A 71,461-nucleotide genomic window follows, 5' to 3' on the forward strand; every position below is an offset into this window, starting at 1 on the left:
TACATCACACATACCTTGAAATTGGACCGATATCAGCTCTCTGTTGATTCATATGCATGGGAAGAAGGGCCTCGTCTGCGGATGTATTTGAAACTCTTCCCAGATATCAGCAAAACGGATCATATTTTCAATGAGAGTGAGCTTCGTTATATTAGACATATATACACAACATGGCACTTTCCTGGAAGTGATCTATTTGGCCCATATGAACTTCTGAACTTCACACTTTTGGGTCCTTATAGCTATGGTATGCAACTTTATCTGTCATAATTCAGGCACTTCTTCAACCTTGATTAAAAGTTAAATGGTTGGTGTTCTTTGACTTTCATCTCTAAATTTGATACTTTTTGTACATATTTTTCTTGTAGTGAACCTTGGAACTGCTAAGAGTGGCATAAGTAAGAGTTTTTTGGCTGCCATTTCGGTAGTGGTGATTACTTCTGCTGTTATAGTATCTGTGATCGTCACAGTTCTCCTCATGAGAAGGAAAAACAGAAGCCGACAATTGTCAAGAAAGAATTTTTGTAAGTTCACTGTAATCAACGTGAATGCTCCGTTTTGAAAATTATGATCTGAAAGTAAATGTGCAATACAGCTTCAAAGATATCCATGAAAGTTGATGGTGTCAAAGAGTTTACCTTCCGAGAATTGTCACAAGGCACCCGCAATTTTAACAGCTCAGCTCAAGTTGGCCGAGGAGGATATGGAAAGGTTTACAGAGGCGTTTTAGCCAATGGCACAGTTGTGGCTGTTAAGCGTGCAGAGGAAGGGTCACTGCAGGGGAAACTTGAATTTCTTACAGAAATACAATTCTTATCAAGGTTACATCACCGCAACTTGGTTTCATTGATTGGCTATTGTAGTGAATATGGTGAACAAGTAAGTTTTCCTCCTTTCAGTTACCTTTAGCTCTTTCATGTTTAGTTGTTACAAAAAGTACTGAGCTAGATGAATAGATTAATAATTTGTTTCGTTGGATGGATGTAAGAAGTTATTCTTCCCAATATATTTACATTTACTTGTGGTGTTCTTTTCTTGGAAAGAGAAGTATCGTGTGGTTGACTGGAGGAAGTAGAACTTCAAATGAGAAAAATTCACTTACGTTAAGAGGAAAAGATGAACTTCCTCCACTTTGTTGTAGGATTTCCCAGGAAATTCAAACAATTTCCGTTATTCTGTTTCCCAGGAAGTTCACTAACTGGTTTATACCTGTCAATCAAACAACTAGTAATTCTAAACAAATACAACTCATGACACATGTTCAATCTTCGTGTATTAACTTTCCTTACTCCTACAATGCTACTCTCCTTTAAGTAATTCTACTAATGAACTGTTTGAGACCAGCTAGTCCAAGAAGTGAACTCCTGAACCTGAAACCGTCTGTCTTAGTTTCTAATCAGTTCAAATATCAGTCAATGCTAAAAGCTGTTGAAGTAACCAATTTTTAGCTGGTAAACGCTACACAGGAAAATTTCTTGATTTGGAGAAACATAAATTATGTATATGCATTACCCATTAGGTCACTTTTCTTTTGTGTATCAGTGTATGCCTCGTGGAAAAGAACCTTTACGCCTCCTAAGTTATCCTTCTGGCTAAACATGCAGGTGCTTGTCTATGAGTTCATGCCAAATGGCACTTTAAGGGAGTGGCTTTCAGGTATGAATTTTAAGGCTTGAACTTCGAGAAACTTTAATCTGCTGCGCGCCTGCGCTCTTGATAAATCAATTCGGTGCATTTATGCAGTCTCCTGTTTCATCTTTCAATATTCTTGAAGTAGAATTCTCAAAAAAAGAAAAAAGATAAAAAGATACGAAGTCTATTGTTTGATGTTCATAGATAATTCTGCTTTCATTTGGTGGTTATTGTGAGCTGCATCTAATGGAACAGGTAAATCTGAGAGGACCCTCAACTTTGTGATGAGGTTGCGGATTGCATTAGGTGCATCCAGGGGAATCCTTTACTTGCATACAGAAGCAAACCCACCAATATTTCACAGAGATATTAAAGCCAGCAACATACTTCTGGATGCCAATCTTACCACCAAAGTTGCTGATTTTGGACTATCGCATCTTGCTCCTGTTATGGATGATGAAGGCAGTGTACCTCATCATATATCCACTATTGTGAAAGGAACACCGGTGAGTGAATTTCAGCTTATCATTTCTCATTATCATGTTATGTGAAATAATCAAGCTGTTGCAAAACGATTCTGGTTGCTGAAAAATTCTTAATACTGCTGCAAATACAGGGATACCTTGACCCAGAATACTTCTTGACCCATCAGCTGACAGATAAAAGCGATGTCTACAGCCTTGGAGTTGTATTTCTAGAGCTTCTTACAGGTGTACCACCAATATCACATGGAAAAAACCTTGTTCGCGAGGTAAATTTCCCAGGCCCCTCGGTTTCTATGATGTTAATTAGTCGTTATACATATATTTGAGGTTGCCTATATATGATTGCAGGTAAATGCAGCACAGAAGTCAGGTTCATTGTTTGACATCATTGACACCAGAATGGGAACCTATCCATCTGAATGTGTAGAGAGATTCATAGCTTTGGGTTTGAGATGTTGTCAAGATAAGCCAGAGATGAGACCTTGCATGTTAGATGTCGTGAGGGAGCTTGAAAATGTGCTTCAATTGGTTCCTGATAGTATGACCATGTCCGATACCACATCTCTGCAATCGTGTAGCTCTTCTTCTACAACAAACCCGTCACTTAACAAGTTTGCACGAATGACCTCCGATGTATCAGGCAGTGACCTAACTTCTACGGTTTTACCCACCTTGGCACCACGCTAGTTTTATGGACTTTTGTACAGTGTACAACAAAGGATTCTTGACTTCTCTTACATTCCTATTTTTTGTGCATCTTTCAGAAATGTATACATTTATGATGGATGGTGCCAGTTTTGTACCCATTAGTTAAGAGTATATGTATATTCCAACATCCCAACATATTAGAAAGGGAAAAAAGACACTATTAGGGTCTTTTATATTCGCATAATTATTGTTTTAGTTCAAAATTATACTTTATAGTTTTTTGTGTCTCGAACGAACTCAAGGTCGTACAACAGGTTGTGCAAACTGCAAACAACTCTACTGTAGAGGCAAATTAAGAGAGCACAGATGCTAAATTATACTCCCTCCGTATTTATTTAAGAGATACAAATTGAATGAATAAAATAATAAAGTAAGTGGGGTGCAGTAGATATTTTAATAAGTAAACAAGTGGGGACCATGTCATTTTTGGGGGGAGGTGGGGTGGGTTTCTGAAATTATTTATTTAATATGATGGTGGGTCATTGGGTAAATTTTATGTATTATTTAATTAGATGGTGGGGTTGATAAGTTACTAAAAATGGCAAGTGTATCTCTTAAATAAATACGGACGGGAAATGCAAGTGTTTCCCTTAAATAAAGGCTCCAAATGGCGTTACTCCCAATATTGATTTATCTACACCTCGTAAAGGATAGACACACCCTGGGGATATGTGAACCCTTGCATACCCCAGCTGTTGATTGAGTTTCTACACAGTCCTACCTCCACACTAGCTTTTAAATTTCAACGGAAAATTTTAACCCCATTTTAATTCAAGTTTGAAAAAAAAAAGTTGAAGTTAATTTTCCTTTTCTTTTTGTTTTTAATGTCGATGAAAACAAGGTTGAAGAGAGAGAAAGCTCAAAGAAAGGGGAAGCCACCCACTCCACCACCCTCGTGAAGAGTACTATTTCTCTCTCCATTTTAAAGAGTGATAACATTTGACATCAAATAAGGAATTTAGAGGCGGGTGTTGTTGTCTGCTAGATTGTGGTAAACTCTTTGAATTGGAGTGTATTCCATTGATCAAATATATAGGGATTACAATATGAGTCCCAATAGAATTAGGAATACTAATATGACTAGAAGTCTAATATACATCAAATATCCTAAGAGATTTTTATCTCTATCACACCCCCGCAATCATAGCGGGAGGATGTCGTACTCTAAGACTAAATCTAAAATCCAAAAACAATTGTCGAGAAAGGCACTTAATGAAAATGTCTGCAAACTGATATCGCGAAGGAACATGAAATACCCATACCTGACCCAGTGCCACTTTCTCACGAACAAAATGGGTATCCATCTCCACATGTTTGGTGCGCTGATGTTGGATGGGGTTTCTTGATAAGTAAATAGCACTGACATTATCACAATAAACAACGGTGGCCTGACGTAGAGGGCAATGTAACTCTAGAAGGAGGTTACGTAACCAACACGCCTCTGCAACGACGTTGTGACGCCTCTATATTCTGCCTCTGCACTTGATCTAGAAAGAGTAGGCTGACGCTTAAAAGACCAAGAAATAAGATTGTCCCCTAAGAAACAACAATATCCTGAAGTCGAACGGCGAGTGTCGGGACACCCACCCCAATCTGCATCAGTATATGTAATCAAGCGCAAAGTAGATGTAGGATAATTGTAATCCGTGATCAATGGTGCCATGGATCAAAGATTTTATTTGAGCAAAGGAATTATTAGGGTGTCACCCTGGAGAATCAAGATGAGAAAGAACAAGAGATCGATATGCCGATAGACGAGAGTTAAGATTAAGCTAGCTAAACTCAATGGTCCCCTACTTTTTTTGAAAATCAAATGCAAATGCTATTTTTAATTATTTAATTATTATTACAATTATATAATTACAAAAATTATGCCCCTGTTAAAAGTAATCTATGAATTTTTGCCAGCTCAACTCCCTTAACTAATTGAGGGAGGGAGTTTTCTCGTTTTGGCAAGCTAAATAGCGATAGGTGCTAAAAAAATTCCGCACTAATTTCTATCCGCTTCCCCCAAAAATGAAATTACGATTTTCTTAGTTGGCACCATACAACTTTCAGGGTATGAATACCCCACATACCCCAAGGGTATGTGTATCAGCTTCCTCTACACCTCCCTGACTTTAACCTTCTCTCTTTTTCTCCTTCTCCCTCAAGGTTCCTAAATCTTAACAAAATATACTTCATAATTTAATTATTTGATAGAAAAAAAAATTCATCTAAAATTGTTGTTTATCTCTCTGTGTATGTTGCTCGTTTTCTTTGAAAATAGAGAAATATAATTATAGAAACAATTAAACAAATGGTGGCGATGGTAACTGATTAGTTGTACACGGTAAAATTAATAATAATAATTAAAAAAAAAAGTACTCACTCCATTCCAGAATACTCGCAACACTTGTCTTTTTCGGTCGTTTCTGAATACTTACAATACTTCTATATTTGATAAGGGACCACACTAGTTTATTATTTCTCCCATCTCAATGGTCCCCACATATAGTTAGCAAGTTGTGCAACAATAATAATATTTTTTTTTTAAAAAAATATACCTCAAGCACAATGTTACACCACTATAGTAAAGGACTCGCGGTCTTTGTGAAAAAGAAAAAAAAACTTGCAACGTTCCTCCTAAATTCAACTCTCCTCTTTAACTATGTGTACGGTCAACTGTTGCGACTTACGAATATTGCGAAACGGATGCAATTGCGGATCTTCTTGATGGTCTGGTGGGCCCGACCCTCCGGGCAAAAATTTCCGTAGTGTATTTTAGTTCTGACCGCTCCATAGAATATTAATATAATTGTATAAGTTACATAGTATATCATTTAATTCTTCTACTAGCTTCCCTCGTAACACTTTTCTAGATCCTCCCCTGAATTGATGGAGTACTCAACTGAAAAGCCAACCGAATCGGGTAGCTGGAGCGGTCACATCCAAGTTATCGGGTCGGTCTCCAATTTGGGAGAACTCAGTAACTCAGATAAGACATCAGTTGCTGGTTTTCTGGGTGTTTCAAAACCAACGTGCTCACTTATTTTTCTTCTTTGTCCTTTACTTTCTTTTTTCTTTTTTTTTTAATAAAAGAACTAACGAAATAAGATGTTCTTGTATCATCATTATCATCGTAGTTAAAAATTGATTAAGCTTGCTTGTCTACTTAAACTTGATTTCTTCAAATGTACGCGTAAACTCGGATTTCCATTCTCAATCCCATTCTTCCATTTCCAAGCTTCTCTTTTTTCTCAGGTAACTCTATTTTGTTATTTATTTTTAATCTCTGTTAATTCTAATTGGAACTTTTCTACTCTTTTTCCGTCCAATTTCGTATCTTTATGTGTGGTTAATTCAATTGAAGAATGGATATGTTCAATTTCTAGATCCTTGATATTTCTACTGGGATTTGAATTCATCGCGGATAATTTCCATTTTTCTTATTATTAATTTAATCAATTATTAGGGTTCTATCCAACAAAAGATAATCAATTCAAGGCACTAACTTTAATCATGAATTGTGATTCTGATGTTATTAGGTTCTTCAATTTGGATTTTCTTTGTCATATGTCCACTATGATCTTCAAGAACAGTGAATGCTAGTCAATTTATGTCCATTGTGATTTATGGGAACCCAGAAAACATGAACTTGAGATTTTGAAGCGATATCATTTGGAGGACTTGTAGGACGGATGAAGTCAATGTTGTTGAAGCAGGTCCTCTTACTCTTTTTTATTTTATTGGGCTTTGGTGGCTATGTCAAGGCTGAAGAATCCACTAAGGTGGTTGATCGTCCGAGGTTAAGAGTTGCACCATTGAAGGATTTTATAAATGATGTTACTGAAGGCACAGGTGCCAAAGATGTTTTCAGTGCTGAGACCACCTCTACCAATCCTATTGAGGGAAAACCTGCAAATACCAGAGTTTCCGTCACAACTGTTGCGTTATTTACCCTAGCTATGGCGGCTGCCAGTGGTTTTGGGGCTATTCCTTTCTTTTTTGTCGAGCTTGATCCTCGCTGGGAGGGCTTATGCGGTGGAATGGCTGCCGGTGTCATGCTGGCTGCAAGCTTTGATCTTATACAGGAAGGCCAAGAGTATGGTCATGGAAGTTGGGTTGTCATTGGGATATTGTCTGGTGGCATTTTTATTTCACTCTGTAAGAAGGTTAGATATTTCATTTTTCTTATGCCTTTAACTGTTCAAGTTGTTGTTCTTCCATTACCAATTAGAAACAGCCTCTTTTCTAGCTTAGACTAGGAGATAAATCGAGGTACATCCCGACCTCCTTAAGCCTACTGCTGATGGGATCGAGAGTGGTCATTGTTGTTTTTAATGTTGTCATTAGATTCATGACCTACATAACCTTTACTCTTCATCCTTTTGTTTGGCTTGTATCTGCATGAATAACATAGCTGCTTTTACTGTATAAGAGGAGAGGAAGAAAATAAATCTGGTTTAAATTATGGTTCTTTGTGAATTATATATCTTCTCTATCTTTCCCGGAAAACATAGAGTTTGAGAATTAGGGTTGGGTGGGATTATGGTGCTATTTATCTATCACCAGTTATTTGTTCTCGACAAAATTAATCTAGTACATATGTATTATCGGGATCAAGAAATTTATTTTTTCATTTGTGAATTTGATATAATTGGATTAAGATGTAAGGGGAGCCATGGATGTTGCTTGGAACTGATATGGCCTTAGGATTGTTAACTTTAATGAAATGATTCTTATAGTACAATACTTCCTCGGTCCTGTATTAAATGAAACGTAGTATAATTCTTCCTCGGTCCCATATTAAATGAAACGAAGTGCTTGATTGGTTGCAAGCAAACAGAGGGGGAAGTGGGAGTTCCTTGGGAAGTTGAAACTTCCATTGGATATGGGAAGTGGCTTACCCATCCTCCCCTTGGTAAGTCACATTTATCATTTAATACCTATGAAGTGTAAATGCTTAATGTCAACCAAATATGAGTATGCCATTTCCTGGGAAGTTTAACAAGGGAAGTAACATCCCAAGAAAAAACCTTCCAATAGGAATTAATTCCTATGTAAACCAAACAAGCACTTCTCCTTTGGGATGTCCCATGTTATTTGAAACATATTGTGTACCTTTTTTTGGCAAACCTTTTCTCTCTAGTTTGTCTCAAAATTCGGGACCCATGCCCACCCACTCACTTTTCTCCATAATTTAATTTCATTTTCTTTAATCTTCATGCCCTTTCTATACGTTCCATTTTTATATGGGACGGAGGGAATAACTAATTTCCACCTACTAGTATTAAATTGTTGACGTAAACCATGATATTTCCATACGATTTCAGTGTATGTCATCATAAGTTACAATGAATTAGCCTAGTGACCCTTCTTTTTTCTTATGCAAGTAGTAAGATGGTTCATAAAATTCGCTGAAGTGGTTCTAAATCCCAATTGGGGTTTGTGGTGATCCACAATTCAGTTTGATGGATCCAAGCATCCAATTTGAAATTCACTTACTGATGATTGATTTTGGTACCTTTGGAGCCTCAGAGGCATACACCTAGAAACACTGGGATAATTAGGAAAGATATTATTAACATGCTAAACTTTGGAGGTTGCCTAACAGAAGTTATTGAGTTGGATGTTGGACTTCTTGATTTCTGTTTTTCATGATGATGTTAGGAAGATGGTTTGAACATGTAAGAAGAAGATTAAGTGATGCCCCTGTTAGGAGGTTAGAAGGGTGGCAAAGTGATAGGAAGGGGTAGGGGAAGACCTAAGAAAACTTGGAGGAAGGTGATTGAGCACGATATGAGCCTTTTTGGATTGCGGAAAATATGGCGTTGGATAGGACAGAGTGGAGGGAGAGAATATACGTTGATGACGTTACTTGGCTTATACATCTTCCATTTTGACTCTCTTAGTTTACTTCTTGCGTTTTGCAATCCTTTTGTGGACGGTTTTTTTTTTTTTCCAAGGCTCACTTTTATATGCTATTTTCAAATATACTTATTGTATTTATTTTTAATTTTCACGTTTTAAACTTCACTTATTTTTACTATCCCATGTAATATTTTTTCTATAGTATATATATTTACCTCTTATTTTACTTTCATTACGTTCACTTTCCCCCTCTTCCTTGTTTATTCTTTTAACTTCTCGTTCTTGTCTTGTTTGATTGGTCATATTGACGATCTCCTATGTCGATTCATGTTAGCCGACCCCAAACCATTTTGGGACTAAGGTTTTGTTGTTGTTGTTGTCGTTGTTGTTGTGTATGATGATGTTGGAAGCAGAGAAACCTATAGAGAGAATTCACTTGTTGTTTGTTACAATAGTTAACGAAGCAAAGCCGTTTGAAAATTCACATCAACATGTGGCATGCCTACTAGGTTACTGGTGTTTGTTTCTAGTTTGTACTAAAGACGACAATTTGTACTTTATACTTACACTTACGTATGGCTTAGCATTTCGTGAATGTTCACTTTAGGGTTCAGGATGCAATATTTGGAATTATTAATGTGTTTGGTGTCTTGATGCTCTAACTACTATCAACATCTTTCATCCAGGTGCTTGATCGGTATGGTGAGGTAAGTATGCTGGACATAAAAGGTGCTGATGCAGCAAAAGTTGTTCTTGTGATCGGAATTATGACTCTACATGCTTTTGGGGAGGGTGCTGGTGTTGGCGTCTCATTTGCTGGTTCAAGAGGTTTATCTCAGGGCCTTTTAGTGACTTTAGCTATTGCTGTTCACAATATACCTGAAGGATTGGCTGTAAGTATGATGCTTGCCTCAAGGGGGGTATCTCCTCAAAATGCGATGTTATGGAGTGTGCTGACATCCTTGCCCCAGGTATCATGTTATGCTTCATCTGTAATTATATATAGTAAAAAGGAATTGGGTTTTGGTGAGAATTTGAGAGATACAGTTTGTCTGTTAAGCCCTAAGTCCCTGTCACTGTCAGTTTAGCTGTAGGGTCCTTATGCTCAGAATTATTTTTTTTTCCAATCCACATAGGTCATATAGAGCACAAAAATTAAGCAAACAACCGAGTTATCAAAAATAGAAGGTTGTGGATGATATGGAAGTTATCCAGCAAAGGTCAAAAGCGGATCTGACAACTCTATGATGTTGCCTTGTATCAAGTTCAAGCTGAAACGATTGAGTGGAATAATGCCTCTGGGGTAAATAGGTTTATGAGTACAACTTATTGTCCCTTAGATTTTGCATTTTTTACATTTTTCCACAAGTTCTATCGGCCAGATTGGTTTATAATTGAGGAGTCCATTGTGCTTCATACTTCTCCCAATGCTATCCTTTTTTTTATTAAGACCCGTTGGATCACTAAAAGGTATTTGTGTCCAGGTTGTGGATTTTGTTAACCTATTCAGATTACTAAGAGGATCAGAATATAAGTGCAATAAAGTATAACTTCTTGTAGGGATGACAACTATAAACTAATTTGTTTGTACAACTGTCTGAATTGCAGCCCATTGTGGCAGTGCCAGCATTTATATGTGCTGATGCATTTAACAAATTCTTACCTTTCTGTACGGGCTTTGCTGCTGGATGTATGATCTGGATGGTTATTGCAGAAGTTCTTCCAGATGCATTTAAGGTTTAACCTGTTTTTTTTATCTTCTAAAATTGGGTTCCTAAGTTTCTGGACATACTTTGGGAGCTGACCGTTTACTTGTCCTGTGGTGTTCACAGGAAGCTTCGTCATCTCAAGTAGCATCAGCAGCTACACTCTCTGTAGCATTCATGGAAGCATTGGGTTATGTCTTCCAAAATTTCAGTAATAACTACAAGTGAGCACTTTCAACCAAATTTATTTCTTGTCGAAAGTTTTTGAACCTTTGGTTGTATCTTTCTTGTCTGCCCCTATGGAGTATGAAGTAGTTAAATGTTTTTATTTGTTGGATTTTGCGCATTAGAATTCATAAGTTGGTTGTTTTGTGTGTATTCTTGCAGGTCAGAAGATGTTTCTGGGTTTCTCATCTCATTGCTTTTTGGCCTGGGGCCACTAGTTGGTGGTATTGTCCTTGTTGCATTTGCTGTTGCTTTTCATCTTCAACATGCACTGTTGACCGGTATAGCTTGTGGTATTGCCTTTATCCTGGGCGTATGGCGACCCTTGCAGCTACTTTTTTATTCAAAAATGGGGTTTGTTCCGCTGATATTGCTGCTTGCCTTGGGAGCTGTTGTTGTACATGTATTAACATCCAGCATTCTGGACGCGATTAAGAAAAAGAGAAACTCGGCATCCTTGTTTTCTGGTGGTGGGTGTTCATTAAGTGCCCTGACTATTCAGTCATTTTTATCATGCACAGCAATTGCATTCCATGCATTGGCAGAAGGCCTAGCGCTGGGAGTAGCAGCACCAAAAGCTTATGGACTTGGCCAGCATATAGTGTTGCCCGTGTCTCTACATGGGCTAATTCGTGGGGCTGCAGCGGCAAGCTGCATATACGGGGCTACGGACAGTTGGCACGGATCTCTTGCAGCAGCCACACTGATTGGGTTGGTGGGCCCAGTATCAGCTATTGGAGCAATAATAACTGGGATTGACTACAAAGGGCTGGACCACTTGATGATGATAGCGTGTGGGGGTTTACTCCCAATATTCGGAAGCATAGTTGGCAGAGCTGTGAAGTTGGATAGGCAGAAGTGTAGTTTTGGTATGATAATCGGTTTAGGTTTTGCTAGTGTATGTTTTATGTTCTCTAAATTGGTCTGCTTGAACACACCCTACTGCAACTCGGCCCCAGAAGCTGTTAGATGAAGTTTATCATATGGAAGGTGATTGTTGCTGCAGATAGATAGTGGAAGACCAAAGACTCTAGAATCATCATGATGAACATCAAGAGTTGAAGAGTTGTACTCCATTAAAAAGGATAACTCATCTGCGAGGTAGTGTGGGTGTAGGAGAAATTCTCCATCGGCTGTACATCTGATCTCATTCATACACTGATATTGTTCTATGATATTACTTCACTGTACAGCATAATTTACACCTCTTTTTACTGGAAATGTTTTTACTTGTAGAAACGCTTCATTTTAGTTAGTGTACAACTTCTTAAGCAGCTTTAAGACATCCGTCTCCAAATAACATGCCACATTTTAATTTAAAATTGAAATCAGGAGTCAAATATCTGTCTTTCCAAATCTTCAAATGCATCAATCAACACCTGATTAACACTTTTTTTTTTTTTGTTTGAGGGGGGGGGGGGGGGAACACCTGATTAACACTTTGCACCCCAAAAAGACACCTGACTGCCACTAAATTAACTGTATTTTTAATTAAAGAAGTAGATTTGATTAAAAACAATGGTGACTGGTTTTCAAATCGATCTGTTTATTCTAGTTTGGTGTTTATAGGCAGTTTTTACCAAACAACCGGTTGTCAGTTGCACTACTAATGCAAAATCTATGAGCATGGTGGAACCAATGTTACTTTTGTGCTTCTGTTATGAAGTGAGATGAAAATAGATAGTTTTGCAAGTAAATTACAAGCAATAACTAGTGGAAGTTTTTCTACCGGGTTTGCTCTTTTGCATTCCCCTCTATTTATAGTGCAAGTTTTACTATACTCTTAGGTACCATAGTCAAATATTGCAACACCTACATGCCTCCCCTATACATAGGTGAAAGAAATTTAAGAGAAGCATTAAATGAAGGAGTAGAATGTATTCAACTTTTGTGGGCATTCATACTTTGTTTCTCAACAGCTTCGAGTTTTTTCTTCATCCTCATCTTATAATTATATCACGTACATTTAAATTTTGACTTTTTTCAAAAACATATTGCTTCTTTTTTTTGGCGTTTGCACCCGGTTCACCCTTAGGGCTAATCCGTATTCGGGGCGAGTTCTGGGTGGTTAGATTCCAGTCCCCTCCCAATTGTTATTGCGGGGGATTGGACACGGGTGCTCCCTACCAAGTTCAGCCCCAATCACCACTGAACCAACAAGCAATTGGTAAAATCATATTGTTTTTGTCCTTAAAAGATTATTGCATTTGACTTTTCACAGCTTTCAAAACACGACTTAGAATATAAATATCTTTAATATACACTTGTACAATCATAAAAAATCGATATTTCGAAAATATATATCGAAACGAATCTTACCAGAAATCGACTATAAAAGGTTAATGAGAATTATTCTTCGAGTTTTTTTTGCAGCATGTGAATGGTCAGTGTTGCCCTTCTCCACCTTCCTTCTCTTTCCCTGAATGGCAGCCACCCTCACCAACAGTCACAACAATTTATTAATCGTTGCAGCGACTTGGAGAGGGAAAGCAGATTCGGTCTAAAGTTTGAATCTTCATCTGGGTATTATTAATCAAGGAGAAAGTTGTATCTTTTAATCGACAGAAAACGTAAAGTTTCTAATTTTATGTCTCAAATTCTTAGTTGTTAATCCCTCGCTCCATACTACGGAGTACTTAATTAGTTGATTGACAATGTTTAATTTGAAGTTGATTGCAGTTTATGAAAGAATGGAAGTGAAGGAAATATGTAGAGTTATAAGACTGATATGCTGCATTGAATTTATGAGGATGGGTGTGTTGTGGACAATTTCTCTTCTAATCTCTCACTTGCGTCAGTTACTTTGCAATTCCAACACTTTCCCTCGCCGGCGACAACCAGCACAAATCTCTGCTGCCAACCCACCTGTCTGCATTGTAACTGGTGTAATCTTTCTTCTCCTTTTGTCTGTTTTAATGCCAATTTCATTCTTCATTTGAAACATTTTCATAAGGCAAAATTGTCAAAAAGTACGTTCTTTTTGCCTTACTTTGTGAATTAGTACCTTATATTTTCAGTTTTGTCAAATAGTACCTTGAATTAAAAAGTTGTATTAAAAATGGTAACTTATAGCAACATTCCGGCCAAATTATCAATTTTCCGGCCATTGATTCAAGCTTCCCTCCAAAAAATTGTGCGTGTTGAACAAACCAAGCCAAAGATCACACGCCTCTGTTACTCTTCTTATAAGAACAACAATACCCACAAAAATTTTAGATCTACAATACCCACAAAAGTAACTGGTTTGCCAGAATGTTGATAATTTGGCCGGAAAATTGATAATTTGGCCGGAATGTTGCTATAAGGTACCATTTTTAATACAACTTTCTAATTCAAGGTACTATTTGACAAAACTGAAAATATAAGGTACTAGTTCACAAAGCGAGACATAAATAAGGTACCTTTTGACAATTTTGCCTTTTCATAATACTAAATATAAAAATGCCTGTTTTGTGCGTGCAGGCAACATCAGGGCTTGGAGCTGCAGCTGCCGAAGCTCTATCGAAAGAGGGTTTTTTCGTCATCTTGGGTATGAGATAATGAGAATGTTTGATTTCTATTGTTATGTTCAGTCAATTTAGACTAGAGTGCCTTTTTGTATGTTATTTCTATTATCCAATCATGTGTATCTTTTTGTATGTTATTTGAACAGCTGCCTTGAAACCTGTCTTAGGGATGAGATAATATCTTAGGAAATTAAGTGTTTGTTAACACATCTGTTAGGGGCTAGATGCTTAGTTTCCTTGAATCTTAGAAAATTATTTCATGTATCATCTCTAAAGTATGCTTTTATGGGCCTCACAGTTCCTGCGTGACCGAATTTAATTGTTGTGTTTAGAGTTAGATGTCTATGGCCTTGTGGGAACCGCATGTGGTTTTTGTATACTTCCTATGCATATGTTGATCACAATATGTATATTTGATGCATGATTTTCTCCATGATTGCAGTTGGAAGATCTGGCCATCTCCTGTCAAAGGTTGATTGAGTATTTTGATGATGTTTTTTCTTAAACCTTTCTCTCTTTCAATAAATATATTCTGTATGAACAGACTATGGCAGAGATCCGTGAACTAAATGAAAATGCCCAGCTTGAAGCATTTGAGGTTGACTTGTCATCCTTCTCATCCATTATGAAGCTAAAGAACTCCTTGATGCGGTGGCTATTGGATATGAATATGCATCCTTCAATTCAACTGTTGATCAACAATGCAGGAATACTAGCGACATCATACAGAGCCACTGATGATGGTTTTGATGAGTAAGCTTGTCACTTTTCCCTTATTTTATTGCAAGTCAATCTCATTTCACAATTTTCATTGGAAATATTCCTCTAATGAATTCTCTAGGAACTTTTGTAGTAAATGGAATATACAGAATTGTGATCAACCAAATATTGCAAAGCCCTGGTATTTATTACCGATCTGAATTAGACCATAACGGAATTTTGGTCTATACCGGCACCATAATATCAGATTGAGGAAGGAAGATTAGAATTAGAAATTGATAGAAAAGCACGGATATGGCCTTGGGTGAGTAGGAAACAGAAAATATTTATTTTAGTTCTATCATCATCTATGGGTTCAAATCTAAGAGAAATTCTGTCACTCCTCAAGTAATACCAAATTCATAGTTTCATACAACTGAAAGTAGTGAGGAAGGAATGTAATTTATCTATTAGTTTGTAAGAGACACATGCAAGTTCATCTTGCTGAAGCTGAAGCTACATCTTAAAATTTTAGAAGATACAATTCATCTGAAGCTTTTTAGTGTTAATACTTTGTCCTTTGAACTTTGTCATCTTCCACTCTCTTGAGTAATTTCTACATAATGAGGAACCAACTTAGGTCTTGACTCTTAACTTATATTCTATTTTTTAACCAATGGATGGAGGCACTACAAGTGCCCCTATGTCAGTTTGCTAAAAATCCTTAACTGAGAACGAAATATGAGCTAATGAGACGGAATGATCTCTTGGTTTGTAAAAGAAAGTTTGGATGTTGCATGTCTTGTGTTCCAATGCTACATCTCAAGTTCTCAATTAAGTTTGATGACTTTTATGTTGAGAGTAGAGTCATACCCTTAAGCTTTTAGTGATCAAGAGATAAAAGCATTCATCTACTGGGAGTCTTCCGAAGAAGGGAGGATAATTACGTGAAAGTGGTCAATTTTGTTCTTCAGTTCTCCCTTGATGTGACAGTAGGTACTGATACTTCAGAAAGGACTTCTGTTTTATCATAGCTCTCATCTAAACCTATATCTTTATACTATACTAAAGCACAGTTGTTTTCTCCCTCCTAAACTTCACATATTTTTATTTGATTTAATGTTTTTATAAGCTGAGTTGCAGTACAACCTCTAATAAATTCTTCTTGGAAATAATAATGATTTTAAAATATTTATTGTGGCGTAAATTACGAAATGATCATACTTTTATTATTTTTATTGCATCTAAAAGCAACTCCTTTTTTTTAATTGTTTGAATTGAAAATCAAAAGAAACAAACTAAATGCTCAAAAACATTAATGAAGTTGTGTGTTCAGGTGAGCTAACTAGTTTCTTACTATACAAATCAAATCTCGGGTTTCATATTTCCTGTGATAGACTTGGAAGAGGTGGAATGCCATATGTGTGGCATCATGAATTCTTAAGGCTATTCTGGAGCAATTTTTAAGTGGGATGTCCAGTTTCTGAAATTTTTTTGATAATCCTAAAGAGCTCCTGTTATGGATTCAAAGTAGAAAAATTTGTTGAACTGCTTTTTAATGTAATTAAATTCAAATATTAGACATTTGGTATTCCTCTTATGTGAGCTAACACTATTACAAATGCTAACTTCATATAAGAAACTAATTCTTTGGTTTTCTCCCCTATCCCCTCAACTCCAAATTTACTAAAACTCTTGTCCTTTTATCACTAGACTGAAAAATTTCTGTTCTAAATTTTCAGATCAGTTAAGTTTAGTGCTAATTAGGGCAACCCGTGATTCTTTTCTCAATGTTAAGATGAGCTCAAAGCCTCAAATAAGTTAAGATAGGTTCTAAATCTTCTAATAAGTCCAGAGAAATTAGGTGAAGAGAACACTCCTTAAGTTGTTAAAATTGCCTGTTTTCTGTTTGATTTATGCTGATATGTTTTCTTTTGTAATCTTTCCTAGGATGATGATGACAAACTACTTGGGGCCATTCTGTCTCACAAAAGTTTTACTACCGTTACTAATAGACAGTCCTGTTCCATCACGTATAGTCAATGTCTCATCGTTTACGCATCGAAATGGTAACCCCATTACTATGATTATAGTCATTTGGATATGTTCCCTCCTTCAATTAGTGGGGCTTTTTTGAATCTTCGTTTTATCTAATATAAGTTAATGATGCTTATAACGGAGAAATTCCGATATGACAGGGCATAATGATCATCAATATTTTCTTTTGAAGTTTATCTTATTACCTTTCTGTCCAAATAATTAGGAAGCTATGATCTTGTTTGTACCTGGCTCTAAGTATAGCAACTTTCACTAGAACAATGATCCAGTGCCTGTGTAGTCCTTGTGGGGATGAGATTTGTAGATCGAAAATGATTCTTAAGATTGGGCTTTCTTAATGATTTTTAACATATTAGATTGGTGTTTGAAGTAGGATTCAATATGTCTTACATTTGTTCAGTTGATAAATTTGACAGAACAATCTAGTTTTTTCTCTTTAAAGGGAGAGAGGAGTTGGTTATCTTCAAGAGCATACTCCGTAGACTTTTACGTGGCTTTGTTTAGTTTGGATTTTGATAGTTACTGAATGAGTATTTAGTGTGAACTGATTGACATTCATCATTTGTTGGTTCAGTAAATGATATGCAGGTGGATGAGGAACTTTTTTATGGGAAGTCCTATTCAGATTTCAGGAACTATCCATTTGCTCAAATATATGAATGCTCCAAATGTAAGCCATCTTTTGCTGAATATCATTTAATGGGTAAAACTTTCTATCCAGTTCAACTTATCAGGCTCTTTTTCGCAGTGTGCATATTACTTTTCTCATATGAGCTTCATCGACAACTTTGCAAAGATAAAGTGTCTCAAATGTCTGTCAAGTAAGATTCCTATATCTAGTCAAAGAAGCTTATACTCCCTCCGTTCTGTTTTTTCTTTTTGTTGATTACACTTCTACTTTATTCCTGTTTTGGCGAAGTTTTGTCTCTTAATATCAAACACAAACCCCACTAACAACACTCTCTCTTTTTTTAATTACACAACCCCCATTTGTTTCACTCTCTCTCCTACTTTTTCTTACACAAACCCCACTAACTTCATTCTCTCTCATACGCTCCAAAATGGAAGCTGCTACATGTACCTCCAGGGTACCAAATAGTAACATACCCTGGGCTCCCATTGGTTGTTGTCACATAAACAACCCCACATGGGATTAAAATTTAAATCTAAAATTCCAAATGGTATTTGAATTTGAAATTTTAGACCAATCACAGCCAAGGGTATGAAACTATTTCATAACCTGAGGGTACATGTAGCCTTTTCGCTCCAAAATTCTTGTATCTACCGTAACTGTAACCAACAAAAAAAACAGATAGCTTTTCTCTGACGTGAAAGTATGAATCCGAATTAAGGTATAATGAAAACTAAGTTGTTTGGTTGGTCGAGTTGTGTCATAGGACCTAGGAGGACGTACGAATTGTCTTTCCCTTACTCATGCCTTGCAACTCAGCAGGAAAAAAAATCAATGCATAAAATTAATTACAGGAAGAATTTTTGTAAATGTAGCTTAGCTTCCTATTCACAGGATTTGAACTTTGCATTTGCTTTTTTTTCTTAAAAGTTGGGCCCGTTTGGTATCATTTTTTGTTTTCCAGTTTTCTGTTTTTTTCAAAATTAAAAACCAAAATATGAAAACCACAAAAAGTAGTTTCAAGGTTTTTGTTGTCAGTTTTCAAAATCAACATGATTACTATAGGTATGACTATTTTTTTATTAATCTAAATCATAAAACTTCAAACCAAAAATTTGAAACTGACTGTGATACCGAACGAGCCCTTTATATGTTCCATTTGTTTATTAATTATTATGGGAATACCCTTATTTTGATCACTTTTGGTCTTTTTCCATTTTCTTATGACATCTTGAATCACATTTTCAGTTCCTCTTTCTTTTAATATGTACATCAGTTTATGAGCACCAAGTTTTACAATGGCTAAATCTTGTGTTTTTTGTTTTTCCTGCTAAAAGTTTACAGCTGTACATGTTTAAAAAGTAAAGTCGCTTACTGCTTCCTAGCCAATATCGCATCAGCTTGTCTGATGATTGACAAATGCGTTGTTCATAATACTGACCCACCACTCTGGCATGTTTCTTTCTTCCTTCTTTTGTAGTATTGCGGATCCTGGAGCAGTAAAAACCAACATCATGCGGGAAATTCCTCATTGTCTTTCCCAGCTAGCATTTTCTGTCCTAAGACTTTTGGGAATCTTGCACTATCCGGAGAAAGGGGTCAGCTCAATTCTTGATGCAGCCCTTGCTCCACCAGTAAGTTTACTTAACTTTGCTGCCACATCCTTCTGGAACTTTGTCTTCCTTTTCTTTTTATAAAATGAATTTTGTTGACAAGGACTCAAGAAAACATGTCGGAGGAGGCCTGTAAAAATTGTTTGCGCAATTGACCAGGAATTCAGGTCAACTACATTAGGTGTGCCATACGAACCTTGACAAATAGTTAAAGGGAAACTCCTGATATATCCCTGAAGCAAGTGTCTGAGGAGGATTAACTGCTTGATTCCACAGGAACACAGTTTTCCACCTTATTTTGGAGTGTTTTGCTATTTCTTTCAAGCAATGATTCCCCCGGAATTGCCAAAACGCATACTGAATGAACTTTTGGATTCTTTCCCATCACATACAATAACTTATTCAGCAATGCTCCAACATGGTACCTTTAATCTTTACCCACCTCAAAAGTCTGTATCATGTAAAACTAGTTATGTCGGAATGCAAAATCAAGAAAAATTCCTCGGTCTATTGAAAAAGAAGATTTCGATTTGGGGTGTTTTTTTTCTTTGTTTAGTTAGAAAAATTGAGGTAAAAGTGAGACAGTTGGAACTTGGAAGTGAGACAGTTTTCTCTGTTTGCAATTTATCATCAAGGAATCTTTCTCTTTGGACCGTAGACTTTATTTTAAAAGTGGGATAAGGTATTAGATTTTGGATCTTTCCAAGCTTTTTTGTTAGAAGAATCACACAGGGTCACTAACACATCCAACAAGTTTGTCAGATCCTTGTCAGTTACTAATGTTGTTTGAAAGACAATAAGGGCATTTTGATGACTTTTCAGAGTGAAGACTGGGGGACACCTTTAAACTTGGCAAAAAATAAAAAAACTGGTACAAACTTTTTGAGGATTTAAATATTGAGGCACATTCTTATGTTGGTTCATATAAGCAAAGGAGAATCATTCAGCGTTTTTCTTGTATGACTATCTTCTAGGTGTGTGGTTGGAGGATTTCTCATTGAGTCTCGTGGGGTAAAATCAAAATGATTCATTCCTTTATTTCGTCTTAGTCCTTAAATTTTTTATGGGATTACCATTATTTGCTAATTAGATGGATTGCCACATTCCCTTTCATTTATTTAATATTTGGATGGAGGCTAGCTGTCTTCTTTGCTTTGTGAATCCCCTTTTCTTATCTGAATTCATATTTTGTTTTTTTTTTTGAATCTTTTGAGGGAAGATGAGAATCAATTCCCTAACAGAAATTATAGGAAAGGTTCCTTCATGTCGGTTTCTCATCCAAGTGGACGATGCACATGCTGCTGTGTGCACTTAATTGAAGATTTGAAGTGTATGATTTTCTATTTCTCACTGGTGTGATGGTCCAAACAAATAAACACGTAGCCTAAATCCCAAACTAAGAGTCGATTACATGAACCAAGACATCATCTCATAGTCATCTGATAAACTGTTCTCTTCCGTTCCTTTCTATCTAGGGTCATATACTCTTGGAGCCCCAAAGCTTATTTTTCGCACCTTCAGCCTATGTCATCATTAGTGTCTCTTTACTTCTTTTTAGATGCTTAGTATACCAGCTGGCCGTTTTCTCTATCAGAGCTCCACCTCTCAACAAAAAATTTGCCTAAACAATGTTGTCAAGAATCTTACTCTCAGTCGCTGCTACTTTTATGTGAATTCTATCTATCTTTCCTTTTGTTACCACATATCTATCTTAACGTTCACTTCTATAGTACACCCTTGATTTGTTCTTTCTTGAACTCTCAACATTGTCATCCATGTAATTAGATCGGACCATTGTTACTTGATTCGCTAGCATGAGATTGGGTAATTCGCTACCTATTGCTAAATTGAACCAAAAATGTACCATTTCATGTTATAATTCACTTTTTCGATTTGTGGTTCGTGAGGTCATTAGGGAATTAGGTAACACTGGATCAGACCAATAATAATCCTTATAAAATTTCCCTTTCAAATCATAGAAGCACAATGTAAGTCGTGCCTTGGCGTGATGGTCAAGTGTCTACTTGCTATCCACTAGGTCACAGACTCACAGGTCCGATCCCCTGAAAATCCCTGAAAATAGTCTCTTTATGAAAATAAGTGTAAGGCGACGTACATTAGGACCTTCCCTCAACCATGCGCTAAATAGTGCGAGCCTTGTACATTGGCTTTTTTATTCATAGAAGTACACCTTCTATCACATATGCTCTCATCATGCTTCTCCATTTAACTAACTGGTCAACTGTTTTCCATTATCTTGACCAGTATTTCCATTCTTTTGTATAATAGATCCGGTATAATTGAAGCATTCACATATATCTAGCTCCTTCCCATCCAATTTTCGTCGTACTGTAGTCCTTGTTGTTAATATTGAATCTGTGGGAATATATGGATATAAACAGTTCCCTTAATTAATTATATTAGACAAGTTAGAATAATGTGAATGAGTGGAGAAGTTTTAGGAGAGGAAAAAGGGGAATGATGAAAAACTAATGTTAGATGTTTAGAAGATACTCCGGTGTTTATTTAGATAATGTAATCATTCCTTATTTAGCATTTTAGTTATTATAATTTGAAAATATTCGAATTCCCACGTATATCCCACAATTCTTCACCTCGTTCATAATTTGAAAATATTCAAATTTTGGACAAATAAATTATGGTATACGTATCCAGTTGCACCATTCTGATAATGACTACGTACCCTTCAACCGGAATCAAACCAATTGTAGTTCCATTTGTTTCTCTATGTAATGCCTAACATGGGACAATGTTTAACAATTTCAAACAATTTTGGGATTTGTTTCCTGACACAACTTTGGTAACATGTCTGTCGGATTCTCATTTATGTGTATTTTCATAAGACCGTACAAAATGATACGTGGCGTCAATAATTAATATACTAGGTACGAGCATGATGAACTTGATTCTTCGCCAAATAATCGCACTTTGGCTATCACAATTCAAATTCACACATTTTTGCTTTAACCCCAAATCATCTAGAAGACCCCACAACCACAATGCTTCCTTCACTCCTTTTGTTATGGCCATGTATTCGGCCTCTGTAGTAGATAAAACGTCACTGGTAATGGCACTGGAGCGTGTAACATTGATCTCCAAACATTATCCAGTAGTAGATCGTCGTCTATCTAGATTACCGACATAATCAAAATCAACAAAACCATTTAACTTACATGTATCTGTACCAAATCACAAACTTATGTCAACAGTACCCATTAAGTACCTTAAAACTCATTTCACAGCTTCTCAATGTGTTTACCGGATTCGCCACACTAACCTCTTGTGAAATATCTGGATGTGTAAGCACCATGGCGTACATTAAACAGCCAACCGCACTACCATATAGTACATTATCCATGTATGCCATATCTTCCGCTATAGTGGGAGATTGTTTACCATAGAGCCTAAAATGTGGAGCCAGTGGAGTCACCACTGACTTAGCACCTTTCATCATAAACCTTTCAATGACCCGCTCAATGTAGCCTTTCTGGCTCAAGAACGATTTCCGATTTGATTTTTTCTTCTTATCTTCATACCCATTATTTTCTTTGCAGTACAGTTTTTGTCTCAAACTTTTTACCAAGTTTAGTTTTTAACCTATCTATCTCCACCTTGCTCTTTGAAAAAATAAGCATGTCATCCACATACAAAAGAAGATAAATAGAATCACCTCCACTAATATTACGGATGTACATACAACAATGATTATCATTTTTGGATAACCCTTGCTTTAACATAAATGAGTCAAATCGCTTGTACCATTGGCGAGGAGATTGCTTCAATCCATAAAAGATTTCCTTAAGCAACATACTTGACTCTCTTTATCCTCAACCTTGTATCCCTCAGGTTGATACATATAGATTTCCTCATTCAAATCACCGTGTAAAAATGTTGTCTTCACATCAAGTTGTTTCAGCTTAAGATCACCATGAGCAACAAGTCTTTGTAGCACTCGAATAGAAGATTTTTTTACCACCGGTGAAAGTATCTCATTATAACCAACACCCTCTTTCTATGCAAATCCTTTGGCCACTAGTCTAGCCTTATATCTTATACCATCGGGTTGGGAAGGATCCTCCTTTCTTTTATACAGCCAATAGCAGTCTTTCCCACGGACAATTGGACTATTTGTCATGTCTTATTCATACGAAGATATTGCATCTTTTCCTCCATGGCAACCATCCAACTCTCTCTATCCTTGTCTTTAATAGCTTGTTTAAAGGTGACCGGCTCATCATCCTCCACCAAAAGTCCACATTTAACCAATTTTACCTGCATGTAATGCCTTAGAGGTTTGTCTGGCTTCTGAACTGGTCTATAATTCCTCTTTGGCCTACTGGATGCCAAAGATTCATGTTGTTGTAATACATGTATATTTTCCCGCTGGAGCTCCTCATGATCAAGCTCATTCTCATCATTTTGATTATACCGGATGCTCTATTTGACATGAATAGAATCTGGTTGGTCTCTAGATTCTATCTCCACCACTTGAGTATTTGAATTCCTTGCATCACCATCTTAGGCAGCATAGACCATTGATCTTTCATCAAAGGTCGTATCTGTTAATTATAAATTTATAATCCTTTACACTCTAAAGGCGACAACCATTAACACCTTTGGGGTATCCCAAGAATATTGCTTTCTTGGCTCTTTCATCAAGCTTATCATCCTTGACATCATAAATTCATAATAAGTTGTGCACCCGAAGAAGTCTCTTGTAATCTGCATGGTTCCCCTAGCCACAACCGAGGGTGTGTCTCCATCTAAATATGAATGTGTATGCTTCACTATAAAGCAAGTTGTAGCAACCGAATCTGCCCACCATTCTTTACCTGACCTAGAATTAAAGTGCATACACCGTGCCTTCTCAAGTAGTGTTTACGTTCCAGTCTTTTTACAAATCCATTTTGTTAAGGTGCGTTTCTAACTGTCTAATGTCTCACAATGCCTTCCCTGATCATATAACTTCTTAAAAGGTCCCTTGTGTACTATGTACAATTATATGTACCGTTATCAGACCGTACAGTTTTCAGCTTTGAACTCGTTCTGTTAGAGACCAACTTGGATATCATCGTTCCTTGACTCCTTCGGGCGGGTTTCCCCTGTGTTGACTGTTTATAGAGCTTTTACACTAGTTCCAATTTCACCTTTGTTGCTAGGAATCTAGTTTTCGCTAATCTGATGCCATGGTAATATTTCAACAGGAAACTTCAGGAATGTATTTCTTTGGTGGAAAAGGCAGGGCAATCAAGTCTTCTCCCTTGTCCTACGACACGATGCTTGCAAAGAGATTATGGGGGACATCATGTGATATTTTTCTAGAGTTGAAGCGTACTTATGAGAAATCTACATTGATATCTGCTTGTGACTAGGCCGGAATTCAAGATACCCTTTGACGTTAAAATATTCAGCAAATTTTCAGGTTGTATATTGTCATAATATTCTCCCTCAAAATGGAACCTATTCGCGTTCAATTTTTGAAGAACCAGAGGTTGAGAAGCTCTTTCTCAAGCAACCACAGCTGCAGTAGATTTGGAGCAACACACAGTTAGTAACAAATGTGCATTAGTTCTCTTGATATTTTATGTAATACAAGTAGTCTTTCCTGTTTTTAGTTTTGCAGTAACAACTTTTAGGTTGTTCAGCAACTGGTGTTCTGTAAGAACATAACTTCATTTGGGACTGACAGTCTGACGTCGACAGATGATAAAGAAAATGGTTGAGCTGACAGATTCAACTGAGATGGTTACCGTTGCCAATAATGAGTGGTTCAAATTCTAATTCTTATGAGACAATTTTGCCAATGTTGCCAATAATGAGTGGTTCAATTTGTTTCATTCTCTTGAATCCTTTCTTAAAGAATGCATTTCTTTTGACTTTTGTTATTCTTCTGTTCTTTTTATTCCCACGGATTGGAGGTGTTCCTTTTCTGAGGGGTGAAAGAACATACTTATAAGATGACCAATTAGTTACTCTATATTCTCATATACGGTTCAGTGTAATGATAATCCATTTCTACAAACTACTTAATTGTTTTGTCTTGTAGGAGTTGTGTGTTCATCACTACTATCTGAATTTAATGTAGAAAGACGTACTAATTAAGTAAAATAATGTTGCATGTCAATTATTATTTAGGACTTTGTAAACAAGCAAGCATCATCGTATTTCTTTACTTATTTTTATACATTTACGTAGACAAAGTATTTTGTATCATAAAAAAATCTATCCCTTTTTATCTTAATTAAAGCCTCGGGAAAAAAGGAAAAAAAATGTGTCATTATGTTATAACACGCCATGAAAACCAGTATTCTTATACTTATGCTTTGAAGTCGTAGGGAGGTAAACAAAAGTATTTGCACCTGACCTTTATTATTTTATTTTTTAATGTAAATCAGTTCATTAATGAAATTGAATTTAACGAATACGGAGTACATAACAAATTGAGTTAAAAAGTGGTATTTTTTTATCAAAACTACCATCGTGGGCAAGTTCTTGCACTTTATGATATTTCTCGCACATTTGCAGGAATATACAACATTTAAGAGAGACAGTCTAATTATTTGTTACAGAAGTTGTGATTCATCTAAGTCAATTTGAAAAAATGATAATTGTTGCAATCTCGCTTAATTCTTTTTCAACGAAATTCACGACGATGCTGATAATTGTTGCAATCGCTTAATTCTTTATCAACGAATAAAATTTATGACAATACTCCACCAAACTATACTAAATCCAAAGTACTCAACTAGTCCTATCAAACTTATTACTCACTCCGTCTCTTTTTGTTCTTTACGTTTGGTATTTTGCATTCGCTTTAACGACTAATTAATGTGCATTGAGATTCCCCTATTTTTTATTTAAACAAGGCAAATTACATTTATTTCAAATGTTTTCACTTTTATCACAATCCTAATGTAAAAATTGAGAAAAAAATTAATGTCCCACTGGAAAAGTGTGAGAGATTAAATCACCCAATGAATTTAATTGGTTAAAATAATAATTGGACACAAATTTTGATAGAATAGTAAAGCAACTATGTGATAATATAAAAGGAAATGTAAAGAACTTTTTAGGACATCCAAAAAAGAAAACGTAAAGAACAAAAAGAGACGGAGGGAGTACATCTAAACGATGTAGTTTTATTGAATCTAAAGACAAAACATAAATATTCCCTTCGTCCCATAATATAATGTCCGGTTGACATTTTTCACGACAATTAGGAAATTTGGAAAATGACATGATTAACTATAAATGTTGTATTTATTAGAAAATTACACAACTTATTTTTTAAACAAAAGGACAAAAGACAATAAATTATGCGATCTCATTTTCATGGTAGAAACATTAATTATGGAAACACACTCGTATAAACATTAAATATGGGACCATGTTTTGTAGGTAAAAGTAAGACAATTGGGTAATTGAGTTGTTTGATAAGGGTATATTGTGGAAAAATTAATTGATTTAATAGGAAATTGTAAAAGTAGACACAACATTTTGAGACACCAAAATGAAAAATAGGCTCTATATTATAGGACAGAGGGAGTAGGTAAAATAAAATGGTCATGCCTATTTCCAACCTAAAAACCTTTGAAATTTGTAAACCCTAGCGAGAAAAATAGAGAGTATACGCACAAATAATCATAAAATCTACTTCGTACATTTTAGACCCTTACACCCAACCTAATAAACAATACATGATGATATTGTGAAACTACAACCCTACCCCCACTGGTAGTGGGGGAATTATAGGGGAAATCCTTACCTCTAAAGAGCCCCTAGTGGAATTTTATCCCATAACCTTGAGGTTATGATGCCAAACTTTTACCACTAGACCAAGCCTTGCTTGGTGAGTAGTTACAAACTTGTAATGTTAGTACACACGGCAAGAAAATTCTACAACAAACATCGTGTACCGCTATTTTCCTCTAATACATAAACATTGTGTACGGCTATGAATCACTAATAATATCCACATTTTTTTACTCATTCTTAATTAATACTCAATGAAATTATAATTAGTCTTTTTTCTTTCTCATCGGCAATTCATTCTTGACCTTCAAAAATAATTATATTGACTAATTAGATTTGGCATATTCCTTTCAACCCTACCCTCCATGTTACTCGCCTCCATTCTTTTTGGCATTGGAACGAACATGACAAACTTTTCTATGATTTTGCACGTGGAAATTATTTCTTTAGTTTTTATTTTTGGACCATAAATTTAGAACCCGATGCAAATTTTATTTTGGATGTCCGATATTACAATCTTCACATTTAACAATAAAAAGTTTAAAACAAAAATACAACACGCTAATTCCAGACATAAACCGGTAATTGTCTTTGGACATTTTAACAATACTGTAATTTTGTACTTACGTTGATGTTAGTTCCAAATAGCATGTCACCATGTCAGTGTAGGCAACTAGACTTTTTTATATGCATGCACCCCAAATTTCACCAAATTTACAAGTTACAACCGATTGACTTTTACACTGTTTCTACATTAATTTTCACCAAATTTTCTTACTAATATATAAAAGTCAAATATTATTATGTTGTTAGATTAGTTTTATGTGTATTTTTCAATTATCAATTTTTAAAACTTTTTCTATTATGTAATTGCACATAAATACATTCAAAGTAGTGCCTTAGACAAGCAGTGGCATAGACAGGCAAATATATTAGTTAAACTATTGTAAGTATTCAAGAACATAGGAAGTATATAATAGAGATGCAACCTTGTCCGTTGTGTCTCTAAAATTGGAAAGGTTACTAGGTAAAGTTTCAGGTTTTGGTTAGATGAAGTCGATAGGGGAGAGTAATACTACATGTGAATTGAACTCGTAAAGTGGTAGTTCTATAATATTTTGGTAAACTTAAAAGGACAAATGAAAAAGAAAAAGGGGACATTCCTAAAGGGATTGAGAATAATTGTCTAAGAACATACAGTTTTCAATACGTATAATAATGGGGGCCATAAAATAAAAAAGTAGGTGAGGCGAATAGGGTGATAGGAGTAAGTGATAATGGTATACAGCACATGGAAATAGATAGTTCCAACTTCCAACAGAAATAGTATGTGAATCCTGGGACTTTGAACTTTGAAGTTTGAACAAGTTAGGTTGGCAACAAATAATGGCAGTCCGCGCTGGTGTGTAGCGGCCAGTGGCCTCAGCCAGAGATGTTTCCAGCTATTCACAGCTCAACCTTGAATATAACCAACTTAATTCAAATATGGAATCCAATATATAAAACTGATTTCCCATGCCCTACAATTCCCACTCCATGCACTCACCAATCACCATTGCTGTGAATTGTGATGCAGATACAGATACAGATGCAGACACAGACACAGACACAGACACAGACACAGACACAGACACAGACACAGACACAGACACAGACACAGACACAGACGCGCTATTTACTAGCAATGAACGCCATTTACTAGCTTCCAATCAATCATCTTACTCATATGTAACATAATGTACAACAATACCAATACCCAAATGTGCAATATTCATACTTATATTTATATACCCACACTGTTCACGTTTTGCTAACACATGAATAAATCCAATGAATATAATAACCTTACAACTTACAACAACCTCACTGACTCATTGACCCCAAAAAAACACTTGACCCTAAAACACTATAATGACTTCCCCCCTTTTTTTTCTTTTCTTTTCTTTTCGAAATACTTTCTTTCTTCTTCCTTTTTACCCTTTCCAGACTGTTTCTCCCATAAAAGAAATTTAAAAAAGAAAAAAAAAAACCTTTAACATGACAAATACAATAGGAGAAGGGAGGAAAAACGACGGGAAATGACCCACCAATTGCTCACCACCAACAATTTTTGCCCTATATGCAGCTCTTGTGTTCAACACTTTTGAATGGTGAACGTTTTCACGTAACGCAGACACATAGCAGAGGTAGCTCCATCCATCACTCTCAGAAATAATATTCAACGTCCAGTTTTAGCACGCTTCATCCCGCTAGTATTGAAAGGAGATACACTTCCACTTGGACCAGGACTGTCTTCTCTAAAATTTGAGTTTAGCATAGCTAGCTCCCGAAGTTGCTGTCTTTTGTAAAAGTCTTGCGATTCATCCTGCAAATGAAAATTCCACTTAACAAAAGAAATACAGAACAATATACAAATTAAGAACAAGTCCAAGGCATTTGCTGGCTACATACCACAGGCTTTAGCAATTCTTCTAAAATTTCTTTAGCCTGGCGCAACTTTATGTCAATAATGTTGGGAGCCATATCAGCTTCAATCAATATGTGAAGTGGCTCATTCAGGTGTTCATAACCAGGTCTTCCTCGAAGCTTCTCTTCCTAAACCAAGGAAAAGGCATATGAGACACAAGAGTAAGTGATAATCATGCTAACTTACAAGAAACAAGCAATCCTGTCATTCTGATGGATCCATAACAATTCACCGGAAAGTGAAAATCTTACCTTGTCTGGATCTTTGATTGATCCTTTACCCCTAATGTACACGCGGCAGCCAGTCGAGGCTTCAACGCGTTTCAGAGAATTTCCTCTGGGTCCCAGGAGTCTACCAACAAAATTAAACTGAAACAAAAGGCAAACTTGGTTAACTAAAACAGTAATTTCTCGTTCAAGTATAGAGTTCAAAGCCCTACGAAAGACAATGTGCAAGTAGAACATTTAACTTACATTTGGATATGAATCGACAGGTATTTCCAACCGCATTATTTTTTTTGCAGTATATGAGCTAGGGCTCGCAGGTGCCCCTTGCCAGTCCATCGACATTCCAGGTGGACCACTCATTCTCTGTTTGAAAAAACGAGGATTCATTACATTAACCAAAAATATGTTGGTGAAGAAGAAGAGAAGGAGCTTAACAACAGTAACAAATCCTCTAAAGACTAATGAGGCTCCTAGAGTCCTAAGCTAAAGCAGGTCTGGGAAGAAGGGGGATTACAGTAGCATTATTTCTGCAACAAATCAACAATATGCATTATTTACTGTTTAAGACGTTAGCCATTATAAACCAAAGCATAAGAATAGGTTTGGAGCATCCAACAAGGCCAAAAATGGACACAAAAAGTACAATAGAGAAGCCTAAAACGCTTGCAGCTCCACGAACCACTAGATCGGCAAAGAAATTATCGCAACTCAACCAAAAAGCTATTCTGAAAAGCTCCCGGAAAGCTTTTTTCCTGTTGTACCAGCTACGGATCCTCAATGGCTTACTCTGCGATCTTGGCAGTTTTAAACGCTGCATCGCTTCTCAAATTCAGTCACATCAGTGATCTGTACACATTGTCTCCCTGTACTCTAATCATTGAGCTTTGTCAATTCCTCTCTCAACGCCTACTTCATTTGTTTGTGGCTTATTGCCGTTTTAGCTTCACTTAAATATTCACGACATCTTTCCAATCTCCCCTCCCCTCTCATGTCCCCTCACCACGTTAGTCTCGCTGCTTATGTTGATGGAGGACTTGATAATTTGATACTGTATAGGTCTATGAGACACGACTCTAGATTTCTATCACGAGAATCTCATAGAGAAGCTAGATCTGCATGAAAATAGTCACATGACTTCTTGGCAACCATCACTAGATTAATTTGAATAAAGATGTGACGCAAAATATTGAACTCCTGCAATATGATTATATACACTTCATACTTTCCTAGGAAAAAGGGCAAGTTCAATGCTAATACTAGCACAAGGGATTATTTTTAGTATTAGGGTGTTCTGGATCATTCCTTCTTTTCTTTTCCCTATTAAGCGGGGGAGGGGAAAAAACCATAGAATGTGCTATGCTATTTGTTTGAAACACAGCTAACCGTATAGATGGAACCTAATTGATCAGATAGTAGTAGTACTGGAGTAGTGCTAAAATGCTGACCAGATGATGAATTGTTGTTTTGAGTAAATTCAATCGAACACCTCCAGAGGACTTAGGATCTTAAACAAAAAACCAACATGTTACCTAAAGACAATTCCACAAATCCCTTACATATTAAAGGAGATGATTACACGGGTAGAAGAAAATCAGCAACACAATCATCACCGTGATCATCCGGCAAGTAATGCAACCAAGGTAATGTAATTGTCAAATGTAAAGGGGAAACCTTTTTGGATACAATATTACCGTTAAAATGCATAGAAGTGAATGGCATGTTGCACGCCAAGAAATATTGAAAAGGCATGAGAACAAGTACAAGTCCAAGTCAAGACAGACCTAGAATCATTTTGATGCAAGACTCCAATTCAACATCTCAGGAGTTGTCCAGGTGATCCTTTCTGTTTGACCAAGTGATAATGCTTATAAGCACAATTGTTCATAAATATTTGCTAAGAAGCTACAATTTATGTAACACAAGGACTTTGGACTTAACCAGTACGGGGGATAGTAAGGTCTCCATCTCAGCTACAATTAACACTTCAATAATTTGGTTGACAAGACATCCAAAAATGAAATTCAAAAAATCGTGGGATATATAAGCTTGTCTACTTGGGTACTGATGTTCTCTAAATCTCATGAATGAGACCCCATGCTTACTAGTGTGGCAGTAAAGTTTACCAACTCAGCAAGTTAGGAACATGAGCTCAAATGAACGGCCGCCCCTAGATGATTACTAAGGAAGATTGGCAGGGGAGTTTCGTAAAACAAAACAAGAAAAAATTCACAACTTCCAAGTTCCAGGAACTTTTCCTGCAATGCTGAATAAAGACCTACAATTCCAACTACGACTAATACGAGAAATCTTTCAAAAAGAAATTAAAAGATGCACTAGAGATGAGGAGGCCAAAAGCATAGAACTAATAGGGAAATTCCAAAAAAAAACACTAAATAGGAAAATAGAATCCTAGTGGCAGCACGAGTCTGAAGTAAAGTGAGAAAGGAGAGTAAAAATAGCTAATTCTTCAACAGACAAGCATCTAAATTCCATCTTTGAAAGCTTTTTACATACAACAGCAGCCATATATGAGAATCCAGTTGCAGAAAGTACCTCTTGATGTAGGCCGTTCCATCCACCATATCCACCTCCATGGATATTAGAAACTAAATTTGAAGATGCCATAGGACTGGGGCTCCTATGTTGACGCCTATCAAAATCACCAAAACCTTGACTAGGCAACATACCAGAAACCCTCAATATCTCTGCAGCAATCAATCAGAAACATGTTAGAAATGTACGGAGTATATTAATACACTCAATACTGCTGCCTTTGCTTTAAACAATTCAAGCTGCCGAAAATCGGGTCGATAAATATCAAATTGTAGCAATTCTCAAGTTGTCCACATTATTAAAAAAAGAAAAAGAAAAAGAAAAAAGGAGTTGCAGACATTCGTCACTGAACACAGAGAACAGCAGTAGGAAGGTTAGGCAAATACATGTGGTGTAATTAGTTGACACATCATAATGTTGTCAGAGGAATAGTTACAGATTGAAATCCCAGATGAATCAAATTGATACTCAGCTGGTGAAGAAGTATTATTCAAGCTAGACAAATATATCCCAACTGTCAATCAAATTCTATTAATTGGATTTTAAAAAAAAAATAGAAAAATGCCAGTTGATTCAGATTCAAGGATCCCAGGTGGCCTCCAAAGAAAAAGGCAGATCCAGTAAACGAAAAAGGGGAAAAAGAAAGAACCTTGATTTAAGAGGCGGCTGCATATGGGGAGGACTTGCATGAAAGGACCCAATTTCTGATGTTCATTCAGCAACTCCGTCAAGTATTGACTGCACCCATTTACCCACAAAATAGACTAGACCAAGTCAATCTTCTTATCATCAAAAATCATACAAGTAGAAATTCATAATAAACCAACTAAAAATAATTAAGAGCAGAAGTAGGGTTTGAAGTTGGAAGGAGTGTGAAAGTAGTGTTAAGTAAGTAGGGTTTTAATTAATTAATTGATTTTAAAAATAAAGGGGGTAGACCTATCATCAGAGGCAGCGGCGGCACTTCTAATCTGAGGAGAGACTGCTCTTGCTGGTGAGAAGTTTGGATTATATAGTCCTGACATGATTTCTTTATCTTTCTTTATAATTATATAAGGACCCAATTTTTGATAGATGTTCGCACCCAGATGTAATAAGGTAAGAACCTCCCAGTTGGCGGTGGTGATGGAAGGGAAAGAAGGTGGAGGTGGTGGGAGGGGGGCGGAGAGAGAAGAAGAAGAAGAAGAAGAAGAAGGGGGAAGAGAGAGAAAGGGTGGAGGCTTTTTATGTTGCAGAAGAAAAGGAGGAGACACAAAAGGGAAAAAAGGGTTTTTGTAAGAAAAAGGAAACCACACACCTTTTTTTATTTTTATTTTTTTTTTTTCTTATTAATAACTCAGTAGTCTGTAGTAAAAAAGTGGAGTGATTAAATAAAAAAAGAAAAAATAAATAAATAAAAATGGTGAAAGAGTGAACAGTAGTAGACCCTCCCCCTTCCGATGCGCTTACTTCTATCGCTTTTCCCCTTGATTTTTGCTGTTTTTTTTTTCCTTTTTCTTTTCTTGTAAAGTCCGTGGAATTAAATATTGTGCTCCTACTACCCTAAAATTAAAGACAGTCGCAAGATGGTCTTTCCTCGTGATTAAATTTTAGACAAAGGTCGTAACTCGTACGGGATACACTTGCGTTTAGGGATTTCATTCTCAATCCAACATGTTAAACTCCGACCATTTATAATCTAAATCGTTTAAAATCGTAATTGTTTATTCGAACTCGACCCATTCTGATCCATTATATTAAACCCAAATTCAACACAACCCATTAATATTGGTCCGATTAAGATTTAAAATCCAATAACATATCGATCTGTGACAATCCGAACCGAACGATCTGAAACTCGTTTCTGACTCGATCCGTATCAACCCGAATCTGTTCCAACCAAAGGAAAATATTTTAATCCCATGCGTTTGCAACCCCTGACCCGTTTAATCTGAATCGTTTCAACTTGTGAGCCATTTAATCTGAATTGTTTTAAGACGTGACTCGTTTATTCAGAACTGGTTATAACTTGTAAGGCCCTGTTTAGTTCACCTTATTTCAGGACCTTATTACTTATTTCAGCTTTAATCAGATCAGACCAGATCAGATCAGATCAGACCTGATCTGATCAGATCAAAAAAATAAGTTCAGATCAGATCAGACAAGAACCGATTATTATGATTATTATAATTATTATATATTTATATCATTGTCAAGGGATACACTTGCCTTTTCCAGCCGTATTTATTTAAGAGATACACTTACCATTTTTAGTAACTTATCAACACCACCATCTAATTAAATAATCTATCTAATATATCATATGGTCCACCACCCTATTAACACAAATAATTTCAGAACTACACCCCACCTCCCACCCCCTAAAATGACATGGTCCCCACTTATTTTACCTATTAGAATATCTACCTAACCTCACTTGTTTTATTACTTTATTTCATTCAATTTTTCATCTTAATACACGTGCCGGCCAAGTCTACCCCTTAAATAAATACGGAGGGAGTATTAATTAAGGCATAAAAAACATTAACAAAACATTCAAATTCATCATGTCCAAATTAAAACCATTAAGTCCATTTCAGAAACAATATGATCAGGTCTTGTCCATGTCAAAACTGATTTTTATAGATCAGAACCATTATATATCTAGACCAGAACTGATATAGTACGAAAAATTGCTCCGAAGAGCTCATTTGAGATCAAAAAGTACTAAGGGACGGAGGTAAAAACACTATAAAATATGAATATATCAAACTCCACCAAGCTAGATATTTGCTTGTCCCTAAGCAAAGAAATCATTGATGAATACATAAATCAACTTCACCGCGAAAAAAACATTTCAGAACAATGGGTACGGTTCAAGGTAAAATCCAATAAGCTGTTAGGTTATGATACATATAAAGCATATATATTTCATGCGGAAAAACCATAAAGCCAGGAATCCAAATTAATAGCCACATAACAATTAGCATAATTTAGGATGCACACTTTTGTAGCGTGCCCTCCCTAGCTGCTCCCGAACCGAACAAGAACAAGTTTAGAAATCCAAGTGTAGTCCCTCCGTAGATAGTCCACAGCACGTTCGGATCCGCCTTAGATTTAATTAACTAGAATTCAACCTAAGGTTTTTAAGTTATTCGAATATAATTGTGACAAATTATTATCTTAGTTTTAACCTTAAAACTATATGAATACTTGAATTGGGTGTTTATAAATTGTGAATTCCATCACCTATTTATAGGGTTGGAATAATGGATTAGAAGCCTACTAGGTTTCAATTAATCTAATCCTATTAGAATTAGACATTAATTAAAACTAATAAGTTAATGTTTGATTAAACAACTAACTCTAGTAGCTTTAGGAAATTAATCTTTAATCTAATCCTAATTGCTTAAGGATTCGACGTATGCACGAACTCAACGCACACACGCACGCACATCCCACGAGGGGCGCTGGACGCGAGCGCGCACGGAGCAGGATCGACCCACAGCGCTGCGGCCCATCGCTTGGGCGCGCCAGCCTTGCCTTGCTCGCTGGGCCTGGCCTTGCGCGCTGCTTGGCTGGGCCTGCGTGCCTTGGCGGGTTGTTGTGCTGCCTTGCGCGCATGGGCTTGCTAGGCGTAGGCCTGGCTTCGTGTTGGGCCTTGCGTCTAGCAAGCTCGTCCGATGTTTATTTCGTACAACGCGCTTCCAATTAATTTTCCGATTCCGGAATTCATTTCCGATTCGAACAATATTTAATATTTTCGATTCCGGAATTAATTTCCGTTTCGAACAAATATTTAATATTTCCGATTTTGGAAATATTTTCCGATTCCGATAATATTTCCGATTCCGACAATATTTCCATTTCCGGCAATATTTCCGATTCTGGCAATATTTCCATTTCCAATAATATTTTCCGATACGTACCATGTTTCCGTTTCCTGCAACATCTACGACTTGGATAATATTTATATTTCCGATACGATCCATATTTCCGTTTCCGGCAATATCATTGTTTCCGGAGTATTCATAATTTGCCTTTTGACGATTTCAGCTCCCACTGGAACCGAGATCCGTCAATTCCGAATATCCATAAATGGAGTATTTAATTCACTTAAATACTTTATCCATTCATGTGCTATTTGTGTGACCCTACTTCAGTCAAGACTAAGTTGTGGATTAATATTATTAATTCCACTTGAACTGAAGCGGCCTCTAGCTAGGCATACAGTTCACTTAATCTCACTGAATTATTAACTTGTATAATTAATTAATACTGAACCGCATTTATTAGACTTAGCATTGAATGCATACTTGGACCAAGGGCATTATTTCCTTCACAAGCATGCATCAATGCCAACCAATCAAATCCAATTGACCACAAATCTTCCCTAACAATTGTCACTTAGAGAAAACCACAAGTGTATATGGAATTCAAGGCTAGTGCTTACACACTCTTCACTCATTTATATGGCGGGTAAAAGATGTACCCGTTCTCTCCCCTCCCAACAATTTATGTGAACAATGCCCTCCCAAACTCACAACACTTGTGTGTTTAAAAGAACATGCACTCAACCTAGCAGTAGACTCGGAATATGTCATGTCATAACTTTCATTGATAAACAACTACTTTCACATTAATATGACTCTATGCAAAAAGGTTGGAAGGTCTAGATGTATCCTATGCATGCAAAAATCTAGGCTAATACCCTTTAAATCGTCAATACTGTACCCGATGGCCTTTTTGTGCTTTTTAAACACATTAAGAAGTTGGGATAACTGGTCTGCATCAAGTGCAGCACTGAAAATCACAGATCAAAGCTATTCATCAGCCAAAAATGCATATTTCAGATTAGCAGGAAGAGGTTTAAGTTCGGATTTCTTTACCTCTTTTACAGAACAAACCGGCCGAACTAACCTCATCACTTTGGTGCTCTCCTCGGGTTCAAGCTCTCCACCATCAAGAGCTAACTATAGAGCATCCACTTCAGCACTCCAAGAACTGCTATCGCCTGCAGAAGATTCACAACAAAGCACTGCCTCCAAGGGATCCCTTTCGAGAACTTGGGAGACGTTATCTCGCATAATAAAATCAACTTCATCGATTCGATAGCATTGTTCTTCCTCTAGCATGGCACTCTTTAAGGCACTATTCAGATTAAAAGTCACCTTATTATCCCCAACAGACAAAGTCAATTTCCCACTTTTAACATCAATGACCGCACCTGCCGTGTGAAGGAAGGGTCTACCTAAGATAATGGGAATTTGAGAATCCTCTTGCATGTCTAGTACTACAAAGTCCACAGGTATATAGAATTTACCTATGCTAACGGGGACGTCCTCTAAAACACCTAAGGGGTATTTAACAGAACGGTCGGCCATTTGCAGAGTGATATTAGTAACTTTAAGCTCACCCATGTTCAATTTAGTATAAACAGACAAGGGCATAACAAACACACTAGCACCTAAATCACATAAAGCCTTATCGATAAAAACGGTGCCAATGTTACATGGGATGGAAAAAATCTCGGGGTCTTTAAGTTTAGGTGGAGACTTGTTTTGTAAATAAGCACTACATTCCTCAGTAAAAGTGATATGCATGTTTTATATAGTATTTTTACCCCCGTCCCTTAGTGCTTTTATGTGTCAAACGTGCTCTTAGGAGCCGTTTCTAGTACTAATGTGTGTTATTGAGTGTGCCTTGAGTTTCAGGTTTGATTATGAGAAATTGGTCGTTTTAGACCCGTTTCATTGTTGATCTAGGCCACTATATGAGTCCGAGAAGTTCGGGACCTCCATCGTCGACTTTCGGGAGCCTTGGATGCTTATGGTTGAGCCCCGGGAGTTAGACTCAGTGATATGGGCGAGCTACATTGAAGATTGCAAATCGCCCAGGAATCTGTGGGCGAAATGCAACCATCGGGCGGATTTATAAGTAATATGGAATCATCAACGCGCGCCCGATCGGGCGCATCTCGCCCGATCCGGATCGGGCGGTCAATCTAGAGGCTGTATGGAGAGTTCAAAAACCGCCCGATCGGGCGGATTTTGGACCGATCGGGCCGACTATCGAGTGGATCGCCCGATCGGGCGAAGCGACGCCCGATCGGGCGACGCCAACCCCCAGCACTTATGCGCGAGTTTTCTTTCCGTTTTTTGGGCTTTATTTTGGGCAAACTATATAAGCAAGCCTTAATTGTTTTTAGAGAACATCTTATTTTCTAGTATTAGCCCCTTAGTTTATTTCTCTTAGCTTTGTTTTCTCTCTAAATTTATGCAAACACTTAGTTTTCAATTTCAATAAAAATTCAAGCTTTCTATTTCTCTTGTTCTTCAATTAAGGTATTGTTCTTTATTTCAATTCTTTGTTTAGCTTTAATTATGTTTTCAATCATGCTAATTGCTTTGTTTATTGTTAATATGCTTGAGTAGTCTATTTTCTAGGGTTTGGGGATCCATGAATAATATGAAGGGATATTGAATAATTGTGATTGTTGGCATTGTAATTAATTCCTATTGATTGGTTTATTTCACTATACAATTAGATTTTGCGCAGGTTTAATTGTGGTAGTTATGCAATTATAAATTAAGATTCGAGAGATGCAATTTGATGTTTAGGCTTGTGTCAATAGGTGGAATTAGAGTTAATACGTAGCGACAGCCCGTTAATTCTAAGTCTATGATTAGTATCGATTCGAGAGAGCATGCTAGTCTAATTAATTACTTTGTTGAATATCGTGATTGTTCATTGTCCTGGATTGTTATCTGTTGGTGAACCTATGCCCTAGATTCCTTAATATATTGATTCCTAGTTGTTTAAATATCGCCGTAGTTTTAGCAAACCATCAAACCAACTCTTGTTCACAATAGTCTAGATTAATTAATTGATAGTTGAAAGAACACCTGTTTCCCTGTGGGTTCGATCCTGACTTCCCTTGCTACCTAGCTAGTGGACCTTAGGTTATTTTTTATTAGGTGATAGGACTTTAGCCTGTCAAAATTTGGCGCCGTTGCCGGGGAGACGGTTTTATTTTCTATTGTTGATTGCTTATCCTAGATTATTGTTTGTTACTACTCAAGGAACTCACGTTCCTTGAGACCGGATCTCACATTGTTTTGTAGTCTTTGTCTATGCCCAGGACCGTAGGTACTAGTAATCTTACTCCATTCGATCCTGAGCCCGAAAGAACCTTTCGTAGACGAAGAACTTTCATTGCACAGTGTGGGAATTACTCTGACTCTGATCATAATATTGGCGATCTTTTTCCTTCAGATACAGATTCAGTTTCAGAGATAGAGATGGGTGACGAAAATCTGATACCGCCACCTACCCCACGGCTTACGGACTATTCTAAGCCAAGTCTTCCGTGCTACCAAAGGCGATCATGCCTTCTATTGCAGCTGAGACCTTCAAGATTGAGCCTGCATTGATTAACATGATCGAGAGACGCCAGTACGGTGGGGAACCAGGTGAAGATCCGAATCTTCACATTCAGTCCTTTATCCAATATTGCTCCACCATCAAGCAAAAGGGATTGACTCCGGAACAGACTATGGAGATACTTTTCCCGTTCTCTTTGAGTGGGAAAGCTAAACTGTGGATTAATGGGTTGAATCGGGCGGCTTTGAAAATCAATAATTGGGAATCCTTGGCTCTTGCTTTTTATGTTAAATATTTTCCACCTGAGAAAACGGCTCGTCTGAGGGGTCAGATATTAGGTATCTCACAACAAGCGGATGAGAGTTTGTTCGAGGTTTGGGAGAGATTCAAGGATTTGCAAAGAGAATGCCCGCACCATGGTTTGGAAGATTGGTTCTTGATTCAGCAGTTTTATAATGGTCTGGGCAATGAGTCTAGATGTTTGTTGGATTCAGCTGCCAGTGGGAGGTTCATGCAACTTGAGGTGCCTAGAGCTTTGGAGGTGATTGAGGAGATAGCCATTCACAATGCCAAGTATGGAAATCCTAGAGGTCTATCTAACAGGGGTGGTAAGCATGATTTAAATTCTATTGAACAATTAACTGCCCAATTGACTGCTTTACATTATAAGTTCGATAATATGCAAGCGGCCAATGCTCAATCTGCCCAACCTGTTAGTGTAGCTGCTATGAGTGCCCAACCTACTACTATTTGTGAAAGTTGTGGAATGTCTGGTCATTATGCACAGGAATGTAGAAGCTCTATTGAACAATGTAATGCATTTCAATCCTACAAACAAAACAACCCATTCTCCAACTCTTACACTGAGGGCTACAAAAATAACCCTCTGCTTTCCTACAGGAGCAACAATATCTAAAACCCTCACCAAGTTCAACATCCACCACCACAACCATATCAACCCCCACACCAACAATCTTACCAACCCCGAAACAACTACAACCAACAGTCTAGTGGGCCACCTGGGTTCTCTAGACAACACACATCACCCCCACAACCACAACCTCAAGCCACACAGCCTGACCCTATGCTAGTAGAGATGAGAAACATGATGCTACAAATGCAAAAATCTCTAAGTGAAAAGGATGCAAAAATCGATGCTCTTACTGCTCATAACAAGATCATTGATACACAGTTGGCACAGATGGCTACTACTATTGCAGGGAGGCCACCAGGCCAACTTCCTTCACATCCCGAAAATAGGGAGACTGCTAATGCAATTACATTGAGGAGTGGTAGGGATTATGATGGTCCTTCTATGCCGGTTGAGGTTGATTCCGGGGTGTCTGCTAGTGATCTGGTCAGTGAGGAAATCCCGAAGATAGTTATGGGTGAAAAGGAACCAGCTGAAAAGGTAGTCAATGAGAATGAGGCTACAACTGCGGTTAAGAAGGGGGCGGATATACAAGTACCACCTATTGCACTCCCCTTCCCAAACCGACAACTCAAGAATAAGCTAGACAAGCAGTTTGGCAGATTCTTGGAAGTGGTCAAAAATTTGCAGGTAACGGTTCCTTTTACTGAATTAATTTTACAAGTTCCTGCTTATGCTACATTCATGAAAGATATTTTGACCAGAAAACGTGCTTTTTGTGAGGTAGAGACTGTAGCTTTCACTGAGGAATGTAGTGCTTATTTGCAAAACAAGTCTCCACCTAAACTTAAGGACCCCGGGAGTTTTTCCATCCCGTGTAACATTGGCACCGTATTTATTGATAAAGCTTTATGTGATCTAGGTGCTAGTGTGTCTGTCATGCCTTTGTCTGTCTGTACTAAACTGAATATGGGTGAGCTTAAGGTTACCAATATCACTCTACAAATGGCCGACCGTTCTGTCAAATACCCCTTAGGTGTTTTAGAGGACGTCCCTGTTAGAGTAGGTAAATTCTATATACCTGTGGACTTTGTAGTATTAGACATGCAGGAGGATTCTCAAATTCCCATAATCTTAGGTAGACCCTTCCTTCATACGGCGGGGGCGGTAATTGATGTTAAAAGTGGGAAATTGATATTTTCTGTTGGGGATGATAAGGTGACTTTTAATCTGAATAGTGCCTTAAAAAGTCCCATGCTAGAGGAGGAACAATGCTATCGCATAGATGTAGTCGATTTTATTACTCGTGATAACGTCTCCCAAGTTCTCGAAAGAGACCCTTTGGAGGCAGTGCTTTGTTGTGAGTCTTCTGCAGGTGATAGCAGTTCTTGGAGTGCTGAAGTGGATGCTCTGGAGTTGGCTCTTAATGGTGGAGAATCTGAGCCGGAGAGCACCAAATTGAAGAGGTTAGTTCGGCAGGTTTGTTCAGTTAAAGAGGTAAAGAAACCCGAATTTAAGCCTCTTCCTGCTAACCTTAAGTATGCGTTTTTAGATAATGAACAACTTTGCCCTGTGATCGTCAGTACTGCACTTGATGCAGGCCAGTTATCCCAACTTCTTATTGTGTTGAAAAGGCACAAAAAGGCCATTGGGTACAGTATTGATGATTTAAAGGGTATTAGCCCTGACTTTTGTATGCATAGGATACATCTAGATGAAAATCATAAACCATGCATTCAACCCTAGCGTCGTTTGAACCCTGTCATGCAAGATGTTGTAAAAGCTGAAGTTATGAAATTGCTTGATGCGGGTATAGTGTATGCTGTGTCTGATTCTAAGTGGGTGAGTCCCGTTCAGGTAGTGCCTAAGAAAGGGGGGACAACTGTGGTGAGAAATGAAAAAAATGAGTTGATACCAACTAGGGTAGTCACAGGTTGGCGCATGTGCATTGATTATAGGCGTCTTAATGTTGCTACTAAAAAGGACCATTTTCCCCTTCCCTTCATTGATCAAATGTTAGAAAGGCTAGCCTGTCACAAGTTTTTCTGTTATCTGGATGGTTATTCTGGTTTCTTTCAAATTCCCATACATCCAGACGACCAGGAAAAGACCACCTTCACCTGCCCCTATGGTACCTTTGCATATCGTAGGATGCCTTTTGGTCTGTGTAATGCACCTGCTACTTTTCAACGTTGCATGATGAGTATCTTTTCTGATTTTATTGAGTCTATCATGGAAGTGTTTATGGATGATTTTAGCGTCTATGGTACTTCTTTTGATTCTTGCTTGCTAAATCTGACTAAAGTTTTGAAAAGATGTGAAGAGTGCAATTTAGTCTTGAACTGGGAAAAGTGTCATTTCATGGTTACTGAAGGGGTGGTTTTGGGACATTTGATATCTAATAAGGGCATTCAGGTGGATCGAGCTAAGGTCCAAGTGATTGAACAATTACCCCCTCCAGTTAATGTGAAGGGTGTTAGAAGTTTTCTTGGTCATGCGGGGTTTTATCGCCGCTTTATCAAGGATTTCTCTAAAATTGTTAAACCACTTACCCAGCTCCTTCTCAAGGATGCCCCGTTTGTGTTTACTGATGCTTGTCTTGAAGCCTTTGACAGGATTAAACATGCACTGATTTCGGCTCCCATCATCTGTTCTCCCGAATGGGATATTCCGTTTGAGATAATGTGTGATGCAAGTGATTATGCAGTTGGGGCAGTGCTGGGTCAGAGAAAGGAGAAGGTTTTACATGCCATCTATTATGCAAGTAAGACCTTGGATGAAGCTCAAGTTAATTATGCAACTACTGAGAAGGAGCTTCTAGCTATAGTCTATGCCTTGGATAAATTCCGCACCTATCTGATTGGATCCAAGGTGATAGTCTATACTGACCATGCGGCCCTTAAGTATCTGCTCTCTAAGAAGGAAGCCAAGCCTAGGCTTATTCGATGGATACTACTGCTACAGGAGTTCGATCTAGAGATCCGCGACAAGAAAGGGGCTGAGAATGTGGTTGCAGATCACTTGTCTAGATTGAGGTATGACGATGGTAAGGGATCTACACCGATTGATGATTCATTTCCGGATGATCATTTACTTGCACTTGCCAGTCAGTTACCAAGGTTCGCAGATTTTGCTAACTACATTGTAGGTAGAATTCTTCCGGCTGATCTTTCATATCAACAGAAGAAGAAATTCCTACATGATGTCCGGTTCTACTTTTGGGACGACCCTTATTTGTTTCGTGAGACTACTGAAGGGTTATACAAGCGTTGTATTCCAGAATGGGAAGTTCAAGGTGTTATCAGTAGGTGTCATTCTTCACCTTATGGTGGTCACCATGGACCGTCTAAAACAAACGCTAAGCTGTCACAATGTGGTTTTTACTGGCCTACTATGTTCAAGGATGCACAGGCTTTTATTATGGCTTGTGATGCGTTCCAGAGGGCCGGCACTATTTCGAGGAGGTATGAGATGCCACAGAACGGGATCCTTGAGGTTGAGATTTTCGATGTGTGGGGAATTGATTATATGGGACCATTCCCATCGTCCAAGGGTAACTTGTATATCCTTGTTGCTGTAGATTATGTGTCAAAGTGGGTGGAAGCCGTTGCCTCACCTACTAACGATGCTAAGACATTCATCTCCCTGTTCAAGAAGATCATTTTTCCTAGATTTGGGGTTCCGCGTGCTTTGATCAGTGATGGAGGGTCACACTTCCATGAGAAGCATCTGGATGCGCTCCTGCGCAAGTATGGAGTTTATCACCGCACTGGACTAGCCTACCACCCTCAGACGAGTGGTCAAGTTGAGGTCTCCAACCGAGAGATCAAATCTATCCTTGAGAAAGTGGTGGCAAAGTCTAGGAAGGAGTGGAGCGATAAGCTAGATGATACTCTATGGGCATACAGAACCGCCTTTAAGACACCTATTGGTACCTTCCCGTATCGGTTGGTGTATGGCAAGGCGTGTCACTTACCAGTAGAAATGGAGTACAAGGCTTATTGGGCAATCAAACAGCTCAACATGGATGCAAAGCTAGCCGGTGAGAAGCGGTTACTTCAATTAGGTGAGCTCGATGAATTCCGACTACAAGCCTATGATAGTGCCCGGATTTACAAGGAAAAGACCAAGAAGTGGCACGACAATCACATTTTGCATAGAGAGTTCGCGGTGGGCGACAAGGTTCTACTTTTTAACTCTAGGCTTAAGTTATTTCCTGGAAAACTTAAGTCTAGGTGGTCTGGGCCGTTCACTGTGACTATGGTAAGCAAGTTTGGGTCTGTTGAAGTAGAGAATGAGAATGGTGAACGATTCAAGGTCAACGGGCAACGTCTGAAGTTGTACCATAATGGGGCTACTGTAGGAGTGGTTGAGGTCCATCACCTCAATCCCTCCGCCTCATAAACTGCATATTCAAGGTAACAAGGTCGAGCGGGACCTAGAAATAAACCAGCGCTTTGCGGGAGGCAACCCGTATTTTATCGCTTTAAGTAGTATAAGTTTGATTTTTTTTTCATTCTATTTTTGTGTGTTTAGTTAGTATTTCCATACCTAAGTGTGTTTAAGTATTGTTTTTGGTGTTAGTGGGGCGAGAAGAGGGCATTACGCTGTTTGGGTGTTTAAAAATGTGCAGGCCTAAAGCTCCAAGTTCGAGAAAGTGAAATTACGCACAAGGCCAAGCACGCTGCAAACCGCCCGATCCGTATCGGGCGAGGTGCGCCCGATCGGGCGCGCACGGATGAGTTTCTTGCAGTTTATTTCCGCCCGATCGGGCGCAGCATGCCCGATCGGGCGGTCCGGCGAGTGGAATGCTCGATCGGGCGATATTATTTCGCCCCGATCGGGCGCTTTGGCGAGTGGAACGCCCGAGTCGGGCGTTAGTTTGCCCGATCGAGCGCAAAAGACGAGTGGAATGCCCGATCGGGCGAAATTATTTTGCCCGATCGGGCGGTTGATGAAATTTTCGAGGAAAAGTCAAGGATGATTCTGGGCAGGAAAAAGTCAAGAAAATGAGTATTCGCAAATCGCCCGATCTAGATCGGGCGAGGTGCGCCCGATCGGGCGCGCACGGATGTAAAGAAAAGGATCGCATTCCGCCCGATCGGGCGGAACGTTGCCCGATCGGGCGCGACGCGATTTCAGCAATAAACCAACGATTCTACCCTTTCTTTCTTCACTTCCTTTTCATCTTCAACCTAAATTTCTCTCACTTCCTCCATTAAACCCCAACTTCCAAAAACTTCAAACCACCATATCTCCCTCAAATCTCCACCAAATTCAACAATTCTTTCATCAAAATCATCCTTTCATCATCCCCTACAACCTACACCTAACCGAATTAAGTTTTCTCTCATCCCCACAAAATCCCCAAATTCACCCAAAAAACAGTACCCATTCGCTCTCCTCCCAACATATATGTGTACAATGCCCTCCCAAACTCACAACACTCGTGTGTCTAGAAAAACATGCACTCAACCTAGTAGTCGACTCGGAATGTGTCATGGCATAACTTGCATTGATAAACAACTACTTTCTCATTAATATGACTCTATGCACAAAGGTCGGAAGGTCTTCAAAGCTTGTAATGTTAGGCTTAGGTAGAGGTGCGGTAAATTTGGGTAAAACGTGAGCTTAAAGCCTTGGCTTTGGGGAGCATAAATCCTAGCAAAACCATGGTCAACCACAAATGATGACCACAACCACAACTTCCCACTCAACACATGATGAAACAACAAACAAACCACACTATATTTTCTTGCCTTTCTTTCACAATTAAAATCAATCACTCATAAAGATAAGAAATTACAATACTTGAGTGAAACAATGCTTTGAATTTTCTTGAGAATAACGATTTTTCCTTCTTATTTTTTTTTTCTTGCTCAATCTCATTTTTTTTTTCTTTTGGAACCTACACACGATTTTTTTTTTCTATTCTCCTCATCTCATTCATTTTTCATTTCATTTTTTTCAACAACAATCATGATAAGAAGAACTTCCCTTTTCAATACTCAATATGCTCAAAATGTACCACACTACAACTCCCTCACCTCACTACTATTAGCTCCCCCAAGCTAGGCTTGGGACTAGTAACCAATGGGGAATTTACGGGCTTGTAATGTGGTTAGTCACCGAATAAATGGCACAAGCACAACATGGGTAGAAAAAGAGGGAACAAACGTATCTAATTTCATCTGAAGGCTACCTAAATAGAAAAATGCCTTCGTCCTCCACAATGTGCATGTATATGAGTCATAAAACATTACTAATAGTTGCAAACCAATACTCAAAATCAATGGCACACCAGGAAGCTATCACACATCCTAACCAAGTCAACTAGTCAAGCACCAAGTCCACAGGTAGTTAGTCGGAGTTGACTCATGTTTAGGCATCAAAACAATCGAACATCAAATCATGGCTAACACATCTACATTGCCCATCATCAAACACCAAGAATCAAAACAATTTTCAATCAAAGGGGCACAGGGAAGCATGATTTTGCATTCATCGGAACGTATTTTTTTTTTTAAAGCAATAAACTAATCTAGAAAGCATTAAACACACCAAAATAAAGAAATGCGAAAAGAAAAGAAAAACATACCTACAGTGTACAAGTAATGTGAACCCCCCCCCAACCAAATCAGACAATGTCCTCATTGGCTCAAGGGTATCGAACCAACTCGATCTCATCTCCATCATTGACGGCCGTTGCCGCCATCATCATCATCATCACCATCATCTCGGCCACCATGCCCACTAGGACCCGCTCCCCACCCTCCGTACTGGGTGGGTGTGAAGGTGCCCATAGAACCCGGAGCTCCATACCCCTCCGCGGGATAGGTATACCAGGTAGGGTGCTCGTAATCTGGGGCAATATAGCCCTGCCTAGCATACTGATCATAAAATGGGAACATGGTCCTCTGGTGATCAGCTGCGAACTCCCGGAACCCGAGCTTAAGTCTGCTCAACCTCTCATCAATGGACCCCTGATCCTCATGAACTACCGGGCCACTCTGGGGCCTCCCCGTGTCTCGACGCCCCCTCCTGAAGTAGGTGTGAGGCTCTGGCTGGTACTGATGGGGCTCTGGCTGAGGGTCAGGCTGAGGCTGGGGGTCAGGCTGAGGCTCTTGCTCAAATCCAACAAATAGATAATGAGCCTGACCGGGTCTGAAACTAGTGCGGCCCTGAGGGTCAGGCAAGGTGAAAAGCCTGTTTCCCTCGAACATCCAGTACATGGCTCCCGGCCTAAATAACCCATGCTCCCCCTGTAGCCTACGGAGTCCAGCAAAATAAGCCAAATCAAGCAAGTTGCTACCCAGAACTGGAATCTGGTTAGCCTCGGTAAAGTTGGTCGTGGCCATGGCTATGTGGGTGATCAACCCACCAATGGTAATTTTGGTAGTATGTGTGGAGGTGGCTATGGAGTAAAATTGAGAGGCCATGTGATGTGCAAGGTTCATTTTGTAGCTCTCCTCTCCTTCGGAAACGTAGCCACCTAGGATCTCTAGCTCCGTACTCCTAATGTTCTGGGTCTCATCCCTACCAAAGATTGTAAATCCTAGGAACCTGTAAAAGACCATGGGTACCGGGTGTTGTATCTTGGAAGCATGCAAATGTTGCATACTCCCGGGATTATCATTGCCCGTAAGCTTTCCCCACATGGTGCAGTTGTTATGGGTCTCCTTAGGTTTCCTACTATATGTGGTAGATAATCCAAAAATCCTACCAAAATTTGATAAGCTCATGGTGTAGGTTCTATTCATCACACGAAATTGAACCGATGACACGGTTCGATAGCCATCCCTACGCACATTAAAACTACTCAAGAATTCTAGAGTCAACCGTCTAAATGTGAGACGGAGCATACTATACATGCTACTCATACCAACACCAACAAAAACACGTTTTACATCACGCTCAATTCCCATTTCATGCAAGGAATTTTGACATATAAAGCGAGTAGGGATTACCTCCTTCAATTTGAGGTGCATGAATCGTGCTCGTTGTTCCTCCGTAATAAAGATGACATCCGGAAAATCCGTGTCGGGCTCGAATTGCAGTGGTGGAGGTGGTGGTGTCGGTTCCCGAGCTCGGCTTGTGGAAGCCTCATGTTGATTTCTTGGTACCCTCGTGCATTTTCTTTGTGGTCTATTTGCCATTGATGAAAAATCTGAATTTTTGAGTTTTTTTTTTGGAGCTTTTTTTTGGGTGAATTTGGGGATTTTTGTTTTTCTAGACACACGAGTGTTGTGAGTTTGGGAGGGCATTGTACACATATATGTTGGGAGGAGAGCGAACGGGTACATTTTTTATCCGCCACATAAATGAGTGACGAGTGTGTGAGCACTAGTCTTGAATTCCATTGTACACTTGTGGTTCGCTTTGCGTGACGATTGTTGAGGTGGATTGGAGGTTGAATGAATTTGATTGGTTAACATTGATGCATGCTTGTTGGATTTTGCCTCGAATTATGTTTTTCATTTTGAATTATGTTGGGGGTGAAGTTGGTTTTGTGTTCATCGATGATTTCCTTGCTTAGGGACAAGCGAGGATCTAGCTTGGGGAGGTTTGATATGCATGTTTTATATAGTATTTTTACCCCCGTCCCTTAGTGCATTTATGTGTCAAACGTGCTCTTAGGAGCCGTTTCTAGTACTAATGTGTGTTATTGAGTGTGCCTTGAGTTTCAGGTTTGATTATGAGAAATTGGTCGTTTTAGACCCGTTTCATTGTTGATCTAGGCCACTATATGAGTCCGAGAAGTTCGGGACCTCCATCGTCGACTTTCGGGAGCCTTGGATGCTTATGGTTGAGCCCCGGGAGTTAGACTCAGTGATATGGGCGAGCTACATTGAAGATTGCAAATCGCCCTGGAAGCTGTGGGCGAAATGCAACCATCGGGCGGATTTATAAGTAATATGGAATCATCAACGCGCGCCCGATCGGGCGCATCTCGCCCGATCCGGATCGGGCGGTCAATCTAGAGGATGTATGGAGAGTTCAAAAACCGCCCGATCGGGCGGATTTTGGCCCGATCGGGCCGACTATCGAGTGGATCGCCCGATCGGGCGAAGCGACGCCCGATCGGGCGACGCCAACCCCCAGCACTTATGCGCGAGTTTTCTTTCCGTTTTTTGGGCTTTATTTTGGGCAAACTATATAAGCAAGCCTTAATTGTTTTTAGAGAACATCTTATTTTCTAGTATTAGCCCCTTAGTTTATTTCTCTTAGCTTTGTTTTCTCTCTAAATTTATGCAAACACTTAGTTTTCAATTTCAATAAAAATTCAAGCTTTCTATTTCTCTTGTTCTTCAATTAAGGTATTGTTCTTTATTTCAATTCTTTGTTTAGCTTTAATTATGTTTTCAATCTTGCTAATTGCTTTGTTTATTGTTAATATGCTTGAGTAGTCTATTTTCTAGGGTTTGGGGATCCATGAATAATATGAAGGGATATTGAATAATTGTGATTGTTGGCATTGTAATTAATTCCTACTGATTGGTTTATTTCACTATACAATTAGATTCCCGCAGGTTTAATTGTGGTAGTTATGCAATTATAAATTAAGATTCGAGAGATGCAATTTGATGTTTAGGCTTGTGTCAATAGGTGGAATTAGAGTTAATACGTAGCGAGAGTCCGTTAATTCTAAGTCTATGATTAGTATCGATTCGAGAGAGCATGCTAGTCTAATTAATTACTTTGTTGAATATCGTGATTGTTCATTGTCCTGGATTGTTATCTGTTGGTGAACTTATGCCCTAGATTCCTTAATATATTGATTCCTAGTTGTTTAAATATCGCCGTAGTTTTAGCAAACCATCAAACCAACTCTTGTTCACAATAGTCTAGATTAATTAATTGATAGTTGAAAGAACGCCTGTTTCCCTGTGGGTTCGATCCTGACTTCCCTTGCTACCTAGCTAGTGGACCTTAGGTTATTTTTGATTAGGTGATACGACTTTAGCCTGTCAAAAAGCTACAGTCTCTACCTCACAAAAAACACGTTTCCTGGTCAAAATATCTTTCATAAACTTAGCATATGCAGGAACCTGTAAAATAAATTCAGTAAACAAGTTTTTGACCACATCCAAGAATTTTCCAAACTGTTTGTCTAGCTTACTCTTGAGTTGCCGGTTTGGGAAGGGGAGTGCAATAGGTGGGACTTGAATTTATGTCCCCTTCTTAACCTCGATTGTAGCCTCTTTTTCACATACTACCTTTTCAGCTTGTTTATCATCCATGGCTACCTTTTCAGCTCCCTTATCAACCAGACCACTAGCAGACACCTCAGAATCAACCTTGACGGGCATAGAAGGACCGTCATAACCTCTTCCACTCCGTAATGTAATAGCATTAGCAGTTTCTCTATTCTCAGGCAGTGAAGGGAGTTGACCTTGGGGTCTCTCTGCAAGAGTAGTAGCCATTTGTGCTAACTGTATATCAGTGATCTTGTTATGGGCGACAAGAGCATCAATTTTAGCATCCTTTTCACTCAGAGACTTCTGCATCTGCAACATCATGTTCCTCATCTCTACTAGCATAGGATCAGACTGTGTGGGTTGAGGCTGTGGTGGTGGAGGTGTGTGTTGTCTGGGGAAACCAGGTGGTCCACCAGACTGTTGATTGTAGTTACTCCGTGGTTGGTATGGTTATTGTGGAGGTGGGGGATGTTGAACCTGATGGGGGTTCTGAATATTAGTACTCTTGTATGACAGTAGGGGATTATTCTTATACCCCTCATTGTAAGAATTAGAGTACGGGTTATTCTGTTTGTAGGCCTGTAATGCATTACATTGTTCAATGGAGCTCCTACATTCCTGTGCATAATGACCAGACATCCCACAACTATCACAGACATTGACGGCTTGAGAATTCATTGCAGCTACACTAACAGGTTGAGCAGATTGAGCATTTGCTGCTTGCATATTATCAAACTTGTAATGTAAAGCAGTCAATTGGGCAGTTAGTTGTTCTATGGAATTCAAGTCATGCTTACCACCCTTGTTAGATAGACCTCTAGGATTCCCATACTGGGCATTATGAATGGCCATCTCCTCAATCACCTCCATAGCTCTAGTCACAGCAAGTTGCGTGAATCTCCCGCTAGCAACAGAATCCAAAATAAGTCTAGACTCATTACCTAGACCATTATAGAATTGTTGAATCAAGAACCAGTCACTCAAGCCATGGTGTGGGCACTCTCTCTGTAAGTCCTTGAACCTTTCCCAGACCTCGAACAAACTCTCATCTGCCTGTTGAGTAATAGCAATGATCTGGCTCCTCAGACGAGCTGTCTTCTCAGGTGGGAAGTATTTCACATAGAATGCAAGGGCCAAAGACTCCCAGTTAGTTATTTTCATTGTCGCTCGATTCAACCCATTGATCCACAACTTTGCCTTCCCACCCAGAGAGAACGAGAAAAACATCTCCATAGTTTGTTCCGGAGTCACATTCTTTTGCTTAATGGTAGAGAAATATTGGATGAAGGATTGAATGTGAAGATTTGGGTCTTCACCTACCTTCCCACCGAACTGGCGTCTCTCAATCATGTTTATCAATGCAGGCTCAATTTTGAAGGTCTCAGCTGCAATAGAAGGCACGATTGCCTTAGGTAGCACAGACAGACTGGGCTTAGAATAGTCTGTAAGCTTCGGTTCAACTACTTCGTCACCCATCTCTATCTCTGAAACTGTATCTGTATCTGAAGGAAAAATATCGCCAAGAATATGATCAGAATCAGAGTTAGAGTAATTCCCACACTCTGCGACAAAGTTTCTTCGTCTAAGGAAGGTCCTTTCAGGTTCAGGATCAAACGGAGTAAGATTACTAGTACCTACGGTCCTGGGCATAGACAAAGAAACTGCAAACGAGTGTGAGATCCGGTCTCAAGGAACGAGAGTTCCTTGAGAAATAACAAACAATAATCTAGAGCAAATAATTAATAACAGAAAATAAAACTGTTTCCCCGGAAACGACGCCAAAATTTGACAGGCTAAAGTCGTATCGCCTAATAAAAAATAACCGAACTCCACTAACAAGATAGTAAGGGAAGTAGGGATCGAATCCACAGGAAACAGGTTTCTTTCTATTACTAAATCTAAGGTCCAGGCTATTGCAAACAAGATTTTGGTTGGTTTTGATATTAAAACTACGACAATAATGAAATAGGGATAATTCAGATATTAAGAGGTCTAGGGCATAGGTTCACCAATGAACAACAATCCAGGATGATAAACAATCAGTAATAATCAATCAAGCAGTTAATTAGACTAGCATGCTCTCTCGAATCGATACTAATCATAGAATTAGAATTAACGGGATCTCGCTACGTATTAATTCCAATTCTACCTATTGAAACAAGCCTAAACATCAAATTGCATCCCTCGAATCTTAACTTGATATTGCTAGACTAATACACTTAAACCTGCGCAAATCTAATTGCATAGTAAATGAAACCAATCAATAGGAATTAACCACAATACCAACAATCAACAACATTCAATCATCCCTTCATATTAATTATATTCATGGATTCCCAAAACCCTAGAATGTAAACTACTCACACATAATTCAAATAACTAAGACAAAATTAATCAATGAAAACATAATTAGAATAAGAGTAATAAAGCAAAGTAAGAAATAATACCTAAGGACTGAACAATGAATAATGAAAGCTTGAATTTTTGATTGGAAATAAAACTAAGTGTTTTGCAACAATTGAGAGAATAAACTAAGTAATGAGAATAAAACTAAGTGTTTAAAAGTAAGGAATAAGATGTCAATTAAAAATATATGGGCTTAGTATTTATAGTTTGCCCAAAAATACAAGCCAAAATCGGAAACAAAGAAAGCGAAATAACGCGCAGGGTTGTCGTTGCCCGGTCGGGCTGACATCCGCCCGCCGGGCGAGCAGCTCATAACCTGCCCGTTGGGCGCAGGTCTGCCCGCGGGGCCAAATGACACGTCTTTGATTTCTTCAATTTTCTCCCGTCGGGCCGACTTTCACCCGCCGGGCGGGTTATCAAACTTGTATTTCTTCAGCGAGTTGTCTGGCCAGTGGTCACTGGGCGAAGGGCGCCCGATCGGGCGCGTGTAGAAAGCTTAAATCAGCTTCTTCCTCGCCCGGTTGGTCTCCTTTCGCCCACCCTTCAACGGGCGTTTGTCTAAAAGCACCATTCTTTGCTTATAACTCTGAGTCTAACTCTCGGAGATCAACCATAAACATCCAAGGCTCCCAAGAGTCGACGATAGTCGTACCGAACTTCCTCGGGATCGTGTAGTGGCCAGGCCCGGCCCTGGGCATAGGCGAGGAGTGCGACGGCCTAGGGCCCAGGGCCGAAAGGGGCCCAAATATATCTGTGTCCAGTTATGTTTTACAAGTATTATAAACACAAACCATCTAACACAAGTGATTTTGTGGCTCAATGGTATTTGATGTGTTGATGAATTCTCTTGACCAGGGATCGAATCCCACTGCCCCCCTCGTGCCCATGATTTGTTTTCCTTATTTACTGATCTTTTTTCTTCGCTTCTTTCATTTTGGTTTTTTTTTTTTTTTTTTTTTTTTTTTTTTTTTTTTTTTTTAAATTTTAATATCCATTCCCTACAGTGTTTTTTTTTTTTTGTTTTTTTTTCTTTTTTTCAATTTATGTTTGATAAATTTATTTATTTTTTTCTAATTTTATATTATGTAAATTTTTTGGATAAATATTCCTCGTCTTTCTTATAACAACATCATATAAATTAATAAGATGAGATAAAATATTATTACATATGATTTATATATACGGAGTACTTTGTAAAAGAAATGTACCGTAAAAATATAAACAAGCATATTATTTAAAGTAGATTTTGAAAATTAAAATGCTTATTGTACATGGGGGCCCATATCTCTTTGTTCGCCTAGGGCCCCCGAAATGTCAGGACCGGCCCTGGTAGTGACCTATATTACCATGAAACGAGCCTAAAAAGGCCAATTTCTCACTAAGTAATCCTGAAACTCAAGGCACACTCAATAACACAGATTAGTACTAAAAAATGGCTCCTAAGAGCTCATTTAACGCAGAAAAGTACCAAGGGACGGGGGTAAAAACTCTATATAAAACACACATATCAGTCATCGTTATGTCTCTCATGTCATGCATGGTTTACAAAGGACTCATGCAATGCCAGACTAATTTCATGACAGGCTCGAGCAACCTGTGTGCTAGCTAGCCTGACCCATGGCCAACTCTTTTGGCTACCCGCTGAGAAATAGGACCAACACTAAAAATCTCTAAAATCATATAGAACAATTAAAGATCATGGTATAAAAGAGTAGACGCCAAACACTTCCAACTAGTTCTTATTTCGATTTAGCAGTGAACTTTTTTTCTAATTTAATTCCTAAACAAACAACTTATGCCATAAGACATTAATTCAATTTCCAATCCATGCACAATAGCCTACAATTTGGTTTGACAATTATTTCCGTACTCTGTATTAATTACCAAACGGTCTTTTATTAGAAATTGTGTAAAATGAAACTAGTAAAAAATATTTGGAAACTTTTGTGTGAGACCGCCTTAACGAAAAGACCACTTTGATTTCTTAACTAATTGGTTATATTACTTAACTAATTGGTTTCATTGCTTAACTAATTAGTTCAAGTGCTTAACTAATTAGTTCCATTGTTTAACTAATTGGTTATAGTGCTTAACTAATTGGTTCTAGTGCTTAATTAATTTGTTTAAGTGTTTAACTAATTGGTTCCATTGCTTAACTTATACGACACCAAGATGGTATTTTGTGTAAGACCGCCTTATATAAATGTTTGTAAAAAATTATGGGCCTGTTCAGTATCGTTTTTTGTTTTCATTTTTTTTTTTGTTTTTTTTACAAAACTAAAAGATAAAACAACCAAAAGTAATTTCCAGTTTTGTTGTCAGTTTTCAAAATAAACATGATTACTAGAAGTATGATTATTTTTTAACTCATGATTCCATACAAATCATATGATAAAAAACCCAAAACTGGAAACTAGCAGTGATAGTGAACGAGGTCAGCATGTGGTAATTACTAGGGGTGAGCACAATAGGGTATGCTGTTAAAATTTCAAGAACCGGAACCTGTTGCAACAGGTTCCTTAAAATGAGAACCGGAACCTGTTGCAACAAGTTCCGATTTAGGAAATTTAAATATATTGTTAATTTATTGAAAAAAACTACTTTATTATTTAGGCTTTGATTGTTTTATAATTTGGGCTTAAGTTGTAATTTTATATTTATATTTTCCAAAAATAAGTTTGGATTGTTTTATATTTTGAGCATATGATGCATTTTTATATGGTCCAGTTCCTTATTTTAGGTACTCTATGTTAGAATTAATGCATGTATGATACCCAAACGAATACCCGTTCCCAAATATTGAAAACCGAAAATGAAACATGTTACAACAAGTTTGTAGGCGGTTTTTAGAAACCTTTGAATTTTTGGATCTTGAAGGAGTCGCCACCAAACATTATTTTAGGGTCCCGTTTGGAAAGACCAAGAGTGACTCGATTTGGATAAGGCTTTGAATCTTCGAAACGGATGGGTGAGATCCGGGCACGGGAACGAGATGCTTATTCCGCGAGCTTTAGAAATGATTCAAGTACGTGGCACAACATTTTCGAAAATACCCTAGTTTAGACTATGTGGGTTTGAATTTAGAACAAATAGAATTTCTACTTTGTATTGTGGTAACTTTGCTTTAAAGTTTAATTTAAGGGAACCTAAGATCGGTTTGTCCAAGAAATTATCTTTGTTAAGCGTGATGTAACCTTGCATTTTGTTGTATTTAGCATGTGCGGTGATGAAAGCAATAAAGCAAGTAAAACAACATCACAATAGTAAATAAGTGCGGAATTAGTAAATACAAGACCCCCTAGAAATGGACTAGGGAGTAGGTCCACATTGCCTAGAAGGACTAGGCAAGTAAAGTTGCATAATTTAAAGTGCGGAATTGAAAGGTGCATAATTGAAATTGCAATATTGAAATTTGAACTTGGGCACATGAAATCCGAACGCCAAACGGCTACTTAAAAATAAGTGCGTTCGACACGAATTCAAAGCCAAAAATCTCAATTTGGGAGAAGTTGCTCATCCCAAAGTATCCTAGATTTTGCATATAGAACTTGAACTTGAAAGCTTGAATCTTGAAATATTGAACTTGAAATACTTGAACTTGAACTTGAAATGTTGAACTTGAACTTGAAATATTGAAGTTAAGAGACTTGAATCTCAAAGATCGGGCCATTTAATGTTGAAAAGGTTAGATCTTTGATGTGCTCTTACTTTGAAAGAATCCTAGTTTAGGGAAGTAGTCATGAGCAACCCTAAACATTGTTGGATCTTGAAATTTGAAAACTTGAACTTGTATATTGAAAAATGGAGTCTTGAATCTCAAAGACTAAACCTTTAAAAGTTAGAAAGACATCATCTTTGATTACTCCATGTTTGAAAATGATTCTAGTTCAAAGAAGTGATTACAAACAACTTTGAACATCCTTGAATCTTGAAAGTTTGCATTTTTGTATTTTGAAAAGTTTGGATTTTGAAGAAATGTATGATTGTTGCAAGTGACATTTTTAAGAGTAAAAATGCCAACTTACTAATCATTTTGAGATAGAAAATCAAAACAACATTGAATAGATTAGGGTTGGGATTCGGAATTACCTAGTTAGGTTTAGGCAAGCTTTCCGATTAGAACTCCCAATCGCTTAAAGCTTGAAGATTGTATGGTGTTTTGGGAGGATTTTGTATTGATTTTTTGTATTGAATTTTGAGGTGCAATTTTTGTATTACGACGTTGTATGTCGATTTTGCCTCTCTAAACTGCTCAGAATTAGGGGTATTTATAGGTGGATTTGCTGCTAAACGCCAGCCATTGCCAGCGCAGCGCGCAGCTGGCAGCGCCCAGCGCTGGTGACGTGGCGCGGATGCCGCCAAAAAGGACGGAAAGATGTCGTCCTTGCTTTTGGATTGTATTGCTGTCCATTGTATGACTTGTACGAAATTGGCACGTAGTGATTGCTTGGGGATTAATGCTTAGTTTTCGTCTAAAAACAAGCCGTTTCGGGTTTTTGAATTCGATTTTCGGGACGAGTCCCGGCTTGCTCGGTTTTGTGGGTCGTCGCCCGAATTTGACTTGCCTTATATGATTTTGAGTGGAAAAGGCCTTGTAAAACCAATGGGGTAGTCCATTGGGTGAGATTGTATTTGGATTTTGAAATTGATCTTTGGAATTTGTATTTTGTACCGAGTTCCGGAAGGGGAACGACCTCGGGGATTGGATTTTGGCTCTTGAATTTTGGACATGCTTTTAGCAATTGGAATTTCCGCACGGAGTTGCTCCAACTACCTAACAAGGATAATGGTATCGTCATCATCCCAATGGGGAGACACAAATTAGGTGTCTACAAAGTTCCATTTTTAGAACCACATATTTAGAGCTGGCAATCCCTGACCCGACCTGATAACCCGACTCGAACCCGACCTGGAGTTACTAAGAGAAACCCGAATCCAACCTGAACCGAACCCGAATGACCTGAAATCGACCCGATTTGACCCGATTTATCATATTTTATAGTAATATTAATTTTGATATTTTTTTGACACAACCCAAACCCGAAACCGAATCCGAACCCAACCCATTGACCCGAATTACTGCTCCTGCACATATTCCTAACAAGTTCGTGTTTCGATTCAGATTACCCGACTTTTTCACACCCCTGGTAATTAACTACGGAGTACTAACAAGTAGTCCAGTTTACGGGGATAATGCAAAAGGGTTAAACGGAGTAGCGAGTTATAGACACATTGACAAGCGGGGAGAGAGAAGAAGAAAGAAAGAAAAGAGGAGAGAGAAAGTGTCGGGCAAAGATGAGTTTGGTATGGCTTGAAGCAGCTCTTCCGCTTGGTATCATCGCCGGGATGTTGTGCATCATGGGCAATTCTCAGTATTACATCCACAAAGCTTTTCATGGAAGGGTCAGTCTTCTTCCTAGATCTACTCTTGCGATTCAACTCTTGCGATTTATTCTAATTTATTCATTCTTATAGCCCAAGCACATCGGCAATGATTTGTGGGATGTCGCCATGGAGAGGAGGGACAAGAAGATCATGGAGATTTGCTCTGATCTTCCTCAAAATCAGTAATTTGTAAGTTTTCCCTTTTTCTGTAAATCAGTAATCACCAGTTAGGGTTTTTGTTTGTTCAATCAACTCGTTTTAGTTTCACCATATTTGTTCTTTGTTGGTGTTGTTGGTCATGTTTATGTTGTCCATTCATTTGTCCCCAATGCTACGCATGAATTTACAATTTTGCGAAAAACTGTATATGACAAAATTATTTTTTGCCATAATGGAGGAGACGATGTCCCTTTTAAAATCCGGCATGGAAAGATTAGTCGTTTGTACCTTATGACAACTTTTCTAGTTTCGGCTCAGTCTTTTTAGCTCCCCCCGACGGATGTGAAGGGTTTTACAAAGAGGAAATTATTGGGAGATAGCGAATGATGATAACCTCTTGCTAGATAATTGTTCCCCTGCTCTCTCTCTCTCCCCCCATCCCCTTTTCCATCGTTTTGGAGGTTATTGGAGATGGCTAGCACAAACTGTTGGTAAAAGTAGAATATGAAATTTTGTAAATGCAATATATATGAGGTGTTCGTTTCTACTGTATGTCAATTGTGCTGAAGTTGATTCCACTGTCGTATGACTTTGTTCCTATATTGCCTTTTGAATCAGGGTTTGGTTTGATAGATATTACTTTTACTATGCATATACCGTCTTTAGTGTTTTAATTATAATAACTTTGTATTATAAGCATGTTTCGTGTGGTCATTTAGTTGAGCCTAGGAATTTGGGTTTCCCCTTTAGGTCCATTTCACAGGAAGTAAAAAAAGTTGTTTGGTTGATGATGCCAAGTAAAACATCCAACAGGAAGTCTACGTATGGGAACAGCGGGAACCTATTAAGCAACTTTTCCTTGTCGTGGGAAGTTGCAAAAATATACACCACATTTTTCCACTGTCCAATTTTTGTTTAATATCAGCCTAAAAAACACTTTGTTTGCATGTGTGGTTGGGTGTGGCTAGATTTAAGCAACACGCAATTAAATGGTTACGATCAGCCTAATATAAGATTTCTTATTATGTTGCACAGAAAATGGGAATGGAAACAACATGAAACGATTGTGGGGCAATGTTGTTCTTCAAAATTTTATGGAGTTGAAAGTGCCCAAAAATGGCTAGAAAGTATAAAATCTTTGTAAATGTACCAAAACACTAGTTATTATTACTTATATTTAGTTCAGTGGCATTTTGTTGCTAAAAACAAAGTTTAGTATAAAGCAAAGGATATTACTTATCGGTAATTCTAGAAGTCTGCGTTGGGAGAAAATCTAATGGTAATGTCAATAATCTAAAGATACAGTTTTCCTAAGTCTTGGAATTTTCAAAGTGCAAGGTTTTTGATACAGGGTAATGTGATCTGATGAATTTTACGTGCAATATATTATTGATTGTGTAGGGTTGGCTTTTGGAAAAAATGAGTAGCAGCCTAGCAGGTTATTGGGATTCAAAGATTTGAGAGATTAAGTTTTTGAAAAGTCTAATCTTAAATTTTGTCACTGATCATTCCGGGAAAAGTTTTGGAAACTTGCGAGTAGAACTTAAGACTATCTTCTTACACAACCTCTCTCGCGATAAAAGAAGTTGATACTTCATGTGGATAATTAGAGCACCTTTTTATGGTAACAAGTCTAACAACCTTCGAATACTCTTTAGTTCCTTGTTTCAAAAGTGTGTAACATCTGGAAAAAGGTTTTGTATACAGGGCAATGTGATTTGATGAATTTTTGGCACAAATAGATCATTGATTGTGCGGGTAACTTTAAAAAAAACACGAGTAACAAGTTATTGGGATTCAAAGATTTGAGAGATAAGGTTTTTGAAAAATCTAATTTTAAATTTGGTACTGATCATTTCAGGTTAGATTTTGGAATATTTTGAGTAGAGCATAAGATTATTTTCTTATATAACCCACACTGCATGTAATTAGAGAACATGTTTAATGGGAACAACCTTCTAATACTCTTCAGTTCCTTGTTTCAAAAGAGCTGTAACATCTCAGCATTCAAGCTTTCTTTCATATGGTTAATGTGTGATTCTTCTTCCTCATAATAATAGGTTACATTGACGACTTAATTAACATCAAACCTTCTCATCCCTCTCTAAAAGAATTCCTAAAGAATTTTGTATGTTACCATCATTTTGGAGGCAAACAAGTGAACAACAGTGAACATGTCTTTCTCCTGAGATACGAAGAGGAAATAATGGGTTTGGGGAAATATCCCATTAATGATAAAATTATTAGTTTTCTGAAACCTATTCTTCTACAGTGTAGTGATCCCATGATTGGAAGCGAGGATAGAAATGTCATTTTCCATATTCTCCTTAGAACAGTCAACAGTGTGATGAACGTGGGTTCTATTCCTTAGAGGTGAACATGGAATTATATTTAGTAAAAGCTCCATGAAATTGTAACCTCCACTAACAGCTTGTTTTGTATAAGACTTGAGGAAGGAAAGGGGAGGAAAGTAAGGGGAGAGAAGGGGTTGGTGGCTGGGTGGGGGAAGGGGGGATGGAGAAACACTATTTTGGGTACTAGTGTTTATGTGCACGATGCGTGCGTGATATTGTAATTCTATAAAAAAGGTAAGGGGACACCAAAAAGTCAAAAAACCCCGGCTTTCCCTTATAGAATAGAGATATGGATAACAGAGAAGTTGAGGGATGGGAGAGGGAGGAAAACAGGGAACTGTTCTGATCTTAGACATCACTCTTCGTTGTAGAGGGAAGGGGAGGGGAAGGGAGGGGAGGCAAAACACTATTCCTCTGTTTGGATAACAAAGACGATGAGGTAAGGGAGAGGGAGGGAATTGCTTTGATATTGGAAATCACTATTTTTGTGGACTGGCACACCACCCATCCCACCACCCATCTATAAAGAAACTGAGTCGATTCAGTTTCATGGCTAATTCCAACGAATGACAGCCAACCAACTTGCCAATTTCCAGAAGGATGTCCAAATTCTCTCCGTGATTAAACGTATCGATTTGTTTTCACAGTCAATCATTATTATTCTTAATATGAAGTGGACCCTTCTCAATTCCTATTACGATCTATAGGGGAGAGCGAAAACCTGGTCTTCTTGAGTGGAGGCCGTGCTACTTAGCTATGTAACAAGGCAGTCAATGATGAAGAAAAAGTGTTTTATCAAGGGTAAAATTGTCTCATCTTTTTTTTTTATTAAGCTTCATGTCTTGTTTTCCTTTCAAATCTTTCATGCGGATCATTTTGAAGAGTTTTGTTTCTTCAAGAAAAAAAGGCAAAAAATCCCATCCGTTTCCTCCCTTCCATTTCCGGCACCTCCACACTTTTCTATCCAAACAAGGAATATCCTTCTCTTCCTTTCCCTACCAATCCATGTATCCAATCAAGAAGTAAGGATCGCCGTTGTGTTAATCAATGAGCTTTGTGCATGTGTCACAACATGATTCAACAAACTTGGCAACTCACAATTTGTATTCATCTGTCCCCATAGAATCATCCAATTGAACCTTTTGTGTTAGGTAACGCAAAATAATGAGATATAGCATTTACCCAGAAGGACTCAGAGCTTGTGCAAATTGAAGCACATATAGACGAACATGAGGCACACAATCAAAAGAATTCTGGCTGCTGGGGTGAAGCAAAACTAATGAAAGTTTTTGCGGTTGATGACTGATATTCTTTTATTATTTTTTAAAATTTAAACCAAAAAGTTAGTGATTCTTTTTACTGTTTTCACATTCCCTTCTGTGCCCTTGCCTTTCGACATAGTGTTTCTCCAATTCCTCGTCTCTATTTTTTCATTCTTTGCATTCATTAAAGTAGAATGTTTTGGGCTATTTGCATGTGGGCTATGTATGCACATTTCAGATAGAGTTGTGATATTAGGAGTAAGCTAAATCCTCTGGGAAAACGTTTGTTAGTTTTGGGTTTTCTGCGGTTTAACGCCTATCTTTCCCAATCTACACCTTATTTTGCACGCTCTAATCGAAGACGCGTACACTGGTAAACGTGCAATTAAGGGAGAAATAAAAAGAATAAAAAGGCAAATTCACTTCTGTAATAGTGAAATAATTGTTAATTTATTGTCATTTGCGCTCTACTGCAATGTGAGGTGTTCGTGATAGGGCAGCATTAACTTTCTAAACTTAAGTGATAGAGTAAAAGGGAGTACGGATGTATTTCTAAGAAGTCGAAATGCTTTCCCCTATTAATTCTGGAGAGGGCACAACAAATACTTATAGACTATGAAATGAGTCCAAAGAGATGTAATTTTAAATTCAAAAACCAAAAAATTGTTTGAATGTAGTGTGAAAAGAGGATGAATGTGAAGTAGCGAGAACAGATTGACATAAAAATATGTAGATATTTGGCAATATTCTGTTTATGCAACTTAAGCCTCAATGATCATGAATGATTGAGTTGAAACTTGAAAGCCTTTTTTCTTGTCCCCTTTTGCCCATCTTTATGTTTTGTGTTGTTATGCTCTTTAATAGGGGACACTAGGCTGGGGTTCTCACATCCCTGGAATCCTGGATAACCCAATTCCTTGGTTTACATCTAGCAGACTTTTTGGTGGATAATTTACTTATGTATTTTACAATTCTGCAGGGTGCATTAGTTGGGGACTTGACTTGAAGCAATAAAGTGAGCACTAGCAGTCCTGGTTTAGAAAAGCCAACCATGAGCTTCGAGTAGATCACCACCAACTCATGTTCTTTCTACTGTTATTTTTTCTTCGATATATGTATGTATTGATCTTGCAAAATGGCGGAGGAAACCAATCTGCTTTTTATTTTACTTTATGATGTTAGCAAAAATTGTCATCTTTGAGCATTGTTTGGGCTTTCTAAATTCTATTGTAATCAAGTCTGAGGTTTTTTTTGGATAAGTCAAATGATTGACAAATTGGACATAAAAAGGTTACTGACATGATAATCATAGCATGAAACTGGTATATACTAGGAGATTTGCTTATTTAATTATTCGTTATAATAGCACGTTCGATGCAGAAGCAATTGTTGTCTTGTGTCCCAGGAAAGAAAGTAACACACCTGTTTGGTTTGCTTATACTGACAGTTTGATTCTTGAATACGTGAGTCATGAGTCATGATCCCTTACTTCAGATTGGAATAATCCCAACTTTGTAATGATTCTTTTTTGTTTAGGGGATAAAGGATGTATGTTTGATTTTGAAATACACTTCGGTGTGAATTGTCCACCTAGTCGAGTAGTGAACATGAATACTTGAGAAAGATTCAAAGGACAACTAGCTGTATGAGCCTCATGAGGACGGTCTGCATTACATATATTGGTGTCTACCCCCTCTTCGTGTACCGATTTTCGTCATCAAAATCCGAAAATATGAAGTGAAACTAGTGAGCTTAGTTTAGTCAAACAAAGCGAAATAAACAATAGAATTAACAGAAAACACTAAAATTCATGATGAGTTGATGACGGGCAGAAGCTGCTAGGGAATGCGAAGGCTGGATCACAGAATGAGACACCTTCAAAAGCGAGAACCAAGACAAAGACTGAAAGATATGACACAACTCCTTGACCAACCACAACGAAAACAGAGCAAAATGAGACGTCACAAGCAAACCAACCAATGTAGCAGAGCCCGTGTATACCCGAATCCTATAGTAATCCCGATAAATAGCCGTCCTTACCGCCTATAAGCAAGCCGTCAACTCAGCCTGAAGAGCAGAGTCTAACACACAAGTTTGATTCCCTCCCTTGGAAAGTAAAAAAGAACACATGATCGCGACGCAACTAAACCACACTTTTGGTTAGAAGTATCCAACCAAGCCCAATCAAAGATTAGACAAACTTGATTACTCCGTATTTAGAGGGAGAAGCATTTTAGTACTCCTATTGACTATTGATTGATTGAGACTTTGAGAGGATTGAGGGAGATAAAGTCTTTGGATAGTTTGACAATTTATCAATTCTTTCCATAATACAAAAAAAAAAAAAAAAAGATAAATACTGGTATTAAATTTAGTGAGTAGTGGCCTTGGTTGACCAAAGTAGGCTATGCCATTGGATTTGGTCCGCAGATGAGCGCCGAGAGATTAGAGAGAAGAGGAAGAAGAAAAAGAGCGCATTTCCAATTTAATTTTAATTTTGATTTTAATTTAATTTTATTATTGGTATCTCTTCTTCGTCTCCAACAAAGTCGAATCGCTCGAAAGAGAGTCGAAGCTGCTTTTCTTTTCTCGCCCTCATCAATCCAATCATAATCTCTCTCCTCACTCTCCCTTTTTTCGATTTTCGATTTCAAGTTTTGGTTTTCTATCTTTGTCTCCCCCCTTTCCTCTATAAACCCTAAAACTACCTCACCATTTCTTTATTTTGAATTTATCTTACATTTGATTTCTTCATCCAATAAATAATTAAAGAATAGCCGTTGTAATTGTGATTTTGATTGTGTTGGATTACGGAATTCAATTGTCAACGACAATCGTCTTTCTTTACAGACGCCATCGTCGCCCAACGGAGTTTCCCTATCGCAGGTATTGCTTCCATCATCACTTTCCCTTTTTACATTCATTCGCCCTTTTTTATTTCATTTTGCAATTCCATTTTTGTATAATTTTGTGGGATTGCTGTTTAGGGTTAGGGTTAGGGTTCGAAGATCATCGTCACGAATGGAAGCAGCTGCTGGAAGTTCTGACGGACACAGAGATAGAGATAGAGATAGAGGCAGCTCCGCCAATTTGAATTCAAGACGATATAGGGTGCATTTTTCTGCTTCCAATTTCATACGCTCTCCAATTTCCACTCTCTTAGAGTATTCCGGTCTTTTACGTCCGAGGTCCAACAACACCCATGAATCCGATTCCCTCATTCCTGCTAACTCCTCTGCCCATCTTCATGATTCTTCTCCCAACGCCGGCGAGGTCTCCATTAGGATTATTGGTGCTTCTGAACATGACCATGACAGAGTAGACCCCACCACCACCACTACTGCACCTTCTGGTGTACACCTCCAACCATGCCCTACTGAGGTCTCCGTCCAGCCTGTTAACATGCCCATTTCTTCCACCACTGCTGCATTAGACGGCCAGGAGGATTCCAGGGCTGATCGACCCACTGGGGATACTCATACCGGGGTTTCTCAATTCTCTAGTTCCAGTTCTGATGCTGAGGCTGCTGATGGTGGTGCTGCGAACAATCGGGATTCTACTTATCAGAGGTACGACATTCAACAGGCTGCCCGCTGGATTGAGCAGGTCCTCCCTTTTTCGCTGCTCCTACTCGTTGTTTTTATCCGCCAACATCTGCAAGGTATTATCTTTTCCCATTCTGTCTCTATACATATCATTTCGTTACTCTGCAAACTACTACTCCGTATGATTTTTTGATTATTTTGCTATTTTTTTTAGAATTGTTGTCCTGGTTTTAAAGTAGTGTGCTCCTAATCTTTCTGGTGGAACTAGTGCAACCTTTTTTGTATATATCGGTTTATCATAAATGTTTGGGTGGTAGCTTTGATTGTCACTGTTTCCTGACATGAGAACATGTTTCACTTATTGACACTTCCATATTGTGTCTTCAATTAATCCTGTGATTGTTTTTATTCAACGGGATCCTATTATAGTCTACCACGGCTACCATGTTCTCTATTTTTTGGTTTTTTTTGTTATACTTTCCAGATTTTTGTCGTAAATCACTTCCTTTGTGCTGGTACATTCAAATTCTTTCTGTTTGTGAAAGGTTATATTGAGCAGCTTATATTAGTCGTTTCTTTAGATGCTTGTATCTGTTTCAATGATACTGTTCTTCATCTCAATGCCAAATGTCGGGGGCATCGGTCTGCTATTAATTTTTGGCGCGTCCAGATCTCCCTAAATCTATCTAATTTAATTTTTGTTCATGGAGTTAAAGTGAACATGCTGTTTCTTAGTGTGCTTTGTGCTTAAGAGGTCCGCGATGTTTGCACGCTTTCCAGCATGGTTTGTTTTCTGATGTGTGTTTAACTTCTGCGGGGATTACAGGTTTTTTTGTCACAATATGGATTGCTGTTTTTATGTTCAAGTCCAATGACATACTGCGAAAACAAACTGCTCTTAAGGTACTTGAATTTTCTTGATATTTAGTGGTGTCTGGCTTATTGCCTGCTACTCAATCTTACGAATGACTTTCATTCATGCTGGTACAGGGAGAGAGGAAGGTTCCTATTTTGGTAGGCATCTGTATTTTGTTCACACTTCATGTTGGTGGTGTTTATTGGTGGTACCGAAATGACGACCTTCTCTACCCGTTGATTATGCTACCCCCAAAAGAGATACCTCCCTTCTGGCATGCTGTTTTTATCATCATGGTCAACGGTGCGTGCTAGCCCTTATTTACTCAAGCATTTTAATACTATGAAATGTGGAACTAGAGTTACAAATAGTGCCCTAATGTCAATAAGATGCATTGTTTCTGGTGATGGAGGTTTTGTTGTTTGTTTTGTTAGTGTTATTTTTTTGTTACACCGTATGCTTTATCATACTGTAAAATTGAGTTAGCAACATGCTAAAAATTCTTGTGGGGAAAATTAAATTTCTTATGAGACATTGAAGGTTATCTTTGTTGTGGAGGCAATTGAATTAATTTTTGATTGACAGAATGTTACCTGAATTGCATTACGTTTTGGTATGTGGAATGGGTTATTGAAATGTTTTTCCTACCTAAGAAATGTCTATTACTACGCTGTGTATTTTGTACCAATTTTCATGTTACGTATATAATTTGCCGAGGGTGGGCGAGCTCTGTAACACTAGTTTAAAGTGTATCAGTACCACTATACAGTGTACCCCATACCATTTGCATGTTTGGGATTGTTGGTTGCCGCGCATGTGGGTGGGGGGGATACAGAATGGATAACTCTTGTTTGATAGTGCAGTAAACTTTTGACTCCGTAGTTAAGGAAACCCTGATTGATTTATTGGTTTTGGGAGTTGTCGATGAAAATATCCATTAACTTCTGTTGGAATTATTCCTGAATCCCGAAGGACTAATTTCTGTAAGTTCCTCGCTTTACATCCGAAGAGAACTATCGGTTTATAGTGAAACCTTCTTGGTTGTTGTGTTAGACTTATTTGGTTATAACTTATAAGATAATAACTTCCGTGGAGGATAGAGATTGATGTAATATAATATGCCTCTTCTTAAAATGACTCTTTTTAGAAGGGCCTATTAATAGGGCTTGTGTGCCGAGAATTCTGTTTATAGCATACTTTTCTCGCTGACGGAGGACCATTGGTTGCTTAGTATTTATGGCTACACAAGAAGCAGCCTGGAATTGTTAATATTGTTGAATATCTGTTTCACCTAGTTGGTGGTATGGTCCAATATGTGGAACCGTTGTGGATTTACAATCAGGTGAATAGAACGCATCCTAACTCTTCGGCAACAAGGTTATCCAGAAAAATTTTGGAAGAAGAAAACAAATGAACAGTGCGACAGAGCTTTATGACCAAGCCTTGTCGTTCCCATATAATATCATCACTGGATGGTCGGCTAAATGAAAATAGTCATATTAGTTTGCACCTTAACAAGAGCTCCAACAATCCAACATCTGAACTACTTAAATTAAGATATCTAAGATTTAGTGCTGAAACCCTATATCTGAAATTTCCCACTCAAAAATTGATCTGCCATTTATTAGCAGAATGACACATCTTAAGGTTATCTAATTCCCTACTCACCCAACAAACCGTGAACCAAACAACTATTATAACATGGAAATGGTACATTTTTCGTCTAATATGGCAAATTAGGTAGCAAACTGTGAACCTGTACCCAATATCATACTAGCTAATCAGGTAATGAAGTTCAATATGCTAATTTGATCATTCTAGGTTGTGTGCCATAGTCATTTTGACAAATCTACGTTGTGTACAAATCTGAATGAACTACGCTTGAGTTCAGAAGAACATAATGATTGGGGAGTGATTTAGGATACAAGGATTAGGTCCAGTGCACCCACGGATATTATTAAATTATTATTTGATCATTTTCTTCTATTAAATATTTAATTAAACATTTCTCCTCCTATACACAGTAATTAATAAATTTGAACAAACTAATTTAATCATATAATATGCCATTCTTGTCCTACTACCTACGTATTACATCTCTTATATTCTTAATAATATGCTAATTTGACCAAAATATTTAGTTAATATATTTTCCATTATTAAATATATACCGATTTGACTAAAATAACCAAAATTCATTTTTAACAAATTATCATTACATGGTATCTATTATTTCCATAATCTTTAAACCAATATTTTTTTACATACATAACAAAATTTATATAAAAAGGAAAAAAAAATAAAGTGGAGAATTTTTTTAGGAAAAATGTTTTTGGTGGAATAATTTTGCACTAGGAAGTGACCTGTCTCATTCCTAGTGTTTGTTTTAGTATAAACTTATAGATTTACTCGGATCTCTTTGTTAATATATATTAATTTTATTCCATTTCTTTATTTTTTGTATATAATTTTTGTAAAAGATTCTCATTTCTGTCATTTACATATATAAATACTAGATTATATCCCGTGCACGCACGGATATTCTAAAATTATTATTTGACCGTATTTTTGATAAAATATTTATCCACTTAAAGCTAATGCATAATTAATAAATCTTGAGCATACTCATTTAATCATCTAATATGAAAAGTCCTACTTCGTATTGTATATGCTTAATATGGTAATAAATATTGAGTAAGTATATTTTACATTATTGATATACCGCTTGACTAAAATATTTCCAGAGATATATATTATTGTCATATTCTGTAATCCAATATTTTTTTCCATACATAAACCATATATATAAAAAAATAGAAACATAAAATAAATAAAGTGCATATATTTTAGGAAATAGTTTTTTGCCGGGAAAAAATTGCACCAGAAAGTGACATGTGTCATTCCTGGTGTCTGTTTTAGTATAAAGTAATAGATAGATGTGAAGGTGCAATTGATTATTGTCATATATTTGGATATCAATATCTTTTAGCCAAAATTATTTTTATTAGGTAAATGAAGAAGTAAAAGATTACAATTTATTTAACTCAGATCTCCAAATTAATTCTATATTAATTTTATTTCATTCCTTTTACGGAGTGTTTGACTATGTTATTGTTGGTAATTTCCATAACCATTCTATCAATCTCATTTTAAGAAATTTAAGGAAAAAAGAGAAAAAAAAAACATTTTGTCGGGAAAATATTGCACCAAGAAATGACACGTGTCATTCCTGGTGTCTGTTTTAGTATAGTGTAATAGATATCCCAATCTTTTTGGTGAATGCAAAAAAGAATTGACAGGCAGGTAGGTTCTGTTTAGATGATCATTAGTATCTTCTGATTTTTGTGTTTGGAGGATGTGTATGCTTTATTGCTGCTTGATTATCTTGGTCCTGCCTGCCTCTTTAGTTGTGGTTATTCAGTCAAGATTATTTAACAATGTTATCAGCCACTGTCTCTAGGCAACGGGTGGTTGGATAAAGGCTTGAGGGAGGGGTGGTAGGTTCCTTTTAGGGATATACGTGCATGTTAGGTTTAAGAATTAAGATGTGCGGCATGTGCTTGTAAAGTTGTAAGCGCATGCCTGTCTGTGCAGACAGGTTTTAACATTTATATGTGGGGAAATATATTTGCTACTTTTTCATCCTGGTTTCCTTCATTTCCCACCACTTTTATTATCCCTCACAATCATCCCTCATCTGAACTCTGAAGGGGCTAGTGTCTTGGAGTACACAAAAGAATGCATCCTGGATAGTGTACTGAATTAAGGAAATTATCTTGTCAAAACAAATTATTGTTTAGAAATAATTTCTGGAGGAGTTCTATCCCAAAGCAAATTTGGCAAGAATCTTATGATAATCTTCCTTCAATATGCAGAATTTTATTGATAGTTTTCCTTTATAATTATTATTATTATTCAGACACTTGGTAGTATTTTATACATGTGTTAGAAACCTGTTAATACCCCAAATCTTTTTGGGGCTAAGGCTTTGTTGTTGTTGTTGTTGTTAGAAACCTGTTAATATTCATTAGCTAGTTACTTGTAATCAATAAACTATTACTTGTGAGTTTAAATGCCAGTGCAATTTATTTGTCAACTGTTGATGCCAATCAATTACTAGTCTTAAAAAAGATAATGGTGTGGTTATGGAAGGAGTTACGTGTGTAACTGGAATATGCATTTCTGTGACGTTTTTTATAAGCTTTTGTTTTTTACTCGAAGAGATTGTTGAATTTTTTGTTTGTTTCCCTGATTGATTATTGTGGAACTAAATCTTTTGTTTTGTCGCTTGTCGTAGATTTCTGATCACCTAATTACAATAAATCTATTTCTTTCTTTCATCCATTGGAAAATAACTCTATTTTGTGTACTTATAATTTTTGATTGTTGGGAAAATAATGTGCATTTGGCTTTCTCAGACACCTTGGTCCGCCAGGCAGCTATGGTCTCCAAGTGCATACTACTCATGTATTACAAAAATAGCAGAGGAAGGAATTACCGTAGGCAGGTAGAATATAAACATTTTTTGTTTGTTTTATGGCGCTCATATGTTCAATGTTTTAATTGCAATCGTGTATGCTTGCTTTACCTAGTGTTCTGATTGTCATGTACTTTGTTTCCAGGGGCAAATGCTGACATTAGTGGAGTATCTTTTGCTACTATATCGTGCATTATTGCCAACTCCAGTTTGGTACAGGTTTTTCCTGAACAAAGAATATGGAAGCCTCTTTTCATCTCTAATGACTGGATTGTATTTGACTTTTAAGCTCACTTCTGTTGTTGAAAAGGTCTGTCTTTTGGTGATCTGTTTTCCATATGCTTGCATCTTCCTCGATAGTGTCTCTTATATGCAACTTTTTGTTGACCTTATACAGGTTCAGTCATTCTTTTCGTCAGTTAAGGCATTGTCACGGAAAGAGATCCACT

At 37.8% G+C, this 71,461-nt stretch overlaps 5 protein-coding genes and 2 non-coding genes across 11 annotated transcripts in view; 5 read left to right on the top strand and 2 right to left on the bottom strand.

The window, feature by feature from the left end:
• The window catches only part of LOC110804671 (probable LRR receptor-like serine/threonine-protein kinase At1g06840), a 7,879-nt gene extending 4,828 nt beyond the window's left edge, over positions 1-3,051 (top strand). For all 4 annotated transcript variants that reach the window (XM_022010274.2, XM_056828140.1, XM_022010275.2 and 1 more), the window contains 7 exons: positions 1-247; positions 369-524; positions 596-879; positions 1,605-1,656; positions 1,888-2,138; positions 2,249-2,383; positions 2,466-3,051. The exon at positions 1-247 is cut by the window's left edge and continues 262 nt beyond it. In XM_022010274.2, coding sequence (XP_021865966.2) covers positions 1-247; positions 369-524; positions 596-879; positions 1,605-1,656; positions 1,888-2,138; positions 2,249-2,383; positions 2,466-2,804 — 1,464 coding nt within the window. In that variant the 3' untranslated portion in view covers positions 2,805-3,051. The remainder of the gene's footprint in view (positions 248-368; positions 525-595; positions 880-1,604; positions 1,657-1,887; positions 2,139-2,248; positions 2,384-2,465) is intronic.
• A 2,797-nt stretch (positions 3,052-5,848) lies between these two features.
• LOC110804672 (putative zinc transporter At3g08650) lies at positions 5,849-11,848 on the top strand. Its single transcript, XM_022010278.2, has 6 exons — positions 5,849-6,068; positions 6,353-6,979; positions 9,365-9,649; positions 10,287-10,415; positions 10,511-10,608; positions 10,772-11,848. The coding sequence occupies exons 2-6, from the start codon at positions 6,506-6,508 to the stop codon at positions 11,580-11,582; spliced, it is 1,797 nt and encodes a 598-aa protein (XP_021865970.1). The 5' UTR covers positions 5,849-6,068; positions 6,353-6,505; the 3' UTR covers positions 11,583-11,848.
• Positions 11,849-12,961: 1,113 nt separating this feature from the next.
• On the top strand, positions 12,962-25,122 carry LOC110804688 (uncharacterized). Of its 2 annotated transcripts, none has more exons than XM_022010302.2 (10): positions 12,962-13,179; positions 13,279-13,494; positions 14,072-14,138; positions 14,558-14,586; positions 14,660-14,868; positions 16,765-16,883; positions 17,447-17,542; positions 17,621-17,693; positions 18,984-19,137; positions 24,342-25,122. In XM_022010302.2, the coding sequence occupies exons 2-10, from the start codon at positions 13,300-13,302 to the stop codon at positions 24,507-24,509; spliced, it is 1,110 nt and encodes a 369-aa protein (XP_021865994.1). In that variant the 5' UTR covers positions 12,962-13,179; positions 13,279-13,299; the 3' UTR covers positions 24,510-25,122. The 2 variants fall into 2 exon arrangements, with proteins under 2 accessions (XP_021865994.1, XP_021865993.1); XM_022010301.2 differs by having other exon boundaries at positions 13,289-13,494.
• A 3,528-nt stretch (positions 25,123-28,650) lies between these two features.
• On the bottom strand, positions 28,651-33,380 carry LOC110804675 (KH domain-containing protein At3g08620). Its single transcript, XM_022010280.2, has 7 exons — positions 33,076-33,380; positions 32,786-32,874; positions 32,137-32,288; positions 29,830-29,946; positions 29,608-29,724; positions 29,341-29,484; positions 28,651-29,254 (listed from the first exon to the last, which is right to left on the bottom strand). The coding sequence occupies exons 1-7, from the start codon at positions 33,159-33,161 to the stop codon at positions 29,108-29,110; spliced, it is 852 nt and encodes a 283-aa protein (XP_021865972.1). The 5' UTR covers positions 33,162-33,380; the 3' UTR covers positions 28,651-29,107.
• Positions 33,381-39,814: 6,434 nt separating this feature from the next.
• On the bottom strand, positions 39,815-39,921 carry LOC130462345 (small nucleolar RNA R71). The gene has a single exon (XR_008922440.1). It is a non-coding gene; the product is annotated as a small nucleolar RNA R71 (small nucleolar RNA).
• Positions 39,922-51,550: 11,629 nt separating this feature from the next.
• On the top strand, positions 51,551-51,657 carry LOC130462198 (small nucleolar RNA R71). Its single transcript, XR_008922322.1, has one exon. It is a non-coding gene; the product is annotated as a small nucleolar RNA R71 (small nucleolar RNA).
• A 12,858-nt stretch (positions 51,658-64,515) lies between these two features.
• Positions 64,516-71,461, top strand: part of LOC110804673 (uncharacterized) — an 8,883-nt gene continuing 1,937 nt past the window's right edge. Inside the window, exons 1-7 of the mRNA XM_022010279.2 lie at positions 64,516-65,020; positions 65,122-65,795; positions 66,506-66,582; positions 66,670-66,838; positions 70,954-71,042; positions 71,158-71,322; positions 71,410-71,461. The exon at positions 71,410-71,461 is cut by the window's right edge and continues 26 nt beyond it. Of these exons, the coding sequence (XP_021865971.2) occupies positions 65,156-65,795; positions 66,506-66,582; positions 66,670-66,838; positions 70,954-71,042; positions 71,158-71,322; positions 71,410-71,461 (1,192 nt within the window). The 5' untranslated portion in view covers positions 64,516-65,020; positions 65,122-65,155. The remainder of the gene's footprint in view (positions 65,021-65,121; positions 65,796-66,505; positions 66,583-66,669; positions 66,839-70,953; positions 71,043-71,157; positions 71,323-71,409) is intronic.

The sequence above is a fragment of the Spinacia oleracea genome, chromosome 5, assembly GCF_020520425.1.
Source record: "Spinacia oleracea cultivar Varoflay chromosome 5, BTI_SOV_V1, whole genome shotgun sequence".
Taxonomy (NCBI): domain Eukaryota; kingdom Viridiplantae; phylum Streptophyta; class Magnoliopsida; order Caryophyllales; family Amaranthaceae; genus Spinacia; species Spinacia oleracea.

Bases quoted from the DNA above. Each gene is read 5' to 3' on its own strand.
- LOC110804675 (XM_022010280.2), bottom strand. From the start codon at position 33,161: ATGTCAGGACTATATAATCCAAACTTCTCACCAGCAAGAGCAGTCTCT. The intron at 32,289-32,785 runs GTTCTTTCTTTT...TGATTGCTGCAG, and splicing joins CAGCCGCCTCTTAAATCAAG to AGATATTGAGGGTTTCTGGT. The intron at 29,255-29,340 runs GTATGTAGCCAG...TTTCATTTGCAG, and splicing joins AAGAATTGCTAAAGCCTGTG to GATGAATCGCAAGACTTTTA.
- LOC110804688 (XM_022010302.2), top strand. From the start codon at position 13,300: ATGGAAGTGAAGGAAATATGTAGAGTTATAAGACTGATATGCTGCATT. The intron at 14,139-14,557 runs GTATGAGATAAT...CCATGATTGCAG, and splicing joins GGGTTTTTTCGTCATCTTGG to TTGGAAGATCTGGCCATCTC. The intron at 16,884-17,446 runs GTAACCCCATTA...TTGTTGGTTCAG, and splicing joins ATCGTTTACGCATCGAAATG to TAAATGATATGCAGGTGGAT.
- LOC110804672 (XM_022010278.2), top strand. From the start codon at position 6,506: ATGAAGTCAATGTTGTTGAAGCAGGTCCTCTTACTCTTTTTTATTTTA. The intron at 6,980-9,364 runs GTTAGATATTTC...TCTTTCATCCAG, and splicing joins TTATTTCACTCTGTAAGAAG to GTGCTTGATCGGTATGGTGA. The intron at 9,650-10,286 runs GTATCATGTTAT...TCTGAATTGCAG, and splicing joins TGCTGACATCCTTGCCCCAG to CCCATTGTGGCAGTGCCAGC.